General features: G+C 48.8%; 1 protein-coding gene across 1 annotated transcript; it reads right to left on the reverse strand.

Moving 5' to 3' along the window:
• Nucleotides 1-1309: 1309 nt before the first annotated feature.
• Nucleotides 1310-42543, reverse strand: PASD1 (PAS domain containing repressor 1). The gene is made up of 22 exons (XM_065729697.1): nucleotides 42400-42543; nucleotides 22731-22822; nucleotides 21216-21272; nucleotides 19821-19975; nucleotides 19484-19575; nucleotides 17867-17956; nucleotides 16751-16871; nucleotides 15979-16092; nucleotides 15028-15146; nucleotides 14202-14284; nucleotides 11184-11290; nucleotides 9172-9319; nucleotides 8070-8151; nucleotides 6723-6846; nucleotides 6412-6509; nucleotides 5907-5981; nucleotides 5345-5503; nucleotides 4713-4907; nucleotides 3724-3920; nucleotides 3186-3278; nucleotides 2568-2775; nucleotides 1310-1584 (listed from the first exon to the last, which is right to left on the reverse strand). Exons 3-22 carry the CDS (start codon nucleotides 21245-21247, stop codon nucleotides 1414-1416), a joined length of 2463 nt encoding a protein of 820 aa, XP_065585769.1. The 5' UTR covers nucleotides 21248-21272; nucleotides 22731-22822; nucleotides 42400-42543; the 3' UTR covers nucleotides 1310-1413.
• Between the last annotated feature and the right edge of the window lie 28956 nt (nucleotides 42544-71499).

The raw sequence follows: 71499 nt of genomic DNA on the forward strand, positions 1-71499 counted from the left end.
CATGTAAACATCCTTGCAAACCTCCCCCACTCCACCCTGAGATGCTGCGGGCAACGGACAGCCGTGCCATCCTCAGCCCTGCCCGTCCCTGTGCAGCCCATCAGGAGGGCTGTGGGGGGGCACAGCCATCACCCCCAGTCCTGTCCTTGCAAGGCAGCGAACCCCCTCCACAGCAAGCCCTGCTCACAGGAGCCCAGCCACGCTGCTGCACCACGGCCGGCACGCGGGGTGGACGTGCAGGACAGCCACCACCCTGCTGCCTTCTCCTCCCAGCAGTGACACTGGGACATGAGCTGTGCACAGCAGTGTACCCGTGGTGTGTGTGTGCCTCAGCGTGTGCTCCTTTTCCTCCCCACTTTCCTGCACCGCACCCTGGGCTCCAGCAGTGCTCACGGACAGTCCTCAGCCCCCAGCGCCTCAGAAATGTACAATTTCCTTTTCCTTTGGAAAAACACAAACAGAGGGACACAGCCATACACCCACAGAGGAACACACTGGTTTCTCAATTCATAAATATAAACATATAGTTAAAAAGTGGCAATTTACAAAAATACAATTTATTGCTGACCCTACGGGCTCGTAACGTCACCTGTGTCGTTGTGAGTATACGTTTTGGGTCTGTCAGACTGAAATCTGACCAAGCAAAACCACCAAGTTTGCTGTCCTGTGGTGTTCTACTGTGTTTGTTTTCACGTAAAGAAAAACACACACAACATCCACCTGGAGCAGAACGGGACAACAGAGGAGAAAGAATAAAGATTCTCTGTACGTAACCTGAAAAGGATTTGGCTGCAGGGAGTAAAAACCATATAAATTTATCTGCACTCGTTAACCAAAATAAAGGGTGAGGAATATCTCACTGGTTGCGACGTGAGCTGGTTTAACAACAGTAAGAAATTCAGGCAAAAGTGGTGTTATGTAAATTAGCAGCATTATCCAATCTCCCGGAAAACAAAACAGTGGGGTTGAGGTATAGAAATAAGGACAAACTCCACGACGGACCTACGAGAGCGAGACGAGCTATGTACACAGGAGCAGCGTGCTGCAGCACCGGGATCAGCATCACAGTGCCTTCCAGCCCTGACCGGACCGGGCTTTGTCTGCGGTGCTGCCACCCCCACGGGCACCTCAGCCCACGTGCCCGTGGCCGGGCAGCTGTTCCCTTCTGGTCAGAGATCTGCAGCCAGCGCCGGCACGGGCAGGCACGGCTCAGCCACCCGCCCCAAGCGCACCTTCCTCACCAAGTCCGCGGCTCCGGTGGGAGGGCAGGAGCCCCGGGAGAGCATCCTCCTGTTCTTTTCCTCTGGGGCAGACGTGGCCGTGGCTCGCAGCCCACGGGCGCTCTTGGGCGGTGCTGCCACCAGGACAGCCCAGCTGGGCCCCACGGCAATGCCATCCGTGAGCAGCAGTCGGTCAGGGCAGCTGCATCTCGGGCATGTCGGGCAGGTTGCAGGGCTGGCCCTGCGCGTGGCGGCCCTGCGGCTGCGGGTGCAGGAAGTAGCTCAGAGGGCTCTGCTGAGGGACGTGGGGTGGCTGGAACACGCGTGGGCTGGGTCCTCCTGGCACTGCCTCGGCTCCTTGCATCTGCAGGGAGACACGAAGGCTGACGGGACCTGTCCCAGGCACGGCAGCCCTCCCTCGCTGCTGCCCAGGGGTACCAGAGCACAGAGGTGACCTGCACACACCCAGCAGTGAGCTGGGGACAGGTGGGACCCCCTATCCTACCAGCAATGCAGGCAGCCCAGCACGGCTGTGGGATGGTAGCCCCGTGGCTGCTGCTCCCACAGAGCAGGCCCCATCACCACGGCACCGCGGCCCAACTTGGTGCTGACTGAAGCTTTCTGTTCTCAGGGCTCACAGCAGTTCCTGAGCACGCACACACAGCAGTGGGAGCCTCCCCTGCCCACATTTCCAACATCAATTCATTTCCCACTCCAAATGCAGTGTAAGCTCAGCTCTATCTATTCCTACTCTTTGTTTTCTACCATCTTTTCCAGGACAACCACAGCTTGCCTCTGCCAACCCAGCAAGTCTTGCAGAGCATGTTACTCATTAATTATTAGTTCCAACAGCCCCTCTCCTTGGCAGCACTGTTCACTTGGCATGCACTGATGAAAACATGTACTGGAAAAATGAAACTGCCTTTCCCAGAGGTTTGTGTTGGGAAACAACCATTTATTGAAAGAAAGCAGTGACTGCAGCTGATAAAAAAAACCATTGCTATGCTGAGACCTAGCAGCATGAGCTTGGTTTTCAAGGGGACCAAGCCCTTATCGCCTGTCACAGGGCAGGTTTCCCACCCCAGGCCCTCTGGATGGCACGTGATACTTGAAGGCCTGGCTCTGTCATCTGCTTGCTAAGGGACAGCTGGGCTCTATGGAAATACACCCTTAAATCTGGGTACCAAGTCAGGCAGGAAACGCTGTGCATACGGGCACGGGCAGATATAGTGGGGAGGGAAGGCACATGAGTGCACAGCTCAGGTCTGATCATGGTCAGCTAAGCCCCATTTCTTCCCCAGATCCCTCAGAGCCCAGCCCAGCCTGGCACACAGCCACAGACCTTACCTGAAGGTAGAGACGGTGCTGCTGAACCTGCTGCTGTGGCCAGGGGTGGAGGTGCAGCGGGGCACTGCCGGGGTGGGACACGAAGCTGCCATGGGGGAGCATCACAGATGGGGAGAACACGGGCGAGGGGGCGTGGGGTCGCACCGTGCTGCCACCGATGGGCTGCATCTGCGTGGGGGGAGGCAGGGGCTGCTGCTCGGCCACGAATCTGCCATGGGGAAGAAAAACCAGCGTGAGAACCCAACCCTGGTTCAGCTGCCCAGTGCAGCAGGAATCAGAGCAGCAGGACCTGTCAAACTGTGCCAAACCCCAAATAAAACCCCCCCTCCCACCAAGCGTTCTCGACTGGAAGCGCAGGGAATCAGCTGTGTAAGGCTGTACCTCTCTGCAACTTGAGCAAGCAGTTCATGCTTTGCAAAAGCCACCGAACAGTTCAGAAAACATCTAAGAACTGTAATTATCTTTGAGTTCTTACTGCAAAGATATGAGAAGTACATATTCTCATTACTTTTTCTCCTAACCAGCTTAGGTTTTGATTCCTTTCAGTCTGGTTTGTTTTCATGTGATGGCACACAAGTTTTTGGAGCTGGGAAGCAGCAGGGACAAGAAAGCACTCACTTCCCCGGCTGCCTGCTGGTGCTGCTCGGCGCGGGCTGGGCGCTGCCGTTGGTGGAGGGCACCATGGCCTGGATGGACTGGTCCAGCAGCATCCTGCAGTGGAGGAAAAGAAAGGGCAGTCAGGGCAAGCCAGGTCCAGACTGCTGGCTGCCAACCTTTAGGAACAAACCCCCTAAGCCCTCCCTGAAAGCACACGAAGTACCCCCGATTCTCCCTGTAAAGAAGCCAGTGCAATAGGATGTTTCTCAGCACTGCGGGACCCCCATGGAGGTGGGCTGAAACTTGCCACATCTCCATTGTCAGAAGCACATTTTTACAGATCTCTAGCCCACACAGTTTATGGTGTTCCTTTACAGTATATTCTGCAGCACCAGGACCACAGAGGCGACATCTGCAGACACCTTCCAGAAAGGCAGTTGCATGGTTTGGGGCAGTTTACAGCTTTGCATAGAAGAAAAGTGGTTTTGCTATCAACCTAACCCTGGCTGGAGCTCTGGAGCAAGCGAGACAGGGCAGGGAGGACAGTTCCAGCTCTCACCTGAGGCTCCTGTCCTGGCTGTAGTCAGACTGCCTTTCGCTAACATCGGTCGGCAGCTGTGCAGCCACTGCAACGGGATGTGCTTGTGAGAACACCGTGGGGTTGTTGTAGAGGGGCACTGAAATGCTCGTCTGCCCTGGCACACACGTTGTCTGGGCTTGGTTTCCTCGCATTAGGTGCTGCTGCTGCTGCGGGACCTGAAATACAGATGCAGACACAGCGGTCAGGTTTTGAAGCTCTCAGTTATACAGCTAGAACAATGGCTTCTAATGGGGAAAAAGACAGAAACAGCTGAAGGTCTTCCTGACTGAAGCGACAGGAATGGAATATGCCCATGAGCACAAACGCCTTGTTGGCATTTGTCACCTTCTATGATCCTTGGCTGCAGGAGCAGGGCTGTCCTGCAGCTGGACATGGGGATGGCAGTGCCAAGCCCCAAGGAAAGCTGCTCCTGCACTGCCCAAAGCATGCATAAGCAAGCGTTCTTTCATCTAAATAAGGTTCTGGGGAGACATGAGAGCTGCCTTCTAGTACCTCCCAGGCCTGCAGGAGATCTGGGGAGGGACATGGTACCTCTCAGTGCAGTGTCAGGGCAGGGAATATCGGCTTCAAATTAAAAGAGAGGAGATAGAGGTTCCACATGAGTAAGATATTCTTTACTCAGAGGGCAGTGAGGCCCTGGCACTGCTGCCAGAGCTGTGGGTGCCTACCCCTGGAGGTGCCCAAGGCTGGGCTGGGTGGGCCCTGCACTGGGGGTTAGGGTGGAAGGGATTGGGCTGGGGGGGGGAGGGCTGCAAGGTCCATTCCAACCTAAACTGTTCTGTGATTCTACACAGTGAATTCAGCCCCAGTGATGCTAAGCTTGTTTATCACAGCTGCCTTCCAAGACTTCTCAGCCAGAAACGAATTCCCCATTCACCCCCACGTAACACTCCGTGCCACCCATCTCCATGAGAACGTCTCGGCAGGGCCCGAGCACGGCCAGGCACCTGGGAGGGAGTGCTGCAGGGCTCCCTGAGGAATGGGCGCGGGGTGGGCACGGGGGGGGGCCCATAGTGCTTGGCCATGGGGCCTGGCTGCGGGGCCTTCTTGGTGCCGGGCTGCCGGGATGCTGGCGGGACCCTCCGCGGGCTCTGGCGCTGCGCGTTGTTGAAGACCAGGGGGATCGGCTGCTGCATCAGCATCTTTAAGAAAAGAGGCACGGGTGGGTTACACATCGGGAAGGGATAGAAGACAACCCTTGCTGGGCAACTGCCACTAGATGGTGCTTGGGTTTTGCTAGAAAACGGGGGCTCTGCAGGCTCCCGGCCTGTGGTGAGAGGTGTAGGTGGTTGGGCCCCCACGGGAGCTCTGCTGGACCGTGCAGGGTAATTCTGACTGACCTGAGCCCTTCCTTGGGGTTGTCTTCTACGTCAAGAGAATGACTCCGTGCTTAAGCAGCCAGCAATGGCAGCTACCCCCCAGGAGACACCATGCCAGCCACCCCCAGCCCCGAGACAACACTGCACATTCATCCCTCTGCAACTGCCATTTCCAAAGGCTTTTGCTCTGCAGATGTTGCTGATCTGCATGCTCCAAGGACAACCAGCGGGTGTGCAGCATCAGGGCAGGGCAGCAGTACCTGCAGGTTGGAGTCCTGCACCAGCTGCAGCTGCTCCTTGATGACGTGCAGCTCCTCCTGCTGCGTTTTGATGTCCGCTTGCAGAATGCGCGTCCTCTCCTCCAGCTGCTCCTTCAGCTGGTGCATCATGCCCAGCGGGGCTGGGAGGTGGTACACGGGCTGCGGGGCAGAGAGTGAGCATGGCTCGGGCTGGTCCCACTGCTCACGTTCATCGTGATGCTTTTGAGCAAGGCAAGCAGGTTGCTGGAACACCTGACTAGTTATGACTTGTAATTCCCATTTTTTTTGCTTAGCTGTTCTCTTTTTATGGCCTATCTCAGACCTGTCACGCCATTCCCTTCTTCTACCAGGGCCGTAACACTGTCATGTTGTATCAGGCTGTGCCAGCTGCTAACAACACAGATGAGTCTTCAGCAGCCCCCAGCAGTTTGACAGGTCTGAGCCTTCCTTTAAATGGTGTTCTTAGCATCCCAGCTTGGCTGGGGGCAAGGGCCCAGCCCTCTTGCTTATCACACAACCACAGTACAACCCCTTCCCTCCCACCCAGCTCCGCACCACATACCATCACAGCCTGCTGGGAGGGGACTGCTGGCTGCTGAGGGAGGTGTTCGCCTGCGGCTGGAGGAGTTGCTATGGCCTGGAAATGAAAACTTCACCTTACTGGAGGTCTCCAGCACCTCTAGTGCTAAGCGGGCATGCTGCCGGCCACACAGCCCTGGTGATGAAACAAATGCAGGAAGCCTGAAAGCTCCACGTGGAGGTGTGAGGGTGAGTCTGAAGGGAGAACCTGAGCTCCCGCATGCCCGCTGCTAAGTGATAGCACACCCTCAGCGTTACCATCCGGGTCTGGACGAAAGCCATTTAACATGTGCAGACCCAAGAGACCTGCGTTGGGAAGGGGAACTCGGCCTGGAGGAACAAAGCCCGAGACAGCAGGTGGCTGTGGAACGTCCAGCAGCTCTCCTTGCCTCTGCCACAGCCCTAGGAAATCGCAGCTCCAGCCCCACACACCCAGAGCTGGGGGTCAGAGCCTTCCAAGGGTGAGAGCAGGGCCCAGCAGCACCGACCTGAGCGCTTCCAGCCGCCGCCAGCCGCAGGGCTGCCTTCTCCGGCACCGCCGGCCGGGTGGGAGTGCTGGTGTCGGTGTGTCTCATGGACGAGGTGGCTGCAAAAGAGATGCTTTGCTGTCACACGGCAGCAGAGCTGTGCCCACCCCTGCTCTCACGAAGGTGATGGAGGACACAGCACCACAGCACGTCAGTGCTGAAGCTGAGCACCCCGCACTGACTCGGTCCCGGCTGCTGGAAGCCTCTCACCCGACCCCAGATCTGAGAAGGTGCCCTGCCCCAAACCCCATGGTGCCAAAACGGGCACCTACAGGCAGAGTCGGACAACGCAGTGTGCGAGGAGCGGCGGGAGCTGTGGGATGACAGCGACATTCCCTCCCGGCTGGCATCCTGGCTGCTGCCGCAGCGACCCACCTCCAGGTAGCTGCCGTGGCTCTGCAGGGAGAGAGGCACACGTGAGGGGATGTCAGGGGGAAATAACAGAGTGGGTGCTGCCGGCCCCCACCAGCTGACCCCCCTCGGTGGTCATCCTGATGCCTTTACCCTCCCCACCCACACATCCCACAGGGAATAGCCGAACCTAGTGCAGCTGTGTGCCCGTGGAGCTGTCACCAAAACTGCAAATGGTTCCCAGCACCTGGTTAATGGCTAACAGCCCACACCATGACTGTTCCGCTGTTCCACTCTGTCCGTGCCCTCACCTTCCCCATGCCTCCCCAGGAGCTCCTTCCTCCCCTCCCAAAGAGCAAGCGATGGGTGCAACTGCCCTACAGCTCCTCCCACTGCCTTGCACCCGTAGATGTAGCTTCAAGGCTGCAGAAAAACATCACCGCTCTCATAAGGAAGGGCAAAACTACAGCAGTGTGCTGTAGTGAGAGTAGTTGGTAGCAAGATGGTCCCTGCTCCAGCACAGAAGGTCTTCGGGACAGTGTACACAGTGCATCCCATTAGTAATTTCTATAAAATAATGGCTGAAGAGCAGCCATGATGGCATGATAATTACACAACAGTCCTCTCAGAGCTTCTTTGATTACTGGTCTTATCTGTAAACTATCAAGAGGAGGAATTTAAAAGGAATCAAAATGACCTCATTAATTGGGCAGGCTTGTTGGGATGCCAGACTGATTCAAGCCATGAAAATTACTGCCCCAGTCCCATTCCTGCCATCCTGCCCAATGGTGCAAACTGAGCTGAAATCTGGGATAAGAACTGATGTGCTGTTTTCCCCGCACTTCCAACCTTTGTCTGAGTTTTGGTGCCAACCTGGCATTAACCAAAGAGGTTGCACTCAGAATGATATGGAAAAGCTGAGCAACAGCAATGCAACCCCTGGATTTGCAGTTTCATGCCTGCACCAAGATGAGGCAGCTTAGAGCCATGCAGCATATGACTCCTGAGCACCTCACAGAATCACAGGATTGTAGGGGTTGGAAGGGACCTCTAGAAATCATTTAGTCCAACCCCCCTGCCAAAGCAGCTCCCTAGATCAGGTTGCACAGGCAGGCATTCAGACAGGTCTTGAGTCACCTCACCTGCTTGAGTCGTAGCCCAGGCAAAGGCCTGGAAGGAGAGGGGAGGATGGAAGAAGGAAGAACAGGTAATCTCCTAAGACTGATAAGAGATGGCTCTGTTCATTCAACCGTGAAGAGACACGATACCTTTATAGAAGAGGATGCCAGCTCAATGGATGACTCTTCGAGGCCAAGATCTCGCCTCCTTTCAGCTCGGACTTCTGCATAACTAATAAAAACAATAAAGAAAGTTAAACCATTTTTTCAGCAGCAGGCCCAGGCCACCCTTGAGAACAGAATCACTGGGTACTAGTTGCTGCATAGTTATTATCCTTCCCCACAGGTCACAGCTGAGTTTTCCTCTTGAGTCAGAAGCTGTGCACAGCTCGCACATGTGCACACACACACAAGGTGCCTGCAGCATGGCAGAAGCAATGCAGCCCAAAAGCAATTGCTCCATCTGATGTTTGCTTAAAATATCACTCTATGTGTAGTTTATGCCAACACCTCAACCACCAACACCTGTGTACTGGTGTAAGACGTCCCCCGTCTGTGCTTCTGAATGTGGGACAGATTTCCACTTCACCTGTGCTTTGTCTTCCAAAGGTTTGATGGGAAAAAAGGGGAGTGGAAAAAAAAAATCACAACTTGATTCCTAAGGAAATGGATTCTTCAGGAAAGATGCACTGAGCAACAACGTGACTCAAGTTAACAGATCAAAGTACATCACTATTTCCTTGATCCCTTCAGCATACACACGTGTGCTCTGAGCACTGCTGGGTGCTGGCAGTGGGAGGCAGCAGGTCCCCAGCACAGCTCGGCTCGCTCCAGCCCAGCTCTGCCACCGAGCCCAGAGCAGAGGGTACTGCAGAGTATCCTGGGTGGAATGTGGCCAGCAGGACAGCAGCCACCTTCCTGCACTGAGCAAAGGTTTGGGAGGAGATGAATCACTTCATTTACACCCACAGAGCCATGTGGTTGTTAATGCTCCAGCTCCTCGTCCTGCCATGTCATCGTGGAGGCACTCTGGTGGATGTGGACAGCGGTGGCTTTCAGGCCCAGCTGACAAAGAAAAAACACATGACATTTCTCCCCATGTTCCCTGTGCTAACAGCTTTCTACGACTGCATACCATCTGAGTGTGCCAATGCACGCAGCAAATATCTGGCTTACACAAACCAGGACTGGAAAAAAATAATGGACGAGGATGTGGAACACATACTTTGAAGTGCTTGGTGCTTGCTCCTACCTAACTACCAGGTGAGTGCACACGATGAACTCGGGCTTGGAATTCCATTGGTGGTAGGTGATGTAGTAGTGTGTCTGCAGCCAGATCCACTGCTGGCCCTTGGTCAGGAACCGGTAGTAGCACGACTTGCCTTTTCCAAATTGCATCACTGGTAAACAAAGAGAAAGCACATTATAGCAAACAACGTACAGAAAGCTCAAGGTACAAAGGTGATAAGAAGAAGCGCTCGGGGCCTGCCTTGCTGCCACCCTAATGCTGCTCTTGTGGCTGTATAAGCGGCCCAACAGGCACACAGCCACGTACCCAGCTTTCCTCTGGGTTCTTTCCTGCTACAAACTTCCACAAGAGTGCACTTTAATACTTAGAAATCATTCTTATAACTATTAATTGGCATAACTTTATAACTGGTCATATTCCTACAACTAATTAGTGTGCTTCTCTGCAAGCAATAAGCGTAAGTAATACTATTTAAACAAAGAATTCGCCTCTGAGAAATAGATGAGGATGCATCTCAGAGATGGTGGGCTTGATCCTAACAGTGGCACAAACTTCCACAACTTCCACAATGGTGGAAGTTGGCAGTCACTCTGAGAGCTGTAAGAGCTGCCCTGAGTGCGGCCTTGTACAGACTACTGGGGTGTACCCAGAAATATCACAGGTGCTGTAATGTAACAGCAACGTAATGAGGGGAGATTCATTAAATAACCACTTTAATTGCTCTTGTACTGCTGGCAGCACAAAATGAAACATGCTCACTTAAAATACCCATAATTAACACAAAGTGAAATACAGATGTGGTTGAAGCACTTCACAGTGGGCAGGATGGGATGCCAGCCCACCTGCCAGAAGGAGCCTGACTGGCCATGAGGACACGGGCACTTTTACAAGTCCTGCTTTGCTAACTGCTGGGGCTGCCTTTCCCAGCCATCCCATAAACGAGGATGTGCTTCAGAAGGAGCATTCAGAGAAGGCCTTCTGGCTAACGAGCTGTGCTACTGACTGCCCAGCTCCTGGTCCTGTGTGAGGCATCCTGAAGCAACTCCTGGAAGTCACTGACCAGCACCTGACCTTTCTGTCTGAACAGTAAGGCTTTTCTGCAGGCGTGCTGAGGAAACAGGCCTCTAGGATATAATGACAGACCAGTGGCAAGCACAGATGTAAACCATGAACAAATTCTCTCTGAAGGTTGTTTTCTCCATTCTCTGCTAGGGCCTTTAGCATCTCAGATGTGTCCCTGGTGGAGGGGCAGTGGCAGAGGTGTGGGCATTGCAACCGAGGGCTGAAGCAGTGCTGAAGCAGTGCTGAGGGTTGTGCAGCTGCTTGGAGGCCTGGCATCATGCTGCCAGCACTGCAGGGCAGGTCCCACAGCACCCCACTGCTCCCTGCTGGTAAGCTCCTTCCAAACAGCGATGGCAGATGGACAAACAGCAAGTTGGTCCAACAAGAAACCTGTAAGCAATGTTTCTCAACAAAATATCCGATTACCAAGATGCATTTCACAAAGTGCATTGTTACATTTCATTTCTTGGCACTGCAAACCAGCAGGCAGACTCAACTCTTGTTCAGCACCTCATCGTGAAGTGCACGCAACAAAATGGAAGAATACAGTCTTTGGGAGAAAGCTCCTCTCCCACCCTTCTGGAGTGATGCAGTTGGTGAGTAAAATCTGTGCTGAAAGCCCATGGCCTTCTTTCTGCGCCCACAGATGCTGCTGGTGGAAGGACAAGAGCCCTCTCTCTGCTTCACAGCCCCACTCTCCCCCAGGGCAGGTGGCACATGACATTAGATCCTTCTGGCTCTCAGAAAGTCCCCAGGAAGTGTGGCAGTCAACAGCATCCCCACGGCCAGGCCTGCCCTCAGACACAGGAGACAGAGGGCTGCTGAGAGACTGCTGAGGGACTCAGGCTCCCAGGGAGGTGCTAAGACAGCCTGCCTTCCTTCCTTCCCAGTCAGAGATGCCTTTTGTGATGACAGCAAAAGGCTCTGCATGAGTGACATGTGGAGGGACTTACAGTGTTCATGGCACCTAGCGAGGAGCTCCAGGTCATCTGCGTGGTAGTAGTCATATCCTGACGTTCCCAGCACCTCAAAGGGTAAGTATCCTATAATAGGTGGAGCCCTGGGAGGGAAGCAAAGGGCAGGTGGTGAGCACAAACCCGCACTGTGACACCAGGGCAATGCTACGACCGAAGCCATCAGGTGCATCCACTTGGCACCTCCACCCAGGAGTGGACTTTCATATATGCAGTGATGCACTGCCAGGTACAAGCAAGAGACACGGAGAGGAAGAGGCAAAAACTGAGCAAATGAAAAGGTGTGTGTTTACTGCTTCGTAGCCTGTTCATTACATGGGCGTAGGGAGGGCATGTGCGTATGCAGTGACTCAACCCACTAAGCACACTCGTGAGACACGGCTTGAGAAATGCTATGGATGTTTGTGTGCGTAATAACCCGGAGCCCCAGCAAAATTCTCCTGCAGGTTGGATATAAATGTCACCTGGGTAGTGACTGTAGAGGGAAAAGAAAGTGGGAAACTTCTGGATGTTAATACAGGAAGTCCTCCCATGCCTCTCCTAATGACCCAGCTCCATGTTTATGCCCCTGGGAGGGTTAGAGGTTATTCAAGCACAGAGGGACAGAAGAGGTCCGTGATCGCTCCCTTCCCCAGCTTGGCCTCCAGAAGAGAGCTTCCCCATAGCCACAGGCATCCTGGCAGCAAATGGCCAACGGAGAGGGAGAAAAAGGCCATATGGATGGGGGTCTGCTCAGCAGCAGCCCTGCAGTACAATCCCAGGAGGATCAGGGCTCAGCAGGAGCCCCAGAGCCCAAGCGATCTGCCAGACCTGGCCCAGTACGAGGAGCTGTCTGCGGGAACCAGGCCTCTGTGCTCTGAAGGGAAATCTCTGGACACAGAGCACTCTCAGTACAAAGTGGTCTCAGCCACAATACAGCCTTACTGAGCCAAAGGACTCTTCATAGAGCACTGTGTTCCTTTTCCTCATGTGACCCAGATTTCTGTTAATGATGATAATGCATGTATTTATTAATGTGTCCTTGCTGTCTCTTTGGCAGATTGGCCAGTGTCTCTCGACACGCTTATCTTCAAGACAATAATGCCTTTCAGATGCGCACCAGATAAACATTTAAGCTGATCAGGGAAGTATTATGCTTCCATGACTTTCGCCAGATTTCTTTAAATGAGAAAGCAATCACAAAATGCTCCTAATCTGTCATTTGACATTGCTTGTGGACCACTCGGAAGTGCCTAGTTAGTGTAACTTCCAGCCTTGGGGCCTGCAGCTGGCTGTGCAAATGGAAAGCACTGTTTTTCAGTGAGGATCTGAGCACGGGGCTGACTGGTCAGCAGCCTGAAGGATGGGGCACACAGCTTCAGGCCTGGCCAGAGCAGCCCTTTCAGTCTTTTTATAACAGCAGAAAAAACCAAGAGAATGAAGAACAGAAGCAGACTTAACATAGTTCAGAGGTTTTCTTCTTCCACGTGTATGTATATGCAGACCAAGAATACAGTTTTCCCCATTTTTCTAACATCTATGCAAATCTGTGGAGTGTTTTCTGCATTATTCATCATGACTCCACGCATGCCATGGCCATGATATGAAAGGTCCTGGGCACACACTGCTCCTACTGAGGGCACGCCTCTAGGACCAAGCCCTGTGAGCTGATGTAGCCAAGCAAGAAACAGGAAAATACCCAACAACACTTCCCAGCATCCTAGAGTTCCAAGGGACTGCACTGGAGAGAGGTCTGAAGCACTGATTACATGAGACAGCACACACGATTCCCTTCTGGTTCTGGGGTCTGGTGCTGTCCCAGATTGTCTCAGCATCTGCTTTAACTTAGTCCACCCCCAGTAACAACGATCTCCTCACTGGGATTCCAGTGGGACTGGAGTGGCTGTGAGCGCCCGGCGCAGAGCTTCCTCTCTGAGTCATAACCCAGATTCATCAAAAGGCTCTTTGATATGCTGCAAAGAAGCTCCTGCCTGCCTTATTCACAGCAGCTGCTGGGCACAGCCCTTTGGAGAGCCAGCTCGCTGCTTCAGACAGTGACATAAGGGGCTCGGGGCTCTTTGAGGAATCCTAGTTAAATCACCTGATTCTGAAAGTGTGCCTCACTGGACAGGCCAATTAAAGTCTAATGAAGTCACTGCAGTGAGATCCCAACAACAGGACTAACGAGCTGGCTGTGCCAACCCACACAGCAGTAGTGGAGCTGTCTGCACTTCAAGGTGTGCCACACAAGAGCGCACTGTCCCTGCTGCAGCAATGCAAGTCATCCCCTATTTGTGTTCCCTCCCTCTGATCCAGATGTGCAGATGATACTCAGCCTCTGCTCCCTTCTCCAGGAGAACTCATTTCTTTCAGTCTTACCTACCAGGGGTGATGCTTCGCAGAGCTTGCGAAGGGTGGCAGAATGGAGAAGGTAGCATTTGACTATGTGTTGATGTTTTCATATTGAGTGAAGAGAAGCAAGAGAGAACAAAAGCCTCTGGCTTCTTCTGAAGTAAATGAATCCTATATTAATTAGCTTAATGAAGTAATTCCAATCTTCCTTACTCCCCATGCTTACCCTACTGTGCCCAGTCAAAAGCAAATCTCCAATTAACCTATCCAATCCGCTGATTTTTCTAAATTTCACCATTTATCAGGGTGGAAATCAAAAGTATCAATACAGCAGAACATCTAGCAGGTACTTGGAAGCTGGTGGGCAGAGGAGCTAAGTGGTAGAGGTAGCAGAATCCATGGTGCTCAGCATCAATGACTTAACACCTTGGTGAAGCTGGACTTTCCTCTAGACATTCACCCTTTACTTATGTGGTTTCTTAGCTACTTTAAATATGACAGAGGGCAAAGCTTTTAGGGAAGCTTGATAAGTAAGTTTGGAATACTGTTATCTAAGTAGTGTACTTTAATTAGAGCTATTTTACTTGGGATCTCAAGCAATTGCAACATAAACATTTCTATTTTTAAACTACAGTTTGCTGATGCGTCAGTAACCAAATTTCTTACCTGTGGTCCAAGAATAAAAACTTCCACTCCAAACTATGCCTCGATGTAAATTCTTCACATGGCTCTTCAACGTTGCAGAGCTCCTGCAAAACAGTTGGCTCATTCAGACACGTAATTCTGCACAATGACAAAGGAGCCCTCTCTCAAGACCAAGAATCCATCGTTTATAAAATGATATATAACAAACCCTAGCAAAACACAGGGCTTTTAAAGCACTTGGCTTTTCTTCCTCTAAGGAATGCATTAACCTTGTTTTATAGAGGCAGAACCTGATGAAAAATGGTTGAACAACTTATCCTGTCTCAGATAAACAGTCTGAGGGCCTCATCTGCAGGCGAAATTCCCCGGCTTTGTGTAAATACTGGCAATGACAGGTGGATGGCAGAGCAAGCTCGGCCCCGAGCTGAGCTGGCTGGTACTCTCTGCAGTGAGAATCATCATCCCTGTCCTTGGTTGTCATGGTTTTATGATTTTTGGAAGTTGCACTGTGCCACAGGACACAGCCATCAGAAGGAGACCCATGAACGATGCTGCTCGGGGCCCCGAGGTGCTGGTGGCCTTTCTACACAAAGCAGGAGTGGGCTCTATTTGTTCAGCAGCTCCAACGTTTCAAGCAGTTCAGCTGAGCCTGCTGCCCTGAGACCTGCCATCACACGGCCACCTCTTCTCAAATGCAGCTCCCACTTTATATTTTCTCCTTCCAAATAAACGCCACCCCCCACTCCCAGGCCTTCAGCACGGCCTGTCTGTGCTGCTGGATCACGAAGGCTGGAAAAGACTTCCACCACTTGGCTTAGAAGGAGTAAGGCAGTGGGAGAGCCCTCACCTTTAAGAACTGTGGTGTGACGAGACGAACCGTCGCTACGAGGCAAATCTGCTCCTCCGTGGCTGACCTGAAAGCTCGTGCAATAGCTGACTCAAAGCCATTACAGGAGGGTGTAGGCACTAGACACAACCAGACAATTTATTTAAGAAGAAAAGGAAGGAGACTTTTCTTTTCATGTCAGGACAGGTGCAATGACTGATGAAACCCAAGCAACAAACTCTACCCACACCAGGATGCCACACTGATGTATGCTGATGTTATCCAAAGCACAATCCTCTAGGCTGTCCAGGGCTGCACCACCTACCCCTGGCTTGCAGGGAAGCATCCAAGTCAGCTCTGACTGCATGCAGCTACGGCCTCTTTGCTAGCAATTCTGCCTCCTTTCCAGTGTACGTTTTGCAGGAGTTCCTTTAAAATCTCAAGTTGAAAATCAAGCGGATATAGAAAGAACTATTGCATTATCCTGGCCTGGACCTCTTTTTTTCAATACAAAGTTAAGTCATGACTGGATGTTAAAAAGTTTGGTGACCAAAAGGCTGGAGGAAACTGTTCACAGGAAATCCAGAAATTTTTCCTTTTCTCAGATCCGATTAGCAGGAAATAGCATCATTCTGCAGCCCGATACTTGAGAGAGCCAAGATTTTAGGAGTTGCTCAAACTCAGTTGTCACAAGTAAAACAGAACAGCGTGTTTTACCAATTAACTGAGTAAGCAGGCTGGTCCATGACTGGCAAAGAATCAAATGGAAGGAGGGTCAGTCTGGTGCCCCTTCTCTGACCAGCAGCTTGCCCAGCTCCTTTACAAGAAAAGTCCCTCTGACATAACCACAGCACACTCCATCCCTGCTAGTTATGGTCTGTTCAGATCAAACAAGGCTTACGTGGCTACAGAAGAGCACAAAATCAAAGGAGAGAGGCTAAGAGGTAGTGGTAGGCTGGAGATGTTACTTACCATGAGTAAAATATTTAAAATCCACTACAAATTTCACATATTCATATGTCAGAGGTTCATTTGGATCTAAGCTGCCTCTCGCTAAATGGCAGCAAAACTCTATTTGCTTTTCCACTGAAAAGAGAGAAAGAGGGAGACATCAGCAACATGACCTGCACTTCAGCACACTCAGTGTATGGAATGTGTCCAGGTTTTCAGACCCACCCTGCTGCTGTTGGGATGCTCTGGATGGCCACAAGCAAGCATGTAACTAGTGGGAGCAGTGATCAGCTGATTCTGCTTTAGGATGTGTGAGACCACCCATGGGCTGGGGCTGAAGTCAGTGGCAGCTGCTCCTGGCAGAGTGGGGATGGTTTGGGAGCAGGACAGCAGCCAAACAGCAGAGACCCAGGTGGGCAGTTCTGATATAGGAAGCCTGATGCTTAAATTGCACGGAAGGCTTCTCAAGTGTCCTGAGATGCACCAGCTTCCTGCCCTCGTTCTTCCCCCAAGCCCCAAACTCCTTTCACAGGCTCAGTCCCACTCTGGGTAAAATACCTAATGAGGGCAATTTCCCTCTGTCTTGTGAGCCAAAGCAAACAGTAAAAGACAAACTGTTCAAATCGAGCACAGGCAGCCAGTTAGAACATTAGCTGATGTACTGCATCAAACCCCAGAATATTCACAGAGGCAAAGCAGCAGTGGCAGCAAGTACTGAATAGCTGGGAGCTCCCTCTGGGAGCTGTTTGCCTGTGGCAAATCTCCTTGATCAAATGATGAGCAAAGAGCTTACCGTTTAGAAAATCAGCTGCAACGGACTCTGTCATGAGCACATGTGGAGAAAGGAGCTTGTACACTTCGCTCTGCTCCCGCTCAGGCAGAAAGTTTAATATATTTTGGTCCACCAAATCTGACTGATGCAAAAGAATGCTTTGTCATGTTCAACAGCACAGGCTGACACAACCACACGTTTTCATCCTACAGTGGAGCACAGATGCTGCCAGTCTAGCAGACAATTAACACAGGGATCTAGGGCAGAATATCACCCTTAGGTTATCGTACCCCCAGGCTGTCATCTACCTGCAGAATGGGCCCTGAAGGCTGCCCTTCAGTTCAGCCACATGCAAGCTGGAGGAGCCCTGCTACCACAGAAACACAACAAGAAGTGAAATATCATTTCAAAATGAAAATGTGAAACCTTTCCCTTTGGAAGTATGAGACAGAAGCAAGACAGCTCCTGCTCATCTCCTCCCCTGGCCTTTCATGCTGACTGGCAAAATTAACTTGTCCTGCAAGTGCCCTGTGCTGATGAACCCACATGTCCTGACTAAAGGGGTTCTTCCATAATGTCAGCACATATTTGTTTCTTTGCACATCAGGATGTTCAACCACGTTAGGATACTCAGGCTCAAATTTGCCCTCACACAGCATAATCTACGCCGGATAAAAATGAGATATGTTTTTGAGGAGCCAGCAGAAGCTCCCATACCCAACAGAAATGGCAAACTCTAACATTTTTGGTATGAAGGACCCTGGGCTCAAAGAAGAGCAACAGAATGCCACTAGGAGAGCATACATTTTGCCCTGAACTTTCCTGAGAAGAGCTTCAGCACACAGACATAAGGTTTTCCACACACTGACCATAACCACCACCCCGATCCCTCCTCAGACATGCAGTCAGGTGGTGAGCTAAGAGCACGGTGATTCTGCACAGCTCTTTTAGCTAACTATCAGACCCTGAGGCAGAACCACAGGCACCTGACAAGCTCCCTAAGAGTTTGTGGGTTTATCCATCACTCACAGACAGCTGGCTCTTTGGACAGACAAAACAAAGCTCCATCTCTGCAGTGATGGGGCTGCGTTAAGGCAGGAGAGCCATCCTGCAATGCACTGCGTTGTCAGAACTTACCGGTAAGTGTCCGAGCAGAGATGAGACACTATCAGATACATAAATAATAATCCCATCAGTGGTAAGAGCGATGAGGAAGCCATCTAATGCCTGATGACAAAAGATGAGACAAAAAGAAAGCAAAAGAATTACGCACGGGAGCAACTTCCAGTACATCTATCCATAGACAGACAGATAGGCTAATTCATTCTGTGGTTTCAGACTGTCGGGGTCTAAACCCAACATGAATCACTTATGGTAACGATAGCTCAACGCAGAGGAAAAAATGACGTGTGCTGTTTAGTGCAGCACTCTTTGTACATGCTCTTATTTGCTCATTAATACTAAATTGACTTCTATTTTGCACCCAGTGAGTACTTATTTTATATGAAGCAAGACAGAGGCGGTTAAATTTTCTACACCCACACAATCCTGGTGACTTCAGTCACTTCATTATGTGTTCTGAATTGCACAACAGTTAACCAGTTCAGTGTGTAAGGAGATGCTAGATATCATCACAGAAAACCAGCATGATGGATGGATAGACAGATGGATAGATAATGTTTTTTAGCAATCCATGACTAATGGCCACAGATCAAAGGACAAGACTAAGGACATGATCTAAAGCCTTATTTAATTTGCTTAAAGCCCTCGTTTTCTAGGCAAGTGACGTGATAATTTGAACATTTGTTTTCCCTCTCTTTTTCACAATGGTTTCCGGCCTGCAGCCTGTGTTCTCTGTGCTTGCTTTCTCCTCTGAGCACTCTCCCGACTCTTCAAAACACCTTCTTGTGCCACTGACCTAAGCTCTGTCCCTACTCTTCAAAAACAGTCCCAGGGTGTAGGGGATGTGATCTGCAGCCAGCACCGTGCTCAAAGCCAGCTCCTCTGAAGCCATCATTAGGCTGCTCTGCAGCCCAGCTTGGAAGGAGCTGGAGATGCTATACAGAAGCAGCACCCAGTGGTGTCCCCTGCAGACAGTTACTCCCTACCTCACTGTGACTCTGCTTTTGCTAAAATAAGCCCATTCTGGGTAAAACCATCAACTTTGTGCAAGCTGGTCAATGGGCTCAGCCCGGCATAACAACAGTTAGCGGAGGGCTCACTCCTCAGCCACTTCTAAGAGAGAAATTTGTTTTGGTTCAGCTGGAACAAACTGGCTTGTTTGGTAAATTCCCAGAAAGAATGAACAGACTTTTCCAGGGAGGTGAGTCATGACATACTGATGAAAAAGGAGCAACGAAGACACCGCCGCACCTCCCGGCTCAGCCCAGCATACACCCTGATTCTGGCGGGGCAGAGAGCAGCAGCTGCCTATGCAGTGCAAGAGAAGTCCTCATCGGAGGAACGTGCAGTACAGAACCAAAGCTGTATTCCTAAGAAAGGAAAAATGCAGGCTCGTTGGGTGTTTCCAGAGCCAAAATGCCCTTTATCTTTAAGGGAGAGCAGACATACTCTTAATTCTACGCCTGCAAAGCATTTAGCACAACACCGCTCTCTATCAGGTTTGGATTAGATGTGCCAGCAGAGGAAAAATCATTAACACGGGGACCCACAGGTGAAAGGAACTGCATCTCTGAGCAACGCCACCACACTGATTAGTTCTCACTAATCTGTGCGGCTTTAATTTCTTCTTACCTCTAACATCAACTGGGTGAACTCCTCGTTGCTAAGAAATGAAGGCTTCCAGTCTTGTCTAATCTCACAGGCTTCTGTCTGTGCTGTGATTTCTTAAAGAAAAAGCATCAAAAAAGCAACATTACTCATAATCACCGGGACTTCTTTTTTTTTTTTTTTCCATTTTCAAGTAACACAATTTCTTTTAAGAGGCTTTCAGAGGAATCATCCTCAGATCGCTCCCCACACAAAGCTTTCTTACATGTGACACTGCATTTTCACATCGTCACGATGCAGGCACATTAGAAACCAAAAAAAGGAAGAGGGGACATCTGGGGCAGGCGGGTGCACTCAGTACCTTTCTGTTTCTGTAAGAAGTCGATGGTCCTCTGCAGTATGGTGGATTTGTCCATCTTGAGAGGGTGGCCGTGGCCCTGCAGCATCGTGCAGAGCTCTTTAATGAGGACATTGAACTGATCTCTCCTCTTCTTTTCAGATTTGTTACGTGATGCCCTGTGTGACACAAATGTAAATGTCACTCAGCAAAGCGAAGGCTCTGCAGCTCGACACAAGGCCCCGTCTCAGCAAAATGCTTTAAATGCAAGAATCTGAGCTCTGCTGGGACTGCTCGCTTGTACAGAATTAGGCTTGGGTGTCAGTGCAGTGCTGGTGCTCGGAGCCTTGCAGCAGGACCGAACTCGCCATCAGCAATGAACACCTGCAGGTAGCAAATAGCATTTACAGGTGTTTAAACATCCCTACGTCCATGCGTGCAGCATTTCTCACTCTTTCAAAATCAGGGATGACTACATGAAGGTGAAATCTCTCCAGCTGGAAAGTGCTGGCACCACACACTGCCTTTTTGCCCACTCCTGTTCTGCACTTAGCATACAGGCATGGAAAGGTCAAAACAAGAAGGCTGCCTCCTTCAATGGGTTTGTAATTGCAGAAGTAGCTTGTTGCCAGAGAACACTGTGCAGAGGCAACCTGACTGCAGAATGAAGTCAAGTACAAGCTCTCCTATCTGGTTTTGAAAATCTGGAGTAGCAGCAGCATGACTTATGAAACTAGGCATGTTAAGAGTCTGGCTGAGGAAACCACAGACTCGTTTCCAGCCTCCATTAATGCACTTTAAGAATGCTTTTATTAGGGCTTTATTAGAGGAGAAAGTAAATCCATTGAGTTTCCTCTGCAATGTTCTTTCCAAAGCCCATAGCTCAGATAACACTATTTTCATACAACCTCTTCCAGCAGTCATTAATTTTCTTTACGAGTGTATTCATGACGATACATGCTCCCTGTGCTCCCGACCAAGTGCAGGATGCAGCAAGCATTCCCCTTCACACTCAGGTTGGCATTTGAAGGTTCCCACACGCAGCATTTGCAACAGCCCTCTCTGTTTTGGCACTGCTGTATGATGAGTAATTAGAACAGAGCCAAGCTCTGCTGGAGGGAGACCAGTTCTGCCCTATGCTAAGCAGCACTGCCCCAGGTGGGGCCAACAAAATCACTGGGATGGTAAATAGCTCTGGAATAACATGAGACTCTGAGGGACAGGCAGTGTAATCCAAGGAGCACTGAGCTTGAAAATGGTGACATAATTACATTTTTTGTAGTCCACCGTGCACGGCCTGAAAAGCACAGAATTTTGCTTCTGACACGAGTGTCCCAAGTACTTTTTCAAGGATCAGACAACACAGCGTTTACAGTTCTCCCTCGGGAGAGCTTCCATGTTCTGTGCATCCCCTCATACCTCTTTGCCCTGTCCTTCTCATCTTCATCCATCAGTTCGTTTACTCAACGCAGGGCTCTGGAAGGAAGGGACAGAAGTACTTACTGAGACTTGCTGAGGATGTCAGACCACGGAGCTTACTGGTATGTGCGTTATGACCTCCTGGATGGTTTTATCATCTACTTCCCCAGCCTCCAATCCATTACTTGGGTTTCTTGCTTGTTCTGACCAAAAGTTTGAGGAGTGAAACCTTCGCCACATGCCAAAACTGGAAAAGAGCCAGCAGTCCCCAGGCTGCTCTTGCAGACCCCCCCCCCCCCCAATGAAATGGCTCCAATCCCAAGCAAGCCCAACTAGCACCTGACACAGCCAGGGGAACATGAGGGATGGGGAGCCCTACCAGCGCCCTGCTTTCTGCACAGCATCTCCTGGCAAATCTGAGAGCTGACCTCAGCTCGGTGCCTGGGCTAGGCAGCACCGTGTTTGGCCTGCCTGGGGGAGCCAGCCTGGCTGCTGAAGTTCACTGCAGTGCTTAAGGAGCATCTGAGACTTCTATCCCAGTGCAAGGGCATAGGAGGAAGGAGGAAGCTGTGCTGATCCCCAGCAGGATTAGTATTAGGCAATAGCAAGGTATGATCCAAGGGACAATATGAGACAGGTTCACCTGAAGTGCCCCACAGCCACTGCCTGCTGGTGGCTCCACCCCCCCCCCAGCTGTGTCCTACCATGGGGACTCACAGCATTTCAAGCTAGAGCCATTCCTTCGCTGACATCACTCAGGGAATGGAAGAGAACGTGAGCCAGCCTCCCCAGGGGAGTCACCATGGGCTGCTGCCTATTCAGGAACACTGACTGCTCCTGCAGCACAGCTGGTGAGAAAAGCCAGAGCCAACTCCTAGGAAGGATGTGGTTCTCTCAAGCCCCATGCAACGATGGCAAATTCAGCACAATGAGGGTGACCTCTTCACTGGCTACTCGTCCTCAGTGGCTCTGGTTGGTACATTGAAATAAAACCATCCACAACCAAAAGCATGTCAAGGACGATGCTCGTGGTATCGAAACGGAGGGAGACAAATGGATGGGGTTGGGCTTTTCAGTCCAGCAACAGGACAAGGGGCAGTGGGCACAAACAGCAACACTGGAAGTCCCTCATCAACATGAGGAAGAACTCCTTTCCTGTGAGGGGACAGAACCCTGGCTGCCTGGAGAGGTTTGGGGGGCTTCTTCTCTGGAGGAACTCAAACCCAACGGGACACACTCCTGTGCCACTGCTGTAGTGAACTGCTTTAGGGGGGTTAGATGTGGAGCTGCAGAGGACCCTTCCAACCCCTACGCTTCTGTGATTCTGTGAAACACGACAGAAAGTCACCCTCCCTCACTCCCCTGCTCTGGGGCCAGGAATCCTCTCCCTGCAGGAGACCTGGGCAGAGGAAACTGTGTGATTTCTTTAGTCCCCAAATGTGAACGTACTCCAACGGGAGGGAGTGGTTCTGGCTGCCTGAGTCACAGCAAGCTAACAGCCAAGTGAAACATTACCTGTTCTACTCCTCAGATTCATCAGTCCAGACTGACAGAGTGGGATTAGCACTTCTTATCACCATGTAAATAGAGATGGAGAAAAACTAATCCTGGAAGGAAAAGGAAATCTAGTTAAAACAGAGTTGCAAACAAGACATAGCCTAAAGTGCAGCAGTCACTGCAAGCTGAAGAAATCTGACGGCGTGGGTGAGAATCATGCATGGCTGTGACCATGAGCACTCAGGGACCTGGAGCTGAGACCAGGCCTGGGGCTGCTGGTCTGTCTGCACCCGCTGCCAGCAGTCTCTGGTGTCCAAAATGTCACAGGGCCCAGCAGCATGGAGGAACACAACCGAGCTGCCATGCCTGAGAGCAGCATCACCAACCACAGCCAAATGCTGTGCTTCCAAATTTAACAAACTTGTAATGCCCCAGAAGCCCAACTTTGAGTCACAACAAGAAGGGGACTGAAGCTCCTGACATAGCAAAAGCACAAGAGGAACGCATAAACATTTCAGGTGTTTCAGCCATAAGCGATTCAGGAAACTGCAGCTGAGATCAAGTCATCATTTTCAGTTCAAAACACAGATTTCCAGGGAAAACCTTACGCAACCACTGGTATTCTTGGTGAAGCTGCAGCAGAGAACAACACCTACGAGCTCAGGTAGGGCAGCCCTGCTCGGCCTCGTCTCACAGCAGCCTTACGCCGGTCAAATTACAAGCTTCTATTCCAGTTCAAAAGGAGCATGTGATCTTATTTGCTATCCTATTGACCTACATTATGACTGAAATTCCTATCTTGGCCACTGCTTTTCACGGTCAGTGCGATTTTTTCAAGATTATATCACTTTCTCCTCCAGAAGGATGACCCACATGGAAGTTTTGCTAACTCTTACTAAGTGCTAATATACGGAGCTGAAAAGAATATTCTTTTTAAAGCAATGAGTTATATTAAAAAAAAATACGTGGATCTACACTAACAGATTTATTATAACTTTTCAGAAAACACTTCTCATACACAGCCCTAAGCACAGAATCATTGAATGGTTTGGGTCGGAAGGGACCTCCCCTGGGTCCAACCCCAGCTGTAGGCAGGGACTCCTCCCACTGCAGCAGGTTGCTCACAGCCCCATCCAGCCTGGCCCTGAGTGCTTCCGGGCACTGGGCATCCACACCTCCTCTGGGCAACCTGTTCCAGTGTCTCACCACTCTCAATGCAAAAACTGAGTCAAACAAAAGGATTCATTCTGGGTTCAGAGAGTAAAGCTTTGCATAGAATCCTCCCCCACTGCCTTGCCTGTTGCCCGTCTCACAACTGGAAGCTGCCAGGAACTGGACGGGATCTGGCTAGCGTTCACCAAACCTAAACGAGGAGCGGGGCTCCAGTTCCTTGGTCTCCAGCAGAGCTGCTGCATCCCACTGAGCATGGCCAATGAAGGTAGGAGGTGATAAGGCTGCCCTGCATCTTTCCTGGGTGAGCCATGTCCCTGGTCAGTGGCAGCCCAGGCTCAGACACAATAAATGGCCATAAAAGAAGTCACAGGCCCAAACGTGTGGACAAGCTTTTTGCATGATGCAGCAGGATGGTGAGCTATAAAAAGTCTCAGCAGGAGACACCTAAGGACAAAATATTCTTAGCCGGATTAAGCACTTCAGGACTACATTTAGCTAAGTGCTTTTTGTCTTGTTATGAGCCAGCACTAAATATAGTAACCAGAATACTTAAGAATAGTTTCATAAGGGCTGTATACACTCCTCAGCAAGGTAAGGCACTTAGCACTACCGACAGCACTGTGTCTGCATGCTAAGAGTATTTCAAATAGCTGCAGATAGAATCTCTTTGACCTTAACTGTATTAACCAGAGGGATCAAAATTTATTTATTGCCTCCTGAAAATCCTCTCCTGCAGCAATCGGTGAGGACTCCTGAACTCTCCAGACAAGCTTTTGAACAAGAGAGGACACCTGTAGTACTGCCAGCAGCCTTTCCTGTGCTGCCTATGACAGGTGATGTGCAGTATTGCCATCAAGAAATGCATCCACCCTCTGAGGAGGGAAAAAGTTGTACAGAATGTCTCAAACAACACTCAGAGCATTTTAAGGGCAAGCTGCGTTTCAGACTTTTCAAATATCACCGTATTTAAAGTTGTTGCCAGGATTACAGAAAGGGCAGTGGTATACAACAGCCTTAACGAGACAGTGGAGCGCTCAGACACACACCCAAAAGCTGAAGTGCTGCTTCATCCTTTCCACAACACTATGGCATAACTGTCATGAAACTGAGAATAGAATAGAGAATGGTTTTTAACTCTTTGCTTTGCAGAGCTCATTGACTTCAGGAGCTATCTACAACTGCAACATGTCAAGTAAAGAAAACGTTTATTTATCAGGTAGCTGTAAAACATCAGAACTTTCATGCTACCTTGAGGACAGGTATCCTAGGGAATATAGGATTAGGAAGAATTATGCCCTGAAGCCAACAGCTCATATCAGTGCTTTAATGTTAAAGCTTTGGCTACACCACTTGCAAGGCAAGGACTGCTCGGTGAGAGCGATGCTGCCAATTCCTTCATGACTGGGAGCTTTCACCAGTTACCCAAAATTAGCCCTTATTCCAGCGAACTGCATCGCTTTTTCCAGCTATATCAAGTAAATATACTCTCATACTGGTTAAAAATACTCTCATACTCAATACTTTCATTCTAATGTACAGCATAAGAAGTATTTTAATCATGAGAAGGTGTCACACTCGTGAATTCCACAGATTTTACACGCAATGCATTCAGCAGAGATCTCTCAATGACAAGAAGCAGTGCTTTGCAGCACAACGTAGCCATAAATGGGAGAGTTAATGGCAAGACGATTTATATGTCAATATGTCAATGCTCCATTCTTCCAGAGGCACTGGGAGGGCATGGCTGCAGCTAACAGCTGAACAGCTGATTTAATTTTTAAGAGGCGGAATTTAACCTTTTCAGTAAAGTGTTACTGATTCAATTATAGGATGCTAATGTAAATGACATTTGAAAAACCATCTGAATGTTTTTGGCTGCTTTGCATAGATGCTGCGCTCTTGCACTGCCCAGCCACTCACCCACTGCACCAGGGAATGCTGCAGCTTTCTGGGAATGCCATCTTTCTCAAAAGTGGTTTCTCTCCACCTCCTCATTCCTTATCTGTCATCTTTGCCTTCCCATTGCTTTTCTCCTCTTCGTGTCCTGGCTTCTCTCTCTCAGTACTGAGTGCTGTGTGCAGTGCCGGGCACCTCACTGCAGTCCAGCTGTGGAGGCCCCGGAGCGTGTCCAGAGATGGGCAGCAGAGCTGTGAGGGCTCTGGAGCACAGTTCTGATGGGTGGTGGCTGAGGGAGCTTGGATTGGTCAGTGTGGAGCAGAGGATGCTCAGGGGGGACCTCACTGCACTCCCCAGCTTGCTAAATGGAGTTTGTGGTGAGGCAGGGTCGGTTGCTGCTCTTAACTAGAGATAGGATGAGAGGCAATGCTTCTAAGTTGCTTCAGGTTCAGGTTGGATATAAGGATAAATTCCTTCTCTGAAAGAGCACTGAGGATTGGCACAGGCTGCCCAGAGAGACGGTGGAGTCACCGTCCCTGAAGGTGTTCAAGACGGTGATGGAGATGTGGCAGTGAGGGACATAGGCAGTGTCTTGTTGGGGGTGGGCTGTTGTCTGGAAGAGGTGATCTTATTGGTCTTTTCCAACCTTAATGACAACTACGATTCAAAAGAGAACACCGTGACGCCCTCAGTCCTGCCAAGCTGCCTGGTGGTGCGAGCCTCAGGTTTGCCCAGGCCCAAGGCACACACAGCTCTCCAGCTATTTTAAGACTGCTGCTTTGGGGACCACACCAGCAGGGAGCACGTCGGTGCCTCCTCAGCACAGCTGGCTCCCACACCACACAGTCCTGTCTGTTGGACACCCCCTAATCCCCAGATCTCTTCCATGCACTTCCATTTTCCATCTCTGCCTGTATTGTCATACAGCATCCCTGCAGAAACCAGAACAAGGGAGTGGTGGCGGATTTATGAGACCCAAAAATTCTGTGTCACCTTCTATTCACCTGTCAGCAGGGGACCTTTTCTGCCCACCCTGTAACTGCAGCACCTTGATGCAGATACCCTTCCCTGCTGCACTGAGCTCTGCATTTAGCTTGTTACCCGTGACAGATTTATGACTACGTTGATTGTAGCAGCAACAGTTTCAGGCAGAAGCCAACAGGAGCACAAAGAAAATGGATTACACAAAACAGTTACACCACAAAGAAGGCTGTATCAGAACACCGTGATTCAGCACAGAAACAAAGCAAAAGGAAAGATACAGGGAGGAACAATGCTGATGTGGGTTTTCTATGGGTTTTGTGTTTTTTTCTTAACTAGGATATGCTGTCTTCTGACAAAGGGGAGAGAGATTAAAAACACGAACAGACACTTGAAAAGAAGAGATGATTACTGGAACATCGTGTTCTCTAGGATTTTTGTCGGATCCTGGAGAAAATAGCCAGCCAACTTTGTTCTGTTCCAGCAATTTGCGAAGCCTCGAAGGCGAAAAATACAACACCGGAGAAGACTACTTAAAATGTCTCCATGGTTTCGGTAACAAGAAGAGCGTGTATTTAATTAATTCTATCAATTTGTCTAATAGCCTCTTAAAATTCTCAAAACACGGCCGAGGGCAGGACTGCCCCTTCACAACCCCAGCTGCACGAAACCACAATTCCACTGCCATTAGCGGGGGAGGATAAAATCAAGTATGCAAATAGCATCTCTGCAGTCTTGGGTGAGTACCTGTGTTTATCTGCAGTTAGTACTGGAAAGGTAAATGTCTGCTGCACTAGGAAATGATGACCATGCATCTCACCCATAACATCAATACGTCGCTAACACACCTGGCTCATTCGTACTTCCAGACCTGAATGCTCAGACAGTAAGACAAAGACAGTTTGCCCTGGTGTGGAACAGCAGCAAAGGCAGTTGTCCACAACGAGTCCTCTGGCAGAAATTGAGACATGTTCTCATACAACCATTTCCAGGAAAGGCACATGGAGACAAAGAGGCAACAAGACTGAAATCTCCCAACCAGAAGTCTTTTGAACAGAATGTTCTCCAAAATTTCAAGAAAACATGCGATTTCTGGAAGTTCTGGTTTTGTTTTTGTCTGCTCCTGATGGTGCAAGGGCCCATGGGGATGCACAAACACAAAGACATATGGGGGCACTTCCATCTTATTCACTTATCTGGCAAATCACAAAAGATAACAACTGTGTGCGTGTGTGCTTCTGTTAACCCAGCAAATTTCAGCAATGAAAAAGGCAGCTCCAACAAGCTAAGAACAGAAAGCACCTCGACTTTGCAGCTTAAGCAAGATGGGCAACATCTGGTCCTTAGCTCAGATTCTGGGTATGGTCAGGGCTTCACTCAGCATAGATTCAGAGCAAACTTCCCTGACTTCTTCACATTTGGACTCAGTTTTGGCAGCTATGTAGGCACTAGGACCAACACGTTAACACTGTCTGTTTGGATATGTTTCCCTTAACTATCAATTGGATTTCCACGCTGGATGGAGCTGTGAGCAACCTGCTCTAGTGGGACGTATCCCTGCCTATAGCAGGGGGTTGGAAACAGATGATCTTAAAGGTCCCCTCCGACCCAAACCATTCTATGACACTGCTTTCTTTACTACGGGTGAAACTCCTCCCAAGCTAACATAAAGTTTATATGCCATTGAACAATCTTCTGTTAGGTCTTGTGCTCTCCCTGCTCACAGAATAAACGCAATCATCACACAGTAAAGGAAATCAGAATCTACAAATCTATAAGGCTGGGAGCGACCCAGTCAACCTAAATATATTTCTACCAGAAAGAGGCCAGCCCCCAGCAACCACCAGTTCGACAAACAAGATGAGAAGCATCCATGTCCTTAGCTGTTCTCCTTTTCTGCTCGATACATTCATTTTCAGTTCCTTTGTATTTCTCAGTCTTATATTCAAAATGTGCTTCAAGTGATGGAGGATGGTACAGGTGTGAGGATGAGCGTTTGGGCTTTGTGCTGGAGGTTGAACTAATGATGAAAAAAATAACAGTGAGGCCTGAGGGCTGCTTGCCTTGCAGAATAAAAGCAGAAGCCTTCCTATGGGCCAGGAGTGGGTCCTTGTTGGTTCCAGGACCACACTTCCAGACTGCTCCAGTGAGGTGAAAAAGGGGCTGCATGACTTGACTTCCAGTCCATCTGCTCACAGGCTGCAGGACCAGCAAAGAGCAGTAGCTGTTTGTGGACTGGAAGACCTTCCTTCACAACAGAAAGCCTTCTTCCTACACACAGCAATTCCTTGGCCATTGTCCTACAGATGCTCAGCTCGCTCCAAAGCCTGACAGCAACCGCAGCAGACCTCAGAATCACAGAATCACCAAGGTTGGAAAAGACCTCTAAGGTCATCCAGTTTAACCATCCGCCTACCACCAGTATTGCCCACTGAACCACGTTCCTCAGTACAACGTCTAAACATCTCTTGAACACCCCCAGGGACGGAGACTCCACCACCTCCTTGGGCAGCCTGTTCCAGAAACCGACCGCTCTTGGAGTTCGAAGAGCTGTGGAAGTAACGTATCTTCCCATTGCTTGTGAAGGTAAGATGGATTACCACCTCCCTGACGAACAAACGAGGTGGTGCCAGATGACCAGTGGGAGACCTTGGAAGTCTAGTTCAGCTCCATGGGATTTTCTATTAGACATATCTACTTTTCTGACACTAGGCAAGTGGTTTGCTGCCATTCCATTTCCCCTCTACTGCTTTTTACAGTGCAGTCTATAAACACAATTGTCACTGTTGTACAAGCGAGGAAACAAGGGCACACATTTCACTTCTGTCTCTTCTTAAGAGTGTGCCAGTTTAGAGAAGTTGGATTTGAAACAGTAAACACAGCTACAGCCTAATTGTCAGTAATGCTGAAAGCTAGCACAAGCACCTACAAACAAGGCACATTTTGGAAAAGCTTGACCTAAATCATTGGCCAAGGTCAGGCAGCAGAGTTAAGAAGTGAATCCAGATGTCCTGACGATTAGCCCTGTCTACTGGCACTCAGTCAAGCCTTCCCTCCTAAAAAAAGCTTCCCAAAGCAACAGGCTGCAGTCTTACAACTCCCTTAAATATGCAGCACTGATAAGAACCGATTTTCAAATGAAGGAGGGAAAAAAAGCCAACACAACAGTTCGTTATTTTTCCCTGAGGTGACCGCTGAGTGAGCGAGCAGTAGGAGGGGAGAGCTCACTGACCCCAAACTCCCTCCAGTTAAAACAAAAATAGAGATTCTCCTTCCCTTATAAAACAACACGAAGGAAAAAAAAATACAAAAAAAAAGTTCTGCTTCAGTAATCCTAGACCTGAGTAATTTAATCTGCTCTCTGTTGCAATCTGTTTTTCATGTGTATCACCAGCCTGGAATTTCTGGAACTCAATACATAAGGAAGCTATTCAAAAAAAAAGAAGAAAAAAAAAGGAAATACAGTGACAAAAGGATTAGAGATAGGTCTAAACTAGATCGAAAGCCTCCCAGCAGAAGAGGAAAATTCAGCTGCTGATCTTATCCACTTCAGCCCAAATCTCCAACCCAAGTGTGTTTCCCAGGGCCAGCCCACCTCTCTGCAGTGCTTGGTGCTGGGGAAGGACAGAGCAGCCCTGGGGCCACGCAGTGCTCCGGCAGCAGGAGTGGAGTGGCACCAGTTATCTGAGCAGTGCTGCTGCCCTACGTGAGAGATCTGCGAGAAAATTATAAAGAGCTTTAGTAGTTTAAATTCAAAGTCTCGCATGCAAGCTTGCTTAGAGTTTTATCTACTTATCCATTAAATGAATATCAAAGGATTCGCTGCAGCTGAGCTAACTGACCTCATTTTGTATCTCTGGCTCCACGCATCCAAGTTCAAGTGTAAGAAACTTCTTTCCCCTCTCAGTGTGTTCAGTTCTGCGGTGTTCCAGGTATAATGTGCATAAGTCAAAAGCAATTTAAACAAAGCGCTCACATTTCAGAATTTTGTCTTATCCTCATTTGGCTCCGAGAATTTCAGCTGTTTCCCTTCAATGATCTGCTCACATCTGCTCTCCAGCTGAGCTGTGTTCATGCCCCACTGACCTTGCTGCTGCCATCGCTGTAATCTTGCGGCTGAGAATAACCAGCCACGCACCCCATCCCTGCAAGCGCCGGGAGCCTTTCCGAAGACAGGAGGTACAAAAGAGCCGACTTTTATGTAAGGGGGAAAAGAAGGAGTCCAGAGAAAAAAAACTCACTCAGGTGAGTGATGGGAACCGCATGCCGGAGCAGCCCCGCCTGCTCCCTTGGGGAACGGGAACCGGAGGCGTCAGCATCTTGCAGGATTATGCCCTGCAACGGCAGCTGGCAGATATTCTTCTAATGCAGAGTACAGCGGCACCGTTCACACTCATTTGATTCTATTTGCTGCTGTTCCTATTCAACCCCGACTAATCCGATCAAGTTATTTCTTGGCCTGCGACTTGGAGCCGAGTAAGTAAACACTTTTCGTAAGGTCTGAGCCCAATTGTTCCACGTGTATGATTAAGCACTGGACACGAGCATTATTGTGAGAAAACTCACCTCATTACTCAGAGTTTTCAAAACACCTCACAGTTGTCCTGAAGTGGTAATTTTCCACCCATGTTTTACCTTCTGCATACAAACACAACACGGCTGCCAACGGGGTCCCGAAGAACAACTTCTTCACTGTGCAATGGTGGAGCACTGGAACAGGCTGCCCGGACTGGAGATGTTCAAGACCCTCGTGGACGCCCAACTGCTCAGCCTGGTCTGGGGAGCTGCTTTGGCCGGGGTGCTGGACTGGATGATCTCTGGAGGTCCCTTCCAACCCCTACAGTTCTGTGATTCTGTGATACACATTTGTGCTTCATCTAGCTTTAAGAGCAGCTCTTTTGAGCTGAAAATAGCTAATAATTGCCCCACTTGGTCTGTAAGTTGCAAAGTATTTTCTGTGGCTACCAGGCTTTCTCCTTGTTTACTGAGAAGAAGACAGGACGGATGATAAACACAGCCAGTAAAAGCATATTGGACCAAGTAATGCTCATCGGTCACATTTGTGCTCAGTACTGCTAGAAGACTTCGGAACCAGCAAAGCTGCTGATCCAACTGTAATTCCACTGTGATTACACCAAGGATGAATTTGAGTTCTTGAAGCTTACACGTATTTTTTAAGAAGAACTGCTGCCACGTACGACTGGAAGTGCTAATAATATAGCTGGCTCTTTAGAACAACCTCCACACCTTCTCTTTCTCTTCTCTGAGTCACATTTAACTTCACATCCAACATTCTCTTTCGCGATATCTTGCCCACGTCACTCCTGAACTATCTCCTCAAAAGATGTGATTTGTTCTGAAAGCTTTGGGAATGAAAGAACGTTTGAACAATTAACTGCAACCATCTTCCTCATTGTGCACAGTACTGCAAATGTGCACTGAAATACAACCAGAAAGCAGAACTTCTGCAATGAGAGACAAAAGGAAAGGATACACACCAACATTTCTCTCTCTCTTATTACTTGCTACCCATTTTTAGACTACAAATACGACAGCCACTGGAGCACTTTAATTCTGGGTCATTATTGTTACACATATTATGCACAAAGACCCAAGTCCTCATTCTGTCACACAGATAAGATAGTCACACACATTTTTTCCCTTGCAGTTTTTTTTACATAGCTGGCTGGATAATCAGCCAAAATAACATACTATGACTCAGCACGGCCGAACGTCCACTTCGCTTTGGGGATTCTCTTGGAGATCTTTTTCTTTAAACTCTTTAAGACCAGGAAAGATGGGTCCCTCCCAGAAAACGAGCAAAAAAGATTTGAGTAAACACAGAGACTCTGGGGGAGAGGAAGGGATCAAACTGATGTGTGCCTGCTGCTGACCTTCCAAGAGGCTTGGTCTGACCCACGCTGTGATCCTGATGCTACAGCAGGGCAGACACTGATGCTCTGCCTCCGCTGGATTGCACACAGTCTCTCGTTACCTGCAGGCTGGCAGGGATTCCTCTCCCCTGGCAGGGGGGAGGATGTGGGACAGGTCTGGAAACGTCCCAGAAGGATGAGTCCATGAAATTAGGCACATGTGTTTCTTCTGGACAACAAAGTGCTCTATAATGATTATAATAACGGTGTGAGCACGCAGAACATATATGAAGAGCAAAGCACTTCAAACCACACAGACCAGCAGCGTCCGCAACGTTTAATGCACTCAAATCAGGCTGGCTGGGAAGATAAACATCAGAACCAGCTGATGGAAAGAAACAATGCACGTGCCCACAAACCACACAGGTTAAAGGGGATCTTGTTTCTGTGCCAATCGGACCACGTAATGCCACCAAGGCCGGCACGACCCTGACGAACACTTATGCGGCGGCATGAAGCCAGCTGCAGAAGTTAAAAACATCTGTGACCTTTAGCTAGCAGTCCCAGTTTCCTCAGGATTTCACACTGTGTTGGAGAGGCAAATATCATCTGTACTCACAGCCTCCCTCTTTGTGCGCTGCTGTCATGTACGTCTCCTACAGACCATGAGCCAGTTTCACAGTGGTTTAGACTAAACTCAAGTGGGGAAAACATTCGGTTAGGCAGAGAGAAAAACAAAAGCTTCCTCCTTCCTTCTCCTCCTCCCAGCAGCAGTAAAACTCCCTGTAAGCTCGCAGGGATCTCATCCTTCCTAGTGTGAACGTTCCTTCCAGCTCAATTTACTTTTGCTGTCAGTAAGTGAGAAGTGGCAACCACTCACAAAATTAAAGCCGTGTCCTTAATTACTGCTTAATTACCGCAGCAGCAGTGGCCATGCTCACTACAGCACACAGACCAGCACCAGAGCGGGCCAGCGTGGGGCCAGGCCCGGAGCGACACTTGGGTCTCAGACGGTTGCCTTCATGCTGACACTGAAACCTGTGCCATGATCGCGCCCAAGTGGCAAAACGTGCAGGCCCTGCACACAGCTGGGCTGCCGTGGGGAGCGGCCCAAGGACCCGTGCTGCTTCCTCTGATGCCGAAGTGTACATGAATGAGAAATCAAATGCAGTATCACAAAACGCTTCTCATCAGCGGCGGAAGCTTGTTTACCACTGCTGTAGTAGCTGAACTGCTGAATGAAATATTTACAACTATTCACGCAATCAAACTCATTTTCCTTAGGAAATAACTGATTAGGTATCTCACATCTGTTCCTGACAATGATTTCAGCCTGTGCTGATCCATCTCTAGTCCTGACATGAATGTTAATGTTTCAGTAACAGTCATCCTTAATGGAAGGGCGATGACAGGCTGTGCTGGGGAAGACCTGCACCGCCAGGTGAGGATGACACCACCAGCCCACAGCTCTCTCCAACCTCATGACCCAGGGCTTCAGAAGCCTGTCAGGAGACAGAAGCTGGAGCAGAGCTTGATGTGGAATTATCTTGGGAATTATCTATCTGTACCTGTCATAAGTTTTTAATATCTCACAGCTGTTTGCTTTCTCCATGCAGAAGAACAATCCTGCTCTGCCAGACTGGCATTGCATGTCCTCCTTCCAGCACAATTTCCTTATCGGGGCTTTCTTCAGATTGAAGATATTGCAAGCGTTACAAGGCTAGGAGGAATATCAGCTGCTAGTAAAGCTGACTGAGATGATTCCTTAATAACACATGACATTTGCGACAGAAAAGGCACCAACCTAAAAATGCCACACTTCTGCTGTTCTATGAGCAGACTCTCAAAGCCATGGCACTGTTAGAAACACAGGGAGAAAACTAATGCTTGGTTATTCTCATTTAATTAAGCCAGCAATCCTCTTTTCCGCAGTAATTCTATCTCAAAGACTTATAAAAATGAAGGAAAAGAAAGTATTCATTGGAGTGCCCCTAAACTCCACGCTCTCCAGTACTGTAAAGACCTTCTCAAGTCAACTGCAGAGCTCCTCAGCGCTGCACTGAAGATGCCACAGACAAAACACTATTGGTACTTTGGTCCCACTGGTACTGCATGTTGGTTGTGCCAGTAGTCAGGTCTGATGATGGCAACCAGGTCAGAAAAACACTTTCAGCAACACCAATGATCGCTACAAATTTTATTTCACGGTCAAGGAAACAAATAAAAATAAGGGAAGGAAATTTGTCTGCATTTTTTTTCTGTTTGACCTTGAGGAGCTGTAGGTCAAACAGAAACAGTCTATGTATCTGTCTCAGCAGTAAAGTCTGGCACAGATAGAAATGCCTCATAAAAAGTAGATTTCAAACACAATTCAAAGAAGATTAGACTGACAATTCATCTCTCTGAGGACTTCAAGACGCAGCAAATAAGCACTATGCCTTCTATGTCAAGCAGCTCATCGTCCGATTTGTTCACTGATACATCTTGTTTGAACAACACAAACTGACTACATTGAAAAATCCCAGCTCAGTCTCTCAGTACGGTAGCTTTGGGAATAAGATGATTTATATTTACAAAATTTTACTTGCTGTGCAATCAAGTTCACATTAATACAATACACAATCGCTAATGACAACTTTTAAGAAAGATGCTATTCCAGCTGGATCGCTTATTAATATTTATATGCTTTCCTTCAAAAATAAAAATAAAAACAAAAACACAAAAGTTGTCATCTTCTTTCGAGTTATTATTTTTCCATCCCTGGAGAGAAAACAGAGATTGTCCTCTAGTCACAACAGCCTGCTATCAACCATCAAATCAGCCAAAGACTCCAGATCTGGACTGCTCTACTAGCTGCATTTTTAGCTAGGAATACATACACTCAGGGAATCCAGCTCCACATTCTAAACAGTGTTCTGCAAGATGAAGTTCTGACCCAGCCTTTGTTTCCAAGTGTTTCAGTACCAATTTTAGTCCTCTGTGCTTCATTTTCTCCCATTTCAGGCACAAGATCATTGCCCTGTATGGACCCTACACCAGGACTGTTGCAGTTACATTTGCTTTCCTACTCTTCTGGCACACTCTCCTTCCAAACTGAATAATTTCCAGATAGAAAACCAGAATGGCACAAGATCTCCCCAAATAACAGTGTTTTCAGCAAGGGTTCCTGAATTGTGCAAACTTCTCTCAGTCACAGACTTCTGCTCCATTCACAGTGAGACACAGGCAGCAGAAGAAGCAGAGGTGGAAGGTGCCCAGCTAAGAAAGGCAGCGAGCTTCATGAAGGCAGAAGGAGCAGTGAGAGCTGCGTCCCAGGACTGGCACATATCCCCTCTGCACTACCCAGCTCCGTATCGCTGCTGCCATGCGGGAGGCCAACCCCAGAGCTTCTGACAGAAAGAAAATACAGTAGCTCACTTTTTCTGCGTTGACTCACTGTCTCCACTAAATGACGAGGCTCCGCTCCCTGCAATAAGCAAGATTAAATAGAAAACGTAGGTGTTAAAATTAGCACAAAGCATTTGTTTTGTTAAAACTTCCTACTGCGCCCCTTCCATTGGGAGCCTGCCCTGAATGAAGCTGTTCCAATTGTTCTGAGTGAAAAGCAAACCATGGGCACTCCTCTTCCACATACCCAGCAGTAGCGGGGCCGACCAAAAGCCTGCCTCTTTGCTGCATGTGACTCACTTAATGCAAGCACTTACTTAATACATCACTTAATAAAACGTGATTAGAAACAATTTGATCAGAGTACTTCTAATTTACTGTAAATCGTGGATGCACACGTTGCGCTTGGAGACGGGACAAACAGGTTTACAGCCACACTTCCTCAGCGCGGCTGTCACCTCCCCAGCTATTACTGCCTCTCTAATTGCTGGTTGCTGCAACAAGCCAACATGGGGCCAAACACACTGCATCCTCCTCAGCCCATAAAGACGTACTCTGGGACTGGCACTTACTGCGCAGACAGAAATGAGAGCTCAGTCCTTGCCTCCGTGGGGCCAGTCAGCCCAGCCCTTTCAGATACAGCCTCTTTCTTTGCTTGAAAGCCTTCACAAAGTGCTGCCATGTGCATGCAAAACAATTAATGGCAAGGGAACTGTTATCAGCTCATCTATTGCTCATTTATTTCTCCAAAAAATGGTTTACCCAGTAGGGTGCCTGTGGTCAAAACTTTATGTTCCTGAAGCAATGTGCCATGCTGAGCTGTGAGATAAAGTCAGATTAAAGTAGGCTGAGCCCAGAAGAGAACAAACAAACCTTATTAATTTATTTTACGCATGTGTGTATGCATGTGTTTGTGGGCTGAACGGATGAAGCAAGAGAGGAGAGTAGCATTTTTATGGATATGATTCCTGCCATTGCTACACACTTGAAAATCTTGCTTAGGCTCAGGCAGTTTGTAAACAAGAATAAACACACCTACAAATATCTCTGCATTTAGCTATTAGTCAATCAGTTAATCGACCTGTCTATGCCTGGCAACCAGCAAAGCACCTCACATTGACTTACACATCACTTACAGGGCAGAGGGAACAATAATGGTGGGGAAAGAGGTCCGGCCTAAGTGCCAGATGTCACACTGCCACGAGGACAAGAGAGGCCTGCCTAAATCCCTGCCTAGAGCCAGGGCTGAGGGCAGCGTGGATGGTGGCTGCTGACACCAATGCTGCAGACTGCTTAGGGTGCTCAGGACCAGCAGGGTCCCCTGCTCTGTCAGCTGTTCCAGGCCCACGTGCTCTGCAGAGGGCAGCTGATGGCCACAGACACCTCCTGCACGGCCCCAAGCATCCCACGAGTACCTGCCACCTCCAGCTACTCCCTGCCTCCTTCCCAAGGACAGGCGCATTTTACTGTGCTCTCTGGGACAGTGTTGTCATGGTTTTGGCTGAGGGAGAGTTAATGTTCTTCGCAGAGGCTTGTATGATGCAGTGTTTTGCATTTTTGATGAAGGTAGCAGTGATAATGCACTGCTGTTTTAGTTGTGGCAGAGCAGCGCTTACACAGAGCCAAGGACGCCCAGCTCCATGTGGGGATAGAACCAGGACAGCCAACCCAGAACAGCCAGAGGACGTCCTTACCTCAACCCTTGGGCTCTCACACCTCTACTTTCCAAATTCTCTGCCCGTCCCACCTGGGGAGAGGGCGTGCACGGCTGCGTGGTGCTGAGCTGCTGCTCGCCTAAAGCACAGCCAATGCTTGGGGTGCCTCTCAGTTACCATAGCGCTGCGCTACAGCGAAGTCGGCAAATTAATCAATTATACAATCGTGTTTGCTAAGAATACAAGGCATGGTCAGATGATCCAACGCATTTCAGCAGCTCCACGCAGTTGGGTAAGTACGCTTCCTTGTCTGCAATCTCAGTGTTATCCTCATGTGCACTGTCATTTTTCCATATTTCGATTTCTCTTAACAGGCAGCCTATCAGGTACGGGATCTCCGCTCCAGGCTACGCCAAGCTGTTTTCCTTCTTCCTTGCCTGCTTGCTATCTGTCTTTTATTTTTCCCTTTCTTTCTCTTTTTCTTGTAAGAAGAAAACGTAACAAAATGCACATTATTATTCATCAACTTTCCTATAACAAAACTGTCCTGTTAAAAATACTACCTCATCCCTAATGGCCAGCATCCTCCTATTCTTTCTTTTTCTGCACAGTTTACAGCACTTTACTCTGATCAGCAGCAGGGCAGAGCGCACTGTAAGTCCAGCTTTGCAACACATCTTAGGAGCATCAAGTAGCAAGGGAGCAGTGGGGACATCAAGATCAGCTCTCCAGCCTCAGGAACCAGCGCTGTTAGGGCTAAAATGACGGCATCTCTTCAGCCTTCCACCAGGAGCCTCAGAACACATCCTCACACCACACAACAAAGTTACAGCTCACCCCATGAGCAAGTCGACCCCAGCTCCCAAGAATGCAGCAGAAGCCACGATGCATGGGGCTGATGTAGCTCTACAAACAAAACCAGGGCCACTCTCCTTGCAACATCACATTTAAGATACAAATATAGCGGAGACCAAAGGACTAATTCTGCAAACTTAATTTCCTATCTCCAGGAACTCTATCTGTCCAGTTTAACTGTGTAATCTCCTTCATAATATTATCAAGATCTATCTCAAAACCACTCTAATTGAAAGACCATTACACAACTTCAATCCTTAGGTAGTTGGAAGCTTTCTTCTAATTTCCCATTCAAATTTATTCACGACCAACTTACACAATTTAATCTTGTGTGGTTGCTAGCTTTTGACTCACACAGGTTTTCCTCCTCCTTGCTATCGAGTCCCAAGCTGTGCGTAAAAAGACTTTGTGTAACCCATCCCCTCATTTGTTCAATTGGGCAGAGCTAAACAAATTAAGCTGTTTAACTCTCACGTCATACAGTAGAGAGCACGTCAGCGTGACCACATCTAGCCCTCCTACTGTTCTAATTTAACATTTTCCTGCCCAGAAAACGTCTGTTGTTTCCAGAGCTACGTGAGATCCCACTCGGTTCCCCCACCAGCAGCAGAAAGCTCTTGCACAAGGATAAAACTACACTTGCTGCAATCTGCCCCGTGCCTGTCCTTAGACACCCACAAATGGCACTGGTGTCCCCAGCAGCAGTGTCCCACTGCCTGCTCACAGCCAGCCCCGACCAGCCGGTGCCACGCATCCCTCCCTCCTGTCCCCGTCACGGTGAGCTCTGCTTCACACTGGAAATTCTTGTTGGTCTATATGAGCAAAACCTGGCACAGCTTTGCACCCGGTGCTATTAAATGTCATGTCATTCTATCACTCCCATCAACAAAGTCAACTAAATTCCTTTCCTCTGACAGCCCGGTGCTGTTCCGTACGGACCCCACCTCCCCGAGCTCCCTGTGCCCCCCTGTGCTGCAGGACCCAAAGCAGCAGCACTGTATGCTCATTCTCCTCATTCCTCCCAGGCTCTGCGAGCACCGCTCTCCATTCATATAGCTTTATTTGGATACCTTCTGACTGGCCAGCTCCATCTCCACCATTCAGCTTTCACACCGAGCCACCACCTTCATTTTAACCAACCTTGTCGTGTGGGGCATGGTATCAAGTGCTTGGCTCTACATAAATCACATTCCTGCATTACCCCACCTAAGAAATCTGTTACATAAAAAAGATGTTAGATTAGTCTGCCACAATCAATCTTTGATAAAATCTCGCTGCAGTTTATTCCTCTTCCTCATTATTTCCACGTCTAATTATTCTTTCCTACAAAACACGTCATGAGACACCACGTACTACTGCATTCAAGCCATCAGGCCTAGAGTTCCCTGCATCACTTTTCAGTTTTTTGGCTGTGTTGGGACTGTGTGTACAGGATGCAAACACTTCCCCTCTCTGCAGCTGAGGAGCCCCAGCACAGCCTGGCTGCAAGCCTGGCACACTGCTTTTGGTTTTCCAGAGCTGAGATCACTGGGACTCCTTCTGTTGTCTCACCATGATGTTTCAGTTTTTCTTGGTTTGACTTTTGTTTTGCTGTTGATTTTGTTTATTAACTTGGCCACAGATAGCTGCTGATCTCCTACAGATTTATTGAGCACCACACTCTGCTCCAGATCCCACAGAAGGCCCCGCTTTCACGTGCAGGTTGTGTCATGTACAAGTTCTCCTTTCAGTTTGGGCACGGCTTATTTCAGTTCCGCCGATGCTGACAAAAGACAGGTTTTGGTTAAACCAAAATAAGTTCATTTGTGCCAAAATAAGAACACCCGTGCGCAAGGTCACACCAGGTTAATCAAACCACTTTAAAAACGGACGTGGGGTCAACCGGTGTAATCCCCCTGTGTAGGCAAGGTCAAAGCCAATCATGGAACGTGAAGTAGGTTGAGCTCACTCATGAATTGCACGTGCCCTGCGTTCTGACCGAACTCGGTGGCCCCGAGGTGGCAGGGCTTGCTGCAGACACAGCTGGACGGGGCTGTGCCACCACCTGGGGCTCACTGCAGGGCTCAGGGGCCGAGGCAATGAAGCTTTGGTGGCTGGCATGGCACAGGGCCACGGGCTGCACACAACAACAAGGAAACAGGAGGGGTGTGCCGAACAGAGAGACAGATCACTTTAATACCAACAGTACTGTTCCACGCTATTTTGATTTTACTACTTTGGTTAAAGATGATATTCCCGAGGCTCCCTAAGTACCCCAGCATGGCTAGGGCTCAGCACTCTGCTACAGGCACACAGCTCATCCCTCCAGTGCGAAGGGAGAGCTATTCAGCATCAAACCCTTTGCACCATTCTTGGGCAGCTGCATAATTCAGGCCAAAACAACATGAGTTGTGTGCGTACGCAAGCCCTGCTTCCAAACTGTAAGGACAAGGCACCATTTTCTGATATTACTGATGAACAGAAGTTGGATTCGACGTCAATATCTCTGAAATCTAATGCTGCTTCCAACATGATGTGACTTAATTAAGATATACTCACTTATTACTTTTAACCCTGAGCTATTTTTGAGTGCTCAAGGTGTCTTTAACCAGTGAAATAACACGAGACATAAACGGAGCAGTGAAGAAAGAGGAGCCATTGCAGGTCTTACTGCCAAACATTACCGAACTTCATCGTCTACCAAAAAATATTCGAACCAATTCTATTTTTCCTCCAGATCAAATAATCCCAACCCACCGCTCAGAGCGAACGGAAGAACACAAATAACACTCTTACAGCCATCTTCCTTTTTCCAGTAACACCATCCAGAAAAGCTTTCAGGACCCAGCAGTGAACACGTGCTCAGCACAAGAGGTGCTGCTGCCTCTCGTCCATACAGCCTCCCCTGGGTGCCATGGCACAGCAGCTGGGCAGTGCCGGGGCCCCTCCACGCTCTCAGCATGCTCTGCTCCTCCACCCCACATTGCCGACACACGACGGGAGAAGTCTCCCAACAAAACGCCACGTGGTGTTGCACTATATCGAAAACGAGGGGTGCACACTGCATCCTCGTGAAACAGCCGCTGCTCAGACAGCACTCGTAGGACCTATGAAGAGCGTGCAAAGCTACAGACGCTGCTCCTTTAAGGCAAGCTCCCGTATCCACACGCTGGGAGTCGGTGAGCAGCGATCCAGCAAATTAAGGACACAGAGGAGCCGTCATTCTGCTAAAAACAAATCAACTCCTCGCACAGCGAATCTCCGGACACACGGGGCAGCCCGGCCGGGCACAGCACCTGAGCGGCTCTCCCTGCGCATCCTAAAGGCACCGGACGGAGCCTTCGGTGCCGTCGGCGGTTCTCCACCGCGCACCGTGAGCGGGAGGGACGCGCTCCGCTCCCAGCCCAGCTCCGCTCGCCCGTACTTTCTGCCGTCCAAGCCCGCGGCTCGGACTTATCTCTCGCAAACCGAACTCGCGGCCGAATCGCACCGGGAGCTCTCAAATGCCCCCGAATGCTCACGGAAACGCTTCGTCAAACCGAACGCTTCTCCAAGGCCCCCGTCGAGAGGCGGAACTTTCCAACCTGGCTTATTACGGTCCTCAGTTCTCCACCGTATTTTCAGAGGAACGCGTACCCAAAGCGACCGAAATTCACGGCAGAACGAGGAAACTCCGATGGAGCGGACGGCAGCTCGCAGCGAACGCATCCCGCAGCCCCAATCCCGCACCGCTTTTTGGCAACTGCGACTCCGGCGTTAAGTTGCGCTGGAAACCTCCCACCTCCCCGAAACTTCGCCGAGACCGCCGGTGGACGTCGGGAGAAAACGGGGCCAAGCGGAGCTCACCCCTCGCGACACGGGGACCCGCCGGTCCCGCGGGGTACGTACCGTCCGGGAGGAGGACGCGCGTTCCGGAGCCGCTCTCAGTGCCATGCCCGGCCCCGGCGCGCTGCCCCCGCGGGACGCACGGCATGGGGCGGTGCGGGCTGCCGGAGCGCTGCGGCGGGACTCGCGGGAGCGGCCGGCGGCGGCGGCCGGTTGTGTAACGCGGCGGCGGGCAGAGCCCGGCCTCCCGGCACTGCACAGGCGCGCTCCTCCCCCCGCCCCGCTGCCACCGGCGGCCGCCCGCACCGCCCGGCCCCGCCCCGCGCTCACGGGACGGGACGGGGCAGCGTGCGGGAGGAGCGCGGCCCGCGTGGGGCGGGCGGAAAGTGGGTCAGCGGTGCCCGGTGGGGATGAGGTACGGCGCGGCCCGGCCCGCACCGCACGCGAGGAACGCACCGGAGTGCTCCGGCCGCCGGGTACGGCGGCGTTCCGCGGTCTCCAGCCGGCTTTCGGCACCGAGTCCGTGCCCCGAGCGAGCTGCTCTTTGACGTGATTAGTCATTCCGCGCCATGAGTCACTGATTTAACATTTGCTGCTTCCTTCCTCGTACGGCTCCTTCTTTCCTTCCCTTTCTCTGCCGTCCATCTCTCCCCTCCTCCCAGGGCCCGCAGCAGCCCGTGCCGGAGCCTCGTTCCTTTGGGTAACGCTAACGGACGGGACCCCAGTGCCGCTTCTCTTTGCTCTGGAAACACCTGAAGCGTTGGCACGAAGGCTGAAGGCATCGCTGGGGTCCCTGAGCTATGCCCCACCCTCTGTGGGCCCCTTCCAGCTCCCAAGCTCTCGCCAGCAGGTTGGCTTTGGTGCTGCCTCCCAGCTCGTCTTGAGCAGCCGCGGCGTTGCGGAGCCGCACACCTGGGCACGGCTGCTCCCGCTCGGCATCGCTCCATCCCCCTGGCACAGCTCTGTGTGCAGAACGGAGCCCGAAGGGGCTTCGCTACGGTTTGTGGGACGGCACGGCACAGTGATGTGATTGTCTGGCCGGGGGTAGTGCCGTGTTCGAGGTGTTTGAACCCAGTCCCCTGGCAGGTAGAGCTGCAGAAGGGAGCAGGCTGGGCAGGCGTGGGGCCGCTGTCCCTGTGGCAATGCGAAGAGTTTCCGCCTGGATGGCTTTAATTACCTCATTCGGAGGAACGCACTCTCTGCTGAGATCCCTCCAAAAGTTAAACAGGAGCGGTGGGGCGGGCGTTGTTGACACAGCAAAGCCGTGCAGTGCCCAGCAGACATGGGCAGCTGTGGCTGTTCTCTGCAGTGGGTGCCATATGCTTGGAGCTGCTGGTGTTATTTTTTGGCAGTGCTGCATTGCAAGGACATGACAGCATCTACAAAGCCAAAGGGTGACTGGGTTTGGCCTTAACATAAGAAAAGCAAAGAAAACGTGTGTTTGCATGTGTGTGTTTACAGCCTATCCCTGTGGCACATACCCTGGGGAGCCTTACACAGTGCCAGAACCCGAACCAGCACCCAACCCCATCTCACTGTGAAGCACGCCTGTAAATTCAACGTGGTGCTCTGGTTTTCCATGCAGCAGCCACTGGGAGGTTAAGAGTAAGCCCCTCCAAAAGGACAGAGGGGACACAGAGGCAACAAAGTGGAAGCAGCGCCCTTGTCTGCATCCAGAGGGGCTGCGTGCCGTGCTGCATCCTGCTGGGCCCTGGGGTGTGGCTCAGGTGCTGTGCTCTGGGACTGGCAGGGTGTGGAGAGCATCATGCTGCCACTGCTGCACAACTCTGGTACCTCGATACTGTGCTGGGCAAAGAATTTAAGCTCCCTCTTCTTCACTCATCCTTTATCTGATTGAGCTGTGCCTGAGAAACAGAGCTATTGCACCGCGGCGTGCTATTGTACACACTTCTTTTTCATGTTTATGTCACTGAGGAGGCTCTCCATCTTTTATGCTGGTGGTGGTGGGTGCAGAGGAGTGAAGACACGCTTCCCTCACAGCCTGGCAATGTTCTGGTGACATGTTTTCAGATCTCTGCTTTCCGAGCGTGGAAATCTCTGTGGGTCCTTGATCCTGGCACTGGGGCTTAGGTTAATGCGTGGGCACCTGTAAGAGGGGATAGGCTGAGCTGAACACACACTTTTCTTCAGGATCAGGTGCTGTAGGTGTGCTTAACACCGCTGAAGTCACTTTGATCTTCTCCGAGGATGGAATTTTCTGCAGATTAAATTCTTGGCTCCGAACGATGGTATTGGTTATTTAACAAAATCAAAGTTGGGAACTGATTAAATAATTAGTGGGCTGACTCTTAAGGATATATCCAAAGTTTCTGGGATATTTTAGTCACAGTTACTTGTAATATAGAAAATACACTGCCCCAGAGCCTGCTGATGTGCAGTCCTGTGCTCCAAGCAGCACTGCACAAGTATCTGCAGGTGCATCAGTTCTCGGGGCCTACGCAGCTATGCCTTCATTTTTCCCCCTTCAAAAAGACTAAAATTAAAACTCATCTTTACACCACAGTCATATGAGAAGATGGGTAAAATCCCACTCTCATTTAGGCTCAGAAAAGGGAATGGAAACCCCATTAAAGTCAGAGGAGAAAAAAGAAAACAAAAAAACAACCACATACTGTAGTGTGCACGGGATGCCCCTTCGGAGTCCAGCCTGGCAGGAGCTGCTCGCTGCCCCACCGAGCACCTGAGTGCTGCTTTGAAGCTTCACACGACCTCCGAAAAGGATTAGGACTACAAATGAGTTAATCGCCATTGAGGACAGAGTGCCACCTGAGCCTTAAGGGACCAACCGTTTTCATTTCCATCATCCAGCACCTTCTTTTGTACAATATAGTTTCGGTGCTTCTTGTGGAAGCGAGAGTGATATCTGGTGATATCCTGCTCCTCCGCAGCCTTGTGAAATGTGTACTCATTTGGAAACCTGAGAGGCGCCGAAGTCAGAGATCAGAAAAGGAACAGAAGAATGTTGTAACAAAGCTGATAGTACTTTAAACAATTACTTTTATAAAGGAAAAACTGTTACTGTCTGTCATAAATGTGCATCCTCGTGGTCTGCTGTTCTGCCTGACTCAAAGAAATGGGGAAAAAAACCTTGCAAAAGCAAGAACAGGGCCACCCCTTCTCCCCTTATCTTTCTGTGAGCATCCACCGACTCCGAAGCTCCTCTACCTGTATCTTAGCAGGATCCTATAGGATAACACACCTATGCATTAATTTGCTTTGATCCTGAGTTTGTATCTTCTGGAAGCTGCACAGAAGACAAATTCAGGCTGCTGCATTTAAATATGGGCTAAGTGGGCACAGGCAATAATCACCTCTGATTAGTATAATCAGCTGCTGAGGGGCCTAAGCTGACACAGAATAGAAACTCAATGATAATTTTGTTAAAGGGCCAAACCCCCCTGGATTCCTCAGCCCGAGTGTGCAGCGGAGCACTGAGTGATGCAGTGGCTGGAGCATCACCTGTGGCTAAAGGCACAGATGCACAGCTCTCCAAATATCTCCTGCAGCTGGAATACACACAGGAAAGAAAACTGTGTGTAACCCTGATCCCAAGTCAGCCTGGTTCTTGGGTGCATCCCACCGTTTTCCTTCTGCCCTTTCATTGATGTAATTGTTTTTATGAGCAAAGACCTGACCCTCAGAGTGAGGCAGACCGCCAGCACCAGGCACTGCTGGTGCCGTGCTGCTGTGTTCATATCTGCCCAAAAGCAAGTTAAGATGCAAGTCTGGGAGACTTTGTCACAGAGTTTTACCACTAAACGATACTGAAATGCGTCAAGAATTAGACAGAACTGCGTGGGATGCACTCTCTACTCTCAGAAGTGTGTGCAGTTTATCTGGGCACAGAGGAGGTGCTGAGCACCGTCAATGAATTGACTATACAGTGCTGGAAGGTAACGCTGTGTGCTGGATTTCACCTACCAGCGGGGCTGCAAAACGTCAGTCCAAAGAAGTGCACACAGCCCCCACCGACCTGCTGAAACTGATCAGCCAGGGCTGTGCAGCTGCAGGTGGTCACACCTTTGTGTTTCTACAGGAAGGGAACGTGCAGTTGGAGTTTCCTTATCTTAGTAGGAATACTGCCACCTTTGGTCAGGGTTTGTGAGTGAGGGGTTGAGGCGAAGAAGCAGTCTGATGCATCTGCTTGCCATGGAACTCAGGGCATTCTGCAGAGGCAAGACATATGGGAAACAAATTGCTTTCTTTTTTCCTCTGGACAGCTTGTCTCTCCTCTTGGCCCCAGTACAGTACCTGCGTGAAACTGCCCCCCTCTCACCCAGACCCCAGGGCTGCCCGTTGCATCCCACCTGGCTGTGCACCTCCGTGACACCTTTCTGCCCCCAGCAGAAGGGTGCAGACACACAGTTCCTGCTTCAAGGTGACAAGGTTCGGTGTCACCCATGATGGCCATCCACCCCTGTACACAGTTCTGCCTTCAGCACCGCGCGCACATGGCCTGGCTCTGCAGACCCTCTGCTTCTCTGAACATCACAAAGCACTCTCTGGGAAATGGTGGCTCACAACAAGTTTATTTGGATGGAAATGAAAAACCCTCTTGTTTTGGAGCACAATTAATGAAGAGTTGAGGCTGTGTTATAGAGCATCTCTTAGTTCCCCACATCTTTCATCCCCGCCCTGCCCACATAATACTCCTGCATGCCTCTGACTCTGACGGCAGCACGAGCTTGCAGAATAACAGTCCTTTCAACTGAGGAAAAAACAAGAGAGAGACACTCAGACAATGCTTTTAAAAGTGCATTGTTTCCTGCGCAGCCTCAGTCCTTCCACTCCAGCATTTGTGCCGACCCGCATTAGGCAGCGCTTGCACTGAGTGCCATCACAGCCGCTCTCCCTGCGGGTTTGCTGCCCCGTCATCATCTCCTCGTGCTCCTCGAGGCGGCACCGAGCGTGTCGCTGGTGCGGCAGCCGGTGGGTGAATCGCAATGAAACTATGAAGAGGAAACATGTCACGAAGGAAAGCTCGCTTGTCAGTGGAGTGCTTCGTCTACCGAAGAGTGCTCAAGTTAAGGATGCTGATGAGAGAATTAACTTGTGCCCTGGTCACTTAATGCAGTGTTTTATGCAGTTATTTACCGGTTCTGTTGCTATGGGAAATGTGAATGCTCGCCATGACAACTGCAGCAGATCGTGGCACACAACCCACTTCAGCGCTGCGTCTTCGCAAGGAAACCCTCCCATTCATACGTCCTCCAAGTGCTGTGTCCTTGACAGCAGCTCAGCGTGTGGTTTTTAGGCACAGCCATTGCTTTTCTGTGTTTGGCAGTAGGGTATTGCCTGGTGTCTAAAACTGGTCATTACCTGTTTCTCAGATAGCTCTTCAATATTAGATCTTGAGGGAAGGAAGAAGGAAGAAGGAAGGAAAAGGAAGGTAGGAAGGAAGGTAGGAAGGGAGGAAAAGGAAAAAAGGAAAAGGAAAAAAGGAAAAGGAAAAGGAAAAAAGGAGAAGGAGAAGAAGGAGAAGGAGAAGGAGAAGGAGAAGGAGAAGGAGAAGGAGAAGGAGAAGGAGAAGGAGAAGGAGAAGGAGAAGGAGAAGGAGAAGGAGAAGGAGAAGGAGAAGGAGAAGGAGAAGGAGAAGGAGAAGGAGAAGGAGAAGGAGAAGGAGAAGGAGAAGGAGAAGGAGAAGGAGAAGGAGAAGGAGAGAAGGAAGGAAGGAAGGAAGGAAGGAAGGAAGGAAGGAAGGAAGGAAGGAAGGAAGGAAGGAAGGAAGGAAGGAAGGAAGGAAGGAAGGAAGGAAGGAAGGAAGGAAGGAAGGAAGGAAGGAAGGAAGGAAGGAAGGAAGGAAGGAAGGAAGGAAGGAAGGAAGGAAGGAAGGAAGGAAGGAAGGAAGGAAGGAAGGAAGGAAGGAAGGAAGGAAGGAAGGAAGGAAGGAAGGAAGGAGGGAAGGAGGGAAGGAGGGAAGGAGGGAAGGAGGGAAGGAGGGAAGGAGGGAAGGAGGGAAGGAGGGAAGGAGGGAAGGAGGGAAGGAGGGAAGGAGGGAAGGAGGGAAGGAGGGAAGGAGGGAAGGAGGGAAGGAGGGAAGGAGGGAAGGAGGGAAGGAGGGAAGGAGGGAGGGAAAGGAGGAAGGGAGGAAGGGAGGAAGGGAGGAAGGGAGGAAGAAGGGAGGGAGGGAGGGAGGGAGGGAGGGAGGGAGGGAGGGAGGGAGGGAGGGAGGGAGGGAGGGAGGGAGGGAGGGAGGGAGGGAGGGAGGGAGGGAGGGAGGGAGGGAGGGAGGGGGAGAAAAACTCTTAATTTACAGATGAGAAAATCAGACAAAAAATTTACATGAGCCCCCACAGCACAGCAGTATTGGGACTGGAATTTGCAGCCACATCTCTTGGACAAACACCGGGGAGCAGCAGAACGCCTTACTTTCATTTGTTTATCAGAAACAAGGTGCGTTTGTGTCTGAAAATGCTATGGGCAGTGCTGGGGATGGCCAGCACTCCCCAGGAGTCAAGTGATTTCTGGAGGGGAAGAAAAAGCCCACCGAACTGTTGTCAAGAATGATGGGCAACCTGGGACACAAAGAATGTGTTGAGATGAAATATATGGCTGAGCAAACCATTACCAAACCAGTCTGTAATCATTCTGGATATTGACTTCCTAACCTTTCCAAACACGTTCAGAAGTGCTTAATAAGTGACATCTCTTCTTTATCACAAGGCTTAGCCTAGAGGGAAACTCTCTTAGTTGCCGACGTTAACCATGTTGCTTTTGGCACTGGATCTATGACTTTGCTTCAAAAAACAGCATTGACAACTTTTTTCCACTGTTTAATTTATGCAGTCACAGTAATTAAATAAGAATCTTCAAATATTCCCTGACATATTGCAGATTTATCATCAGTGAAACACTCTTCTGCACATTTCCATAATTGCCGCTGTTCAGAACAAAATGGTTGTGTGCTGAAAGACTGACAATCTTCTCCTTTTTCTTAAGTTCTCATTTGTTTGCCCTTTTGGCAGCATTGTACAGCAGTTTCATTTTGTAATTGAATTATTTTCTGTTGACATATAGAGGCAATAGTTTACTTTCCAATTATTTTTTTGGTTTGGCATTGCTTTTGAAGATGTGCAGACCAATACTACCCCTATAGGGACTCAGTGTGTCCTTTAACAGCATCTTAGGAAACTCTATTCATGTGCCACCCTGGCTGGGTAACAAATAGAATGTATATCATATTTATTTTCATGATTAACAAAATATACCTTGAAGCTTTGGTACACAGTGCCTGGGTGGAGCTGGGGTGAGAGCCTCAACTTTTCAACAAGTTTCCTCTAAAATGAGGGCCCAGAGCTGGAGGGGCTGAGCTCAGCCACCTCCTGCATGCTGTGGGTGAAACCCACTATCCACGCAGATGTCAGCCTCTTCTGGCAGCGCTCACTGAGCCGTATTTGAGGGCAGAGAGCAGCGAGTGATCTCAGAGCAAGATGCCCTCCTCCTCCTCCCTCTGGAGGACACTGGAGATCCTTCAGTGCATGGCCAGCGTAGGGCTGTGCGTTTCTATTTCAGGTCCGGGCTGCTGGAGCTGGCTGGGCTGGCTGATCGGCTTACCCACCTCCCTGCAGGATCAGGGCCTGAGCGAGGGCAAGCTGGCCCTGACCCAGCCCCAGCAGCTCTGGGGTTGTGCTGGCATCTGGGGGGAGAGAAGGAGCTCTGAGAACTGTTCTCCACAAGGAAACTTTACCTTTCCTTGAGGTTTCCGTTTCCATACACAGCAACACTCGTGGGCTGGCTTCTGCCCAACTCATTGTAAAAATAATCAAATATGGACTGTTCATTTTTTTTTTTATATAGGTTTTGGGTGGGTTTTTTTTTTTTGTTTTTGTTTGGTTTTTTTTTTGCAGGTTTGATTTGTTTGGGTTTTTTTTCTGGCTGCTTTCCTGGATTGGCAGGTGGTGCCTGTTCTGTTGAGCAGGTGTCTTTCCTACACCAAGCCATTCTGAAAGTGGGCTTCAAATGTCAAGGCTGCCCTCATAACCACTCCTGCACTGAGGCAAGGCAAACTTTCCTTGACCAGCTTGAAGCAGTGGTTTGTGTGCCCTGTTCACAAAGGCTACAGAGCTGAAGGGCTGCACAAGAAATTAAAAAGAAGAGGCAAGAACGTTTGCATTCCAAGTGCTGGAAATGAGGATATCCCCAGGACAGACTCCAAATCTGTCCTGAGTCTAACAGGCAGAGCTGAGGCATCAGAGATAACACTTGGAAGGGTCATCTTCTCTGTGTAGGATTTCCATTGCTCACAGCTACAAAGGGGTTGAATGGCTCTGTATCACAACCACTCCTCTTTCGGAGGAATATAAACAGCTGACATTTTTCATTGATCTAACAGACAAGAACCTAGACAGAGTGCTGGAAACAAGCAGAATTCATCAGGCTGTGCATGCGATGGTTAAGCTGAGTGTGACCTGTAAGGCTGAAAAGAACTGGAGAGCTCAGTGGAATAACATGCCCTGTAAGGGAAAGACATAAAGCTGTGCTCAAGTCTGAAACTTGCACAAATAAGGCTGGACAAATGGCTCTTTTTCTCTTTTATTACAAAAGTGGTATTGTTTATGTTTCCCAGAGAGAGTGAGAAGGTGTCCCATGATGATGTCTAAGTGGGAGAGAACTTACATTTTCTAAATATCCCCTCAGAATGGTAACACAGGGCACCTTCGTTAATGCATCCTTATAATACAGACTGGGAACGAAGCCTTTGTGAATATCAGCTCACTTCTGCAAAGACTCCGGGGCAATAGCTGGTGCTGTGATGCACACTACTTTAAGCAGCCTTGCGTGTTAGAGCACTGGATTTAAATCTGTGCAGCTGCAGAGCCTGAGCAGTACTTTTAGAGTAGCTTGGAAGGTAAAACCCAAGACTTTCAGCCAGGCATATGACTGTGATCTGTGCGCAATTTACAAATGGGAGAAATTAGAGCCGTATCCTTTGACTGAACAAAAAGACAACAGAAATCTTCAGGCAGAATTCTGTGCTCAGATCTACCCACGCTGCATACTCTAATGTTAAAGAAAGCCCATCTCTCTGTGCAGCTTGTAGAGAGAATGCAGCATGAAAGCAGATGCCCAAAGACGTATCTTAGAAGAATATATTTAGCCTCCAAGTATCTCACACTGAGGAGAGATTGCACAAAATATGCTTTTCTTGCCAGCATTATTTTCGTAAATAATGAGGAAAATCTCATCCTTCTTAATATATAGATTATCTGGTTAGTCAGAAGGAAGAAGAACTTTGGGTGTGTAATGGTATGAAGAAGCATCGTGAGATTTAATATTATACTCAGGTTCTCGGTCCTTTGATTCAGAGCACAGGGGCAGTACGTGGAGCAGTTGGCAGCATCCAGTCCTCTGTGGGGAGAGGGATGGGCAGAGCCAACGGGTTTGAAACTTGCTCAGTTGATTTTATCAGGTGGAAATCTGCCAATTTACATGAAAGGTGGTACGTAAAACTTCCCAGGGTTGATTGTGCTGCTGGATGGAACTACGCAAGCATGTGAAACATTAAATACAATAGAGAGAGCCCAGGAGATTTTAAAGAAGCCATCCCAAGGAGAGAGGGGAGGCTTGAGGCTCCCACTGGCTGTGCTGCGAGATGCACTGAGCACAGTACATCACCTTTGGTGCTGCCAGGATGTTGGTACACAGCCACAGCGCCTTACGGAGACCCCCATGGATCACATTACTGTTACCACCACACCAAACAGACTTTGCTCTCACTCATTATCCTCACAGATGGAAATTTGTGATTTTGGTACCCAGAAAGTACCCCCACAATGTAACTACAGTATTGAACACAACACTTCCATCTTCATGAGTGTTCAGAAGTCAACCCACCATTAACATGTGTGCTATAATAACTACTGAGCTATTCTTGCATTGGGAAGTACTCTTTAACACCAATAAAGCACTTTATAATTCACTGGGAATACCAACTTCTACGTCTTGTCCAAAATTCTGGAGCTCATGTGATCTCTTTTCCCATAGATGCAGGACAGATAAAAGCTTTCAGAGTGAATTTTGGCAAAATCTAGTGGGGCATTTTCTATGGCACTTCTCAGTGATATTATTTTTAATGATAATTTTACTAATGACAACAAACAATTATTAATAATATTGTTGGTATAATATGCCAACTGCATACGAATTCAGATCAGGTTAAGAAATGTTAAAAAGAAAGAAAGCACCACAACACTGAAGCTTCCACTATTAATGCAATTACAAAATGGAGCTAAATGACTGCAATTCATTCAAACAGTCCAGACTTCACAATTAATGAATAGTTATGTTCATTTATTTCATTGCTTTTGAGGTAATGTTCATGTTCTTCATTCTGAAGCTCAACCCAGTATCCTCAATTCATACCTGCCACCCTCTGATGTAAGTGCCATTTAAAATCTCTACTTCACACAAATCTAAAGCTCAAAAGTTAATGGCAGTGCCATTGCCCTATGTCTTTCTAGTTCTTTTCATTTTATATAACCCAGCAGCACAAGCAGGATTTTCTTCTATTGATGAGGACTCCAGATGTGGCACAGCCATACCTATGACTAACACACTCAACAATACCATTCACAGAATATATGGGTCAGGAGAAGAAGCGAGCACACAGCACCTGCCTGCATCACCTCTGGACGCCAGCACCTGTGGAACTCAGCCAACCGCTCGTGATGAAGGCACAAAAAAGGGGAGATGCACCCTCCACAGCCACCGTAACAACAGGGAACAAGAGAAAGCCACCTTGTCATTCCAGGCTTGGAAGAATGTAGTCTTTGAATAAGAAAAGTTGAGATAGCATAGTCGGGAATAGCTTGAATTTTGATCTCTACTCATCAGGGTCAGCCTCACAACAACGATGAGCATTCATACTTAGCTCCTCACCTCAATCACATGCTTCACTACATCCCACACCAGTGTAACTTCTGGTTTTCTTATTAGAAGTATTTTCATCATCAATGAAGTGTAGTTTTAGATAAAAACATGGGAAGAAAAATAATACAGGTTCCCTGTGGCGATAACTTGTGTGCAGTACCCTGCACGGAGCCTGGACTCCCCTCCGTGGGCTATAACAGCACAAAACTCACTAGTGAGGAGGCAGTGCTCTGGAAAAGCCAAATTGTAGGCACTGGTAGATGAGGAACTCCACTAAACTTCTTAGCAACTCAGCATGAGTGTGGGAACATCCCTTCCTCTGGTAACAGACAAATAGGGTGAGGTTTGGCCTGATAAGATGGGACAGTGTGATGTGGCTGGCTGTTCCTATAAGCATGCCATTTTGCCCAGAGCCACTGACAATTATACTTTATCACTCACTAAACACACTGCTCAAAGGCTGATTCCTTCAGCCACTGCCTCAGGGGATGCTCCCTCAGCTTGCTCAGGTACCTCTGCTGCTGAATGTCCTGGCTTCAAATCAGGAGCCCAGCTCCACAATAGACCTTGCAAAACCAGAGCACTTTTACACTGAGGCGATTGGAGCCACGTTTTCTCTCCCTTTGCCAGGTCTCTGGAGGTCTCCATCTCCACACACCTGTTGAGTCAAAGGAGGAAAACGGCATTTGACAGGGAAGACCTGTGCCTGCCCTGATTTGGCACTCATAGCACTTGGGCAGCATCCCCACCAGCCACACCACTCCCAGAGCAGGTCCCCATACTGCTGCTCATGCCCAAAGCTGTCAGCACAGCATCAGCCGAGCACAGAGCAGTGAGGATGCAGCCGGTTTGTGTTATGTCAGAAATCCACCTGGCTTTGCAGGCATGGCAGCATGCTGTGCAGCAGTTCTGCTCCCACTGGCTGTTTCTGCAGCAGGGAAGCTGCAGCTTGCAGAGGGTGGGGAATTGGGGGGCTCACAGCGTTTCCTCACCTGTGCCCAAAGGCAGTCGAAGAACTTGTGTTTGGGCAGCTGTGTCTGGATGAAAGAATCACAGTGAAACATCAGGGTGGGGAACTCTGCACAAATCAGCACATGAGCCATGAAGCATAAGCAAGTGACTGCCAGCTTCACATATTATAACACAGAACATGCTGACAGGCAGAACTTCCTTTCCAGAGCCAATTTGTCTCCAGGACAAACTCCTCCTCTGTGAGGATCCTGCAAACACTTTCTTCCCTCCTTGGGAAAGAGAAGGAAAGCACACATCAGGAAGACAACGATGATACACATGGTTAAAGCAGTCCAGCTTGCTTCCCATACAGTGAAGGACACGAGTTCCCACAGTAAGTTCACAAAGCTCTGCTACAATAATGAAGAACAGAAATCAGAGGAGCCTATTTCTCGCAACACCACTGCAAATTGCTTCCTGTCCATCACATGGTTATGTTAAAGCCAGTTTTGCTTTGGATACAGCCACTAGCAGGATGACAGCCTGTACTTCTCTCCTAAATCTTCTCAGTATGTTCAGCTGGACAGAGTTTAGTGAAGATTAATACTAGATTAATACATGCCTGCAATCATGAAGGATGAGAAAGCTGTAAGAAGAGCGTTCAAAATAAGGGCAATAACTAGATCCATGAGATCTCCTCTCATTTCTGCTGTCCAAAATTTCTCTTCCAAGCCTTTCTGACTTACCCAGATTGGAATTCAGAGGTAGGATGGCTTCAGAAATGCATTGGGAAATAATACTTAGTAATGGGCGAACCCATACCAGCGAATCCTGCCAGCTCCTTTGGGATGCGGGTTGGCCAGAAGAGCCAGCATTGTGCAATGTGCTGGCAGAGCAGCTCATGCCCCACCACAACGCCTTGCAAGGCCAGCATCAAGGGAGGTGGCCACTTCTGCCTCTGCAACGTGGAGTGTCCATTCTAAATCAAATTACAAAGCTCTCTCTCAGCACTGGGCAGTGCTTGTGCACAATGGCTTCAGCACAGCTCAGGGAATTTTGCAGGGTGGGGATGAGGCGGGCCCGGCAACAAAAGTGTCCTTGCACCACACAGAGCAAGCGTCCTTGCACCATAGGTGATGCCAGTCAAGCTCAAGGGACAACATCACCCCTCTGTTCACATGTGCAGGTGACAATATCACAAGTGGCCCGCACAGGCCTAAAATCCTTCTGCCCTTCTCACCTTCCCTCTGTGTTGCTGGTTATTCACATGAAGGGACAAAACCCCCCCATGGGTGAGGGACCACCTACACTACTCATGCTTAACAACAGAGCTGGTTCTGCCAGCATGCTGAGCAATTCAGGGCACTACACTGCTGCACAATTTCTACTCCAGTGTGGATTTCAAGCCAAAATCAAGTAACATCCTGAAAGGCCTTAGTGAGATAGGAACCTGGGTTCTCACTTTCTGTAAGCCGCAAGCGGCTGCATACATCAGAGGGAAAGAAGCTACATGCTTCTGAGGGAAAGTCTGGGTGGCTTTGGGAATGCCACACATTAATCTCACTTTTACAAGCATGCTGAGATATAGCCAGAGAAAATACTCTGGCAAACTGTGGCTGTGTTGAATAACTGTCTAGACAAGAGTGCCTCCATAGAGTTTTTCAGATATGCCCTGTTCACACCTATCAGCAACTCATTGCAACATGACTGTAAGATCACCAGGACCGTATTGACATGTAAGGAAGTGATTAAGTACACAGAGCTTCCTAAGAAGCAAGGGCTGTCCCACTTTTCACAATGATGTTGGAGAACAGATATCTCTGTGGAGCTCTAATGGGCTACAGGGGTAAGCTATCAATAAGCACTCTTTAATTAAGCTCTTTGAGAAAGTCAGGCTCCCACTGGGCTTGTTGTGAGAGCAGCAAAGCTCTTGATTTATAGCAATTCAGTGCCCAAGCTTTCTAATACTGATGTAGGACACCAAATCACCCAGACCTCTCCTGTATAATTAAAGGCAGGATATGCTCCTGGTTATTACAGTTCTGGGCGGGAATGCAGGTGAGTGTATTCCAGGGGTTTATTCCTGGAATTTATGTAGTCTGTGTTATATAATAGATTGCATTGTTGATATAAAAGTGGAATTAATTAGAAGAGGGGAAGAAGCAGGGATGGGAAGATTAATCAGGATTTTCTGAGTTCAGATCATACCACAGATTTGCTGCAAAGTTTTGGAGAGGCCTAGAGCTTTTCCCTTCCCCTGTTAGATTAAGTGGGAAGAACAATAAACTTTATGGTTTGATTTTCATAAATGCTACACAAATTTCAACTCTTTGCTGGTGCTCTGTATCTTTCAAAATCAGGCCAAGCAGCAGTATATATCTTCACAGCTAGTATTGTTCCTATATTCTAAATCTGTCGTGGTCAGATCACCAGGACTCTGGGCCTGCAGTACATATGATGTCTGGATTAACCCCTGCCTGAACTTGTGCTCAAGTGGCATGTGAATGCTGACCACCATGTGCTACATGCAGCTGCAGCCAGAGCTGATGTGCCAGTGTCCATGGCTGGGACCATACTTCAGCTAACAGTCATCAGCACTTCAGAAAGTCAGTCTGGGCTTCAGCTGTCCTCCATAGGAGGATCTGCCCCAGTCCTTGAGTAACCACACGATCTGTGCAAATTTTATTGATTTGGGAGTTCTCCTCTGTTCACTTCCTATGCACTGTCCCTGATTATCCATTTATCTGCTAAGCAGAAGACCTCCTTCTTGGGAATATTGGCTCCTTCTAGGCTGTGGTCAAGTCACCCCTAGACTTTCTCTCCACAAAGCCAATCAGGTAGTCCTGGAGTTCTTCACCAATGTACATATTTTCCACTCCCTCACCCTCTTTAAGTCTTCTGCAGCATTTATTTCCCCTTCTTGAACTAAGGGAAAGCTTGCATCAGTGTTGCCATGAGTCCCAATAACAGAAGCAGTTTAACTTAATATCCCTGATTGTATTACTTCCAACTACAGCATTGTGGGTATTTAACAGTGCCTATCAAAATCTTGTTCAGAGTCATTGCTTTCAAACCTGCAGGTATATCTTTCCAGCTTTGGCCTTCAAAGAATGACTCTATTAGTCCATGCTGAAACAAGAGCAGTGTATTTGCCATAATTAGCTGTCAACTTTGCATTACTTTATGGTGCTAAATGGATAAAGGAAGAAAAAAACCCTCAAAATTTGAGTCTTTGTTACTCTGATTAAGAAGAGGAGAGGAGAGGAGAGGAGAGGAGAGGAGAGGAGAGGAGAGGAGAGGAGAGGAGAGGAGAGGAGAGGAGAGGAGAGGAGAGGAGAGGAGAGGAGAGGAGAGGAGAGGAGAGGAGAGGAGAGGAGAGGAGAGGAGAGGAGAGGAGAGGAGAGGAGAGGAGAGGAGAGGAGAGGAGAGGAGAGGAGAGGAGAGGAGAGGAGAGGAGAGGAGAGGAGAGGAGAGGAGAGGAGAGGAGAGGAGAGGAGAGGAAAAAGGGAGAAAGTCAAGACGTCCTAAAGAATTTAACTTTCTTATTTGCTACAAAAATACCACAGGAAGGAAAATGCTGACATCAAAAATACCTGAACATGATTACAACCTTAGAGGCCATAGCTGTGCTGTGGCCAGTGGGGCTCTTACAGGTGAAGTTAACTACTCAGTGAAGGCCAATCTGAGGCCTCTGTCCCATTCAAAAGTGAAAAATAGGTTTCCCACAACAGGTAGGTCATTCTTTTACTCAAGACTATGTGCATATCAGATGAACAGGATTTCATTCAAGAAAAGAGGCTAAAGGAAATTTTTTTTTCTAACTGTGACGTGCAAAAACATTTGACCCATCAAGAAAGAAGGCATGAAAAATACAATAAAGAAACCAAAGGTATAAAGGAGGAATAAAAAGCATCCTTTGGGATAAGGCAGTGGAATGTATATGGGTGGAAAAGCACTCAGGATAGATATGGAAAGTATTCAAAGAGAAATTACTGTATGCCTAATGGTTATGTGTGCCATTGAGCTATAAATACTTTGAGACTGGAGACAAGGGTAAAATTTATACAAGGAGGTGGAAAAAAAGTCATCTGATGTAAGGAAAAGCCCTCTACAAGCAAAGGAAAACTGAAGAAGCTGAGGTGGAGAAAGTTAAATAAAGACCAGTTATTGAAGTGAAGAGAGCATGTCCAGAGAGACACTCTTCTTCTATGTGTTGTCCTAAGTGTGTGTGTTTATGAAGATCTTACAGTTGCCAATCACGCCATCAATTACGATGGCGCATTTCAGGAGCAGGCTGCACTCAGCCACAGAGCCTTAGTATGGCCCCTCAGAGCCCCTTTCTGCAAACCCACTGGCCATCTCATATTTCTACACTGGAACATCCACCAGGCTCTGAATGCTTGTCTGTTTTGTGTTTGTTCAGCACCAAAGAGGACAAGTTCCTAAACATGTTCTAGGACCAAAGCTACAAATCACAACATGAGAGCCAAGACTGGCTGCTTATATTTCCAGTGCCGATGTATATTCATTTCTGTTGTCCCAGAAGTGTACCTGTCTGTTGGCACTGACAAGCAAGAGCTTCACATCCACAGGTGATGGATGGGAGTATACACAAGTAAACTGTTGCATGTCACTACCGTGACACGTCTGTGAACCACCTACAAGACCTATGCCCATAGGCATGAATTGCTTCCAGCAAGGGTAATTAGTTCTGCATTACCTTAAGGAAAGTAGGTTCCACGGGGCAGGATTCATCTCACCTCACTTCAGCTAGTTAAAAATCACAGTGCTCCTTCCTATTGTCATTTCTAGAAGGAATGGAGGAAGAGAAGATCCTTCAAAGAGTCCATTTCTGGTACACAGATGAAGGTGATGAAGTGTTCGAAGTTGGGTTGTACAAGTCTTGGAGCAACACAATCTTGCCAAAGATGTGCCTGTGGCAGCAGTGTTGGACTTGAGAGCATCCCTTCCCACCCAAACCATTCTGTAGTATCTCTCTGTGACCTGCGGCCAAGCAGCTTGCTGGGCAAAGTGTGGGCAGCTGCCAGGCAGCTTCAGTCTCATCATAGGCAAATCTGTTTCCTGTAACAGAAATCGTTACGTTACAATATTTTGAGGAGGAGGAGGGCTGAGAGCTGAGAAGAAATACTTTGAAGAAGAGGATGAAAATGCACCTTTAAAAATGCACCTTTGATCTGTCACAAGTAGCTGTACACTGAAGCTTTGCTGAAAGCTCATCCTGAAGGGAGACAGTTCCACTGCTGTCGTCATTTCACAGTGGGTGAGTGCTGGCTTTCTTTTAAACCATGCAGTGAGATCAGCCCCTGGCAGAAGTGACATGAGCCACGCGTGCAGCTGTGCCCTGAGCCTGCCTGCCCGGGTCTCTCCCCTGCCCTACTTGTTTTGCTGTCATTACGTAAGCAGCATTTATCCGGCTCCTACTTTCTCATTTCCTTCGCTTGTTTTCTGATTTTTAGGACAGCCTATTACTCGAGTTACACTGACCTGTTTTGAGAAGAGAGTAACACATTTTCTTACTAAAACCTCTTATCTGTGATAACCTGGCACATTTACTGCCCAATTCAATAGCTGGACTTGGGAATTATTTTAATTAGAAAAGCAACCACTCTAATCAATAGTGAAACCTGAAAGTCTCATGTAACAGAGAAGTTGCTATGCAGAAATCTAGACCATCCTCAAGCAAGACAGCGACAGCAACAATCATACTGATTTTTTCCTTTCCATTCAGCAGTGGAAAATATGTGAACATATTGCATCCAGACTCCCCCAAATATGGTCACCTGCGAGTTCTGCTTTAGCTATGGTGGAACAAAACACGGCAGCACAGCCGGTGCTCGGGTCTGCCAAGCATCACCTTCTCCATTAAGCAGTGTGGGTTTCAGTCAGCGTATCCTGAAGCGCAACCTTCCCTCCTGCCACTGTGGTCTCACCAGGCGGCTGCGGAAGACATCAGTGGTGTGGTGGCTTATCTGCCTTCCTTAGGAGCTTGCAAAACATGAGCAGAGGGTTTCCTTCTGAGGTGCTCAGATTCATTACTTGTGGCAGCTGGTGTAATGGCACAGATAGCCAACCAGGAGGTAACGAAGTCTAGAAGGTCCCTCTCAGCCCACACGTCCCACCCTCAGCCTGCTGTGAGGGCAGCACAGGGGCACAGAGTGGGCAGGGAACGTGGGCTGTGCTCTGTGCGCATCTCAGATGTGCACTGGGATGCTGGTGGGCTACTGTAAAATCTTTGTGGGAGCTATGGGGCTCTTCCAAAAAGGATCTAGTCCCAGCATTATGCCAAGCAGGCTCCAGCACCCCAGCCAAGGCTGGGCTCGGATGCAGGCGCTGCTCCTGGCAGCCTTGGTGCTGGGCAGCTGCCGGCATTGGGCACCGTGCCTGTTGTATGCAGCTCAGCACCATGGTGCTTCTCTCATCAAACCAAATGGAAGATTAATCAGATGTTACAAATTACTATTCAAAAGATATTCAGCGTCATAAATATCCAGACTGCCAGTGGCACACGCAGCACCACGTCCTCGACCCCTTCCTCTTTGTGAGAGGAACAGAAACTGCTTCTCAAACAGATCAGAACGAGACCTTTGTTTGGTTTTCTTACAAAGAGAAATCAACGGGTGCAGCAGACATTTGAAAAAACCCTGCTTAATTATAATATTTCTGGAGCAACCAGGATGGCTTCAGATTATTTTACATAACTGTGTTAAATCCCCCTGAGAATTATTTGCCTCCTACACGCCAGGGTGCCAGAGCTTAGAAGATGGCCAGTTATTTAACAAGCTTGTGAGTGGCCTAGAAGTGTACCAGCTCTTGCTGCAAAGAAGCAATTGCTAGCAGTTCCACTCTGTTATCTTCACAGCCCCTCCATGATGGGTGGGAGGTTGTGCTTTGGCGTTGTGCTTTGTTGTGTGATGTGTATTGATTTGTCCTGCTGTGTATGCAAATTGCAGTGAACTTAAGAAATACATTTATGGACAAGGCTTGAATCTCAATTCAAGCAGCATTCACAGTGGTAACCTTGCAAAACTTCAGTAGTCAGCTTGCAAAAAGGCAGCACTTTTTCCTTCTGTAATTTGGAAAAAGCAAGAACATCTTACTTTCTCACATTATATTCCTAGAAAAGGAGAAGCAATCTGACTAATGAATAGAGCAATGCTTCTGTGATGACTTAGAGATGCATCTTAATGCATCAGAAATGGAAAGGAAGAAGCGGTGAGATATGGAGCCAGTCATGCTGTGGCCATTCCCTCTTGAGCTGCATTTCTTTCTTGTGACTCTCACTGTCTGAGGTATGTTTCTAACAGCAGTGCTCAATGTTCACGTAACATAAATCAGGAAGATAAATAAAAAGAGTGAGAGAGAACAGCATGGCTGCTTCCATGAAAATTGAAAGAGTACCAAGCCAGAAGCAGTACCCCTTTCTCAACTGCTGATAAAAAAAAAGCAACTCAAATATTCTCCGGAGACATTAAAGGGGGATGAAGCCATGCCTGAGCATCCCTGTGCCACCAGCAGTACCCTGGACCTGTATCTAGCACTGCTACGAAAGCCTTTTCTGTATGTGAACACAAATCCCACAGAAGCAGCACCACACTGACAGCAGCTGGCCGGGCCCCAGACTGCCTTTGGAGGGGCAGCCAGGCAGCCTGCCCTGCTCACAGCCATCCCTGAGGAGCACTGGGTTAGAAGCACTGACCTGTGCTCCTCCCCAGACAGAGGGCTGTGAGAGCTCTGGCTCTGCACGGTGGGAAGGAGCACAGCCCTCAGACACCAGTTACAGACCAGCTGGGGAGGACAGAAGCACACCAGTTGGTGGGCACAGCCAGCAGTCAGCAGCCCTGAGCTGAGGGAAGGCTTAATGATAGGTAAGCTGAATCTCGATGCAAGGCTGTATAGGAAACTGAAGGGTCACGTCTGCTGCCGGGAATCCCTCGGCACCGCAGCACTGCAGAGCACTGCAGTGCTTCTGTTCACACTTGGGTGAAGCTGTTCAAGAGGATGTGCCAAAACACGAATCTCTGAGCTCAAAAGGGAAAGGGTACAAGCAGAGTTCAAGCTGACAGAGATCATGTCACAGCAGCAAGATGAGCTTCGAGATGAATGGGAGAGGGCACTGAGCTGGAGCAGCCCTACAGCTGTGGCTCAGGGGAGTGGATGGTGGCTGAAATGAGACCAGCTTCTCCTGAAGGCACTTTGCAGAGTGGGCCATGCATGGGTTTGTACAGACACAGCAAGAGGAGCGGATCTAAGGCGAGGCCACCACCTCCACACGTGGTGGTGATGGTGGCTGAAACCCAAACACATCCTACCCCAGAGCATCCTCTGTCTCCCTGCACTCCTGCACCGGGAGCCCTGGGGGTGGGATGGCTCAGCCTCACACAGGTGACAGCAGGTCAATGCCCACCCTCCCCCTGGCCAGTGCCCCACACCTATCGTGTCCCATTACCCCCTATGGCTATGCCCAGATCCAGGCAGCTCTGGGAGCCGGGCGGGAAAGAGGAACTCCCACACCGCCTCTCCTTCTCTATGAATGTAAATATTTTCTTCAGAAATAACATTAGCAGACTCATCTAGAAACAAGACAGTCAGCTTTCCGAGAACACTTGAGACATCGATTTCATCAAACATGAGGGTGTAAATCCAGGCTTTGTGACTTTGGTGGAACCATTTAAAATTTGTCCTGCATAATGGAGCTGGCCATTTGTGAGTAGAAATAGAAACTACAATGAATGCTATGAAATCTTTGCAATCCCACTGGAGAGGGCTCTGTATTTCAGAGCTGGGATAACTGCCGTCACCATCTGCTGTCAGTACAAAGGCTGCACAGCTACCTGGAGTTGCTGTGCAGAACTGTCAGCGAGGTATGAACCTTATCTTAATTGCTGCAAAGAAAGTTAAGAGTATCAAGTTGACAAGCTTATCTTATTCACCTTCTGGGTTTGCCACTTATTCAGTTCGGGGGAATAAACATACATCATTTACACTTGTAAGTACACTATGTCCTTTCTTCCCCTTAAATAAGCCCCAGCAGGGAGCACTGCAATTGAACTGCCAAAAAGGAAACCTGGGAAAAAGTCAAAACACACAATTTAAAGCCCGAGCACATTAAAAATCCACATTGTCTGCATGACAGGTCTGTGTTTTATAAATCAAGCCTCTAAGCAGCTTTTTAATGCATAAGGGATCCATCCCAACCACTGCATGCGAGCAGGAGTGGGTGTCAGAACAGAGCAGTGCGCAGAGCCCCAGTCCTCCTCCCGTGCAGGGAGGAACAGGGGCCAGGAAACATCACGGCATGGGGAAGTTTCTACTGCACTCCATAGCTTCTCTCAAGGTGTTTCAGCAGGGCTTGGGGTGACAAGTCTGGCTGTGATGGTGCCAAGCAGAGGTGCCCAGCCTGCGAGCATCACTGCGACCCAGGCCCAGGCTCCCTGTTCTCACTTGGGCAGTAGGGAGAACGGATTATTCCAAGCACAGACTCTGTATGCCAATGTGGGTAATCGTCTACAGCGTGTAGGCAGCCCCAAAGTTGTCTGGATATTAAAAGTCCAAAACACAGACCCCACGGCTGGCACTGGAATCGCTCTTTTCTGGCACAGAGGTTGTTTAATTAAGTACCAGGGAAAAGGAGTTGCAAGGAACATCCTAAAATAATCCGTGGGGAAACCAAACCATCCTTCCTTTCCAATTGTAGGGATTATTTCCTCAGCACAGGAGTGCCATCATTTCTGCAGCACCAACAAAGGCTAAACTGAAAAATGGAGCTGAAATGCTCCTGAGCACAGGGCGATTAGGGGAGGGGTAGGCTAAGCAAGAGTGATTCCCATGGAAAATAAAAGGTACTTAAGGTTTATGTAACTTAAACACTGCTGCTGTTCAGTGAACTGTAGAAATGAAAGAGTAAAGAAAACCAACACACACACAAAAAAGCTGCGCCGAGCCATCTGTGCCTCCTGTCTGTCAGCACAGGGCAGAGCCTTAACGAAGAAAGATCAGCGCGTGGAAATGGAAAGAACCGTGTTACAGACACATGCCAATCAGCAGCAGGACTGCAGGGCCAGGGCCGTGGGTGCCCACAACTCAGGGATCAGTGCTGGCATCAGCTGAACCTCCCCAGCGGCGGGCAGGGAGGTGTTGGGAAGAGCAGGGAGAAGTGAGGGCAACTGCGGGAACTTGGACCCCCTGGCTGTGCGTGGCACCACTGAACTCCCCCAAAGTTTCTGCTGGCACTTCTCACCAGAAAGCAATGCAGGGATGCGCAGGGTGCCCTGCTGCTTTTCCTCCTTGAGCAGCTCTGACCTCAAAATTCCCCAAGGGTTTCGTCATTGATCGGGACCTGTATTTTCCAAGAGATTGCCTCTGTAAAATCACCTGAAAGCTGACTCTGGCTAATCCCTTTGCAACTTAAGGGCCACTTCTCTCCCTGCTTTATTCTCTCTGCTGTTTCTTCCCTCTCCCTGCCGTGTCCTATACACCCATATTTTCTAATTTATCCCCATTCCCCTCTCTGCAGTCACTCCTCAGTGACAAGGTGTGCAGCAGGGGTGACACACTCGTTGTTTCTGTGCTCCGTAGGAAGAACTGGGGAAGCAGCTCTGATCTCAGAGCACAGAAATACCCATGTCTGGAAGAAGGGAATTTTCCTAAATGCTGAGGCAAACCCAGAACGTTATTAATGGGTTAGGACAGCCTAGAGAAAGCTTAAAGCATGTGCTAAATAAATGTGCCTAGGAGCTCTGGAGCCACAGACCCCTGTTTTTAGTGGGATGTGGGCAGGTCAGTGAGCTCTGCCTGTGGAAAACCCACACATGGAGGACAGAGGAACAAACTAATTTCCTATGTGACTTGAAGTAGAGGCTTTCAGTAACACAGGACCCTGAGCTCAATGAGACTCCTGATGGATGGCCAGCCAGCAGGGACAGCTCCATCACCATGCCAGGGAGAGCAGAGCAGCACACGAATGGCACCACCTGGCAGCTCAGTGGTGCAGAAGAGCAGCTCTCCATAGCCATAAAAATCATAAGCTACAGGCACGGAGATAGCCTGCTGGGGGCTGCCAGGCTGCCAGTCTGGTACTTCACAGTGTGATCATTCCCTGTCATGGCAAAGAAGTCTGCTCTGAAATTCATTTGCCTGCATCACTTCCCATTCATAAGTTAATTTAGGGTTGAAAATAAATACATAACTGTGTGTGCAGTTAAGAGAAGTGGTTGATGCTCCAACTTGCCTATATCATTGTAATCTAGCAGAACTGGTGCGAATGTGCCCTCTTTACCTTCCAAAGGAGCTGAACATGTTATGAGGGGCACCCAAGTGGATGTTTGCTGTCCTTTTACAGTCCTTTTTGCAGGAGTGCTTCACAGGAGTTCAGAGGAGTGGGGAACACACTCAGGAGCTGCTCAGGGTGGTGACGGAGGCCACACTGCACTGTCCTGGCTTCAGGCTGAAGGAAGGTGACTGTGAGCAGCCGTGGGGCCTTTCACACTCACAGCATGTTTTTGGATGGAAAGAAAAATCCTACAGCTATGAACGGATGGGAAAGATATATATAAATATACAGCCTCACTGTAATGAATGGAATACAAACATGCCTGTCTGAGTGCAATTGCAGTAAAGCTTTTCTTCATCCCCTTCCATTTTTCAAATAATTACTGAAAACAAATATTTTGGGTATTTCTCACGTGGAGAGGAAACGTCTCATTCTTTACAAGCTTTTATTTTATTATTCCAACATAGCTGCTGAATTAGGAAGCCAAGTGAACTCACAGCTGTGTGTTCAGCCCCCAAACAAACTCTGTGTGTGCAGAGCCAGCACTGGCTGCTCTCCAGAGGGCTGTGATGTACTTCAGCTCTGCTTCGTACAGCCATCCGCAGGGGAAGGGAATGCCATGGCCCCATGCAGGGCCAGCTGCACGCTGTGCTAATGAAGGCACATGGCAGGGACAGGGTGATAAGGGGTACCCCCTCCACCACCCCAAAAAAAGGGAATAAAAGCAGTAAACCTGAAACCCCAGAAGTTACACAGTGGCTCTGGAGCTGGGATTCATTTTGCACAGGCCTTGGGCAGGCATCAGGTGGTAAGATGTTCTAATTGCTGATGGCCTGCTCTGGATTTCAGCACGTGACATGGAGATAAAGGACTCTACATCCTATTATCAGTCCCTGAGCAACTGGTACATCTTATTAAGTGTAACTAGATTCACGGGTCAGAATCCCATGCACACAGAGCACACGCCTTTCCTTTGACTGGAAACAGAATATTGTGAGGGCATTCCTTCACCGTAACAATGGTTTGACAGTTCCTCAGCAGAGCCTTTATGTCATGCTTTGATATTTTCACTTTCAGGCCACAGCTGCTGCAGCGACAGTGCCAGGCTGGAGAGCTACTTGTGCAGCAGGGCTGCAGAACAGAGACAGATTCATTCCTGCTCTTTTATGTCACTTCCAACGCAGAAAATGTCTAGGTGGAGGTGCTTGGTGAGTGCTGTGAGCACTGGTTTGTAGGCAGGAATTGGGGCTGAGGCACTGGTGGGCTCTGGGTAACATCCCCCAGGAACGTGGTGCAGGATGGGGCAGGGTGTGATGGGCAACCTGCTGGGACATGCTGTGATGCTGCTGTAACTGCTCCCAACACAACATGCTGCTCCCTCTGCCCTGCTATGGCTGCTCTGGCAGCAGAGAGCTCTCTGTAACTGAAGCAAAGATTTTTGGAGGTGCAGCCTTTCCTCAAACATTCGTTTTTTATTTTATTTTTTTTCCCTTTCCCCTCTTTAAATTCTTTTAGATGAGTTTTCAGAAGCACTGAACGCTCGATGAATCACTTGGCTGAATGGCCCACATAGTTTCCTCTTAAGTCAGTGCTGGCACCGAGCCACTGCAAATACCCTGTGGCTTTGCTTCTAGTAACATTTTCATTAGTGAGGTTATCCAAGTGTTTGCAGCCAGGCCACTCGGCCCCCATGAACCCCACTAAGAGCACCCAACGGGGAGGAGGGCTCAGGCTTTATGAGCCAAGGCACGAAGGCACTGACTGGAGAGAAGGTTGCTTCCTGGGCAGAAGGAATCTCCCTCAGATGTCACCTTGTGTCCGGGACAGCCCACCAGCATCCTGCTGCTGTCTGCAGTGGATGGGGCCATTGGAGTCCCCCAGCACTGAGGAAGCTGAGCTTGCATGCAATTAGCACTACTTTTCCAAAAAGGATGCCACCATGAAGCACGCATGCTGCAAACCAATAATCTGATGCAAGTACAGAAGGACAGGTTCAATCAAACATCTCAGTGTTTCAGAGCACTGCCTGCATTCATTTCAGACTCATTTTAGCCTGGCAGGTCACAGCAGTATAAACATTGTGGGGGGAAAAAAAAAAAAGGCCGAGTTGGCAAGCAGTCAGAACTTGCTGTTCCTGACCCAGTAACCTAGTTTTTTGAGTACCACGTAACATGAAAGCCACCCCTAGCTCAGACCACGACGTCACCTCTTACTTAACTTGGAGGTAAATAGTGGGTCTGTCTGGGAAGGGTTAGATGACATGTGGTCATCGTGTACTTCATTCTGGTCACAAAAACCATTTTAGACTAAACAGGAATATAAGTTCATAAGTTCATAAGTTCATAAGTTCATAAGGTTGGAAAGGACCTATAAGATCATCTAGTGCAACCATCCTCCTATCACTATCTCTACCCAACTACTAAATTAAGTCCTTTAGCACCTCATCTAAACGCTTCTTGAACAGCGCTAGGGATGGTGCCTCAACCACCTCCCTAGGCAGGCCATTCCAGTGCCTGACCACTCTTTCAGAAAAGAAATGCTTCCTGAGGTCTAATCTAAATCTTCCCTGGCGCAACTTGTGGCCATTCCCTCTCGTCCTGTCATTACTTATCAGGGAGAAGAGGCCCACCCCCTCCTCACCACAACCCCCCTTCAGGAAGTGGTAGAGTGCAATAAGGTCTCCTCTGAGCCTCCTCTTCTCCAGACTAAACAATCCCAGCTCCCTCAGCCGCTCCTCATAAGACTTGTGCTCCAGGCCCCTCACCAGTTTTGTTGCCCTTCTCTGAACACGCTCCAGGGCCTCAATGTCCTTCTTGTAGTGAGGGGCCCAAAACTGAACACAGTACTCGAGGTGCGGCCGTACCAGAGCTGAGTACAGGGGGATGATCACCTCCCTGCTCCTGCTGGCTGCACTATTTCTAATACAGGCCAGGATGCCGTTGGCCTTCTTGGCCACCTGGGCACACTGCCGGCTCATGTTGAGCCGAGCATCAACCAACACCCCCAGGTCCTTTTCCTCTCCACATTCTTCAAGCCAAATATGAAGGGCAGTTTCTAGCCTTGAGTCATCCAAAGCCACCACAGCACAGTTTGGACCTGCGTGTCCACCACACTGACACACGGAAACAACCAGAAAAGCTGTCTGCAGCACCAGTGCCACAAAGAAGTGGTCCAAGGGAACACAGCGTGAAGGATACCTGTACTTCCTCCATGACTCTGCTCAAGGTATTTTCACTCCAACTCTTTCACCCTGACCAGATGTGATAGCTCAGAGATGATACAGATAGGTCATTGAAGGCGGAGAAGACTTCAGGACCTCTGTGAAAAGCAAAGGCAGCTCACCAGCCATAGCTCTGCTCCTTCGTTTTCCCTTCAGCAGAGCAACAGCAACAGCCAGCAGCTCTCAGGATGGCACCTGCCTTCCTCTGCCCTTTTCAGTCCCACCCACAGCCCCAGAAGCACTTTGTGTTCTTGTGATGGCATGATGGGAAAGCCACCTGGAAGCCCAGCCAAATGAAATGGCTATCCCAAGGCTTCAGCAAGCACCAGAGTATCTCAGCCCAGCGATGGCACTTCAGGACAGGAGAGAGCTCATTGGAGCCCCTGTTTAACAAAACTCTTGGGGCCTTTGAGGCATTTTATTTGACTAAAGCCAGTAGGATGTTTCCCATCAGAAAGCACATGGAGATGGACTAGGCTCGAGTAAAGTTTTCAGAGAGTTTTCTGTTAGGAATAAAGGAAGCAATGAGACAGAAAATACATATACTCATTCTATGGTGTTTGAAATTGTATCTCCCTCTACGAGCATCCTACAAAATCAGTGCTTAATGCTAAAGATTAAGAAGCAAAAGGTAAACTGAAAGGCTAGATATATGCTTAGTATTGGAAAGGACTCATGTTTTACTGAACAAAATATCAGGGAAAATCAATAAGAGTGTTAAGAGAGTGAGAGAAATTACAGAGGGGGCTTTTTAGGGAAATGATGGGAACGATTCTTCATGGAATAAGTCCGTTTGTACTTGTAGTTACTGCCAATGCATCTCTCAACTGAAAAACAAAATAGGAAGAGGAGGAGAATGAAAGACATGGTCAAACATTCCAGCTTCATGCAAAAAAAAAAAATATATATATATATATTAAAAAGTGATTGAAATGATCAGAACCAAGGTCTTGAATTTGTTTCACTTTCCAGCTGGCTCATCCTGACTTAGATTTTATTTTTGTTGACCCTTTGGCTTCCCCACTGCACAGCAGAAGGACAGGGCACAGTAATACCTTACAAATTCCAGCTACGCTTTCTTGTGCCATCACAAACTGTTTTCCCATCATCTCTTTTGGCAGCAATTTTAACTTAACCTAAGACTAAAAACATGTGGAAGTATTTCAGACTAGCTGGCATAAGTACAACACAGAAGTAAATGTTCTAATGTAGATAAGAAGTCATTTTTCCTCGCAACAATGTCTAATTTAGATCTCTGAAACTGTAAAATTAAAAACTATTCTAATCTATACTTACACAAAAATGCATTTGGAGCAGATTATAATATCTAACTGCTCATTACACAAAATCTTGGAATGACTGTATTGTAAAAAAAATTGCCTAATTATGAAATCTTGATGATAAAGACGCCATTGTCACAAAAACATCTGGGCTACCAGCCCCCCCCAGAATGGAGGAAATTTCAATAGGCAGAGAAAAACGGGCAGGCCGATGAAAGAAGGAGCTCTAAAGAGGTCCAGGGAAAAAACATCACTCGCTGCAATTTCTGTATGGAAGTGCAGGTGATGACTTCCAACAGACAAACTGGTAATAACCTATTCACAGAGCGGAGCGGTTAATGCATACGTGGAGATGAGGGGCAATTAACAATTATTATGCATAATCTCACCTAACCTGGTCAAAAAATTAAATAAAGCTTACTCTACCTCTCTGTAATGACGACCTGGAAAAATGTTCATTGTATTGGGGAGTTAGAAGACAGTTTAGCAATCTGATGCCGTAGAATGACGAAGAGTTGTCCAATCTGAGCACGGCAGCAATCAGTAGCATTTCTGCAGCATTTATCTCACATAAAACGGCATTTAAGTGATATTTGAAGAACAAAACGAGAGTGGAAGGAAAGGTCAGTTATGTGTAAAGAGAAGTACAGCAAAAAGTGGGAAAACGTAATGGCTTCATTCAGCCCAGCTCAACCCCAGTGAGAAATCCGGGCCTTGTCATTAAGCCCACAGTGGATGTTGTGTTGATAGCAAAGTTCGTGTCTATGCATATTTTAGCCACTTACAAAACAATGAGAGCTTTTCTTGGAAAACTGGGAATACAATGAGATGGTTACCCTGGATTGCTCAATGTCATAGCAAAAGGAGCCAAAGAAGAGCACGACTGGCTGCACAGGCTGAGGGCTGCGGGGAAGGAGAAGCCAGCCTTGCTCTGGGCCCCACCAGAAGGCTCTGCCCTGCTCTTTCCTATGGGTCTGAACCCAAGTGCTGCACAGTGCACACTCAGACCCAGCCCTGATCACACAGCAGGACCCAGGAAGCTAATGAGAGCTCGTTATACAGATTGTTAACAGTTAAATGCATGGAAGTATTCCCTGGCCTGGCAGCTCCAGGAAAGCATCATTTCTCGTCTCTGAGCAGAGCTCCCACCACTGACAGCGACTTGGCACCGCTGGCCAGGCTGAACCTTGGACTCCACGACAGTAAGCAGTGTGCGAGGCCCCAGAACCAGACGTCATGGACGAGATGCCAGAGGGTGATGTACTGCTTATGGGATAAGTCTCTTTTTTTTTCCCTACAGGAGTGATTACAATGCAGATGGCATCTAAAGCACAGTAGCCTTCTCACATGGTTGTCATCTGTGATTCTCTGCTAGAGGTCATGTCAGGACTCCCATTCTAAAATGGTGCCAGCTGAGATTTATAAACACAGGTGACAGCCAGGTTCCCAGCCATGAAGTCCTTCCAAAGCAAAACTGTTCAGCTGTGGGTATTCCCCTCACATCTGATATTCTGCTTACCAGCACGATACAA

This window comes from Cyrtonyx montezumae, unplaced genomic scaffold (assembly GCF_038088225.1).
Source record: "Cyrtonyx montezumae isolate F1298 unplaced genomic scaffold, pur_monq_1.0 scaffold_11, whole genome shotgun sequence".
Taxonomy (NCBI): Eukaryota; Metazoa; Chordata; class Aves; order Galliformes; family Odontophoridae; genus Cyrtonyx; species Cyrtonyx montezumae.

Bases quoted from the DNA above. Each gene is read 5' to 3' on its own strand.
- PASD1 (XM_065729697.1), bottom strand. From the start codon at position 21,247: ATGGATGAAGATGAGAAGGACAGGGCAAAGAG. The intron at 19,976-21,215 runs GTATGAGGGGAT...TGTGTCACACAG, and splicing joins GAGAAGGACAGGGCAAAGAG to GGCATCACGTAACAAATCTG. The intron at 14,285-15,027 runs GTGAGGGCTCTC...ACTGTTTTGCAG, and splicing joins TCACACCACAGTTCTTAAAG to GAGCTCTGCAACGTTGAAGA.